At 41.8% G+C, this 72089-nt stretch overlaps 3 protein-coding genes and 2 long non-coding RNA genes across 11 annotated transcripts; 3 read left to right on the forward strand and 2 right to left on the reverse strand.

The window, feature by feature from the left end:
- Positions 1-4068: 4068 nt before the first annotated feature.
- Positions 4069-8959, forward strand: LOC143100103 (uncharacterized). 4 transcript variants are annotated; one of them, XR_012981833.1, is made up of 5 exons: positions 4069-4410; positions 4566-4848; positions 5390-5481; positions 8503-8623; positions 8842-8959. It is a non-coding gene; the product is annotated as an uncharacterized LOC143100103 (long non-coding RNA). The 4 variants fall into 4 exon arrangements; XR_012981835.1 differs by having other exon boundaries at positions 4566-4691; XR_012981832.1 differs by lacking the exon at positions 4069-4410 and having other exon boundaries at positions 4417-4848.
- A 2455-nt stretch (positions 8960-11414) lies between these two features.
- On the reverse strand, positions 11415-17208 carry LOC143100102 (uncharacterized). 4 transcript variants are annotated; one of them, XR_012981829.1, is made up of 4 exons: positions 16866-17208; positions 15783-16716; positions 12986-13053; positions 11415-12300 (listed from the first exon to the last, which is right to left on the reverse strand). It is a non-coding gene; the product is annotated as an uncharacterized LOC143100102 (long non-coding RNA). The 4 variants fall into 4 exon arrangements; XR_012981831.1 differs by having other exon boundaries at positions 15783-15874; positions 16589-17208; XR_012981830.1 differs by having other exon boundaries at positions 15783-15874; positions 16450-17208.
- Positions 17209-17321: 113 nt separating this feature from the next.
- Positions 17322-26162, forward strand: LOC143099513 (up-regulator of cell proliferation-like). Its single transcript, XM_076262474.1, has 5 exons — positions 17322-17340; positions 17432-17524; positions 17837-21353; positions 25301-25470; positions 25993-26162. The coding sequence occupies exons 1-5, from the start codon at positions 17322-17324 to the stop codon at positions 26160-26162; spliced, it is 3969 nt and encodes a 1322-aa protein (XP_076118589.1).
- Positions 26163-29129: 2967 nt separating this feature from the next.
- Positions 29130-35315, reverse strand: LOC143100107 (zinc-binding protein A33-like). The gene is made up of 6 exons (XM_076263046.1): positions 34710-35315; positions 33874-33969; positions 33584-33787; positions 33098-33120; positions 32892-33010; positions 29130-30158 (listed from the first exon to the last, which is right to left on the reverse strand). Exons 1-6 carry the CDS (start codon positions 35112-35114, stop codon positions 29638-29640), a joined length of 1368 nt encoding a protein of 455 aa, XP_076119161.1. The 5' UTR covers positions 35115-35315; the 3' UTR covers positions 29130-29637.
- A 5843-nt stretch (positions 35316-41158) lies between these two features.
- On the forward strand, positions 41159-44046 carry LOC143099514 (toll-like receptor 6). Its single transcript, XM_076262475.1, has one exon. The coding sequence runs from the start codon at positions 41159-41161 to the stop codon at positions 43676-43678; it is 2520 nt and encodes an 839-aa protein (XP_076118590.1). The 3' UTR covers positions 43679-44046.
- Positions 44047-72089: the final 28043 nt, after the last annotated feature.

Raw genomic sequence — 72089 nt, forward strand, 5'->3', positions numbered from 1 at the left:
AAAATGATAAGTATAAGTATAAGTCTATATATTCTTTGATCCCATGAGGGAAATTTGGTCTCTGCATTTGTCCCAATCTGTGAATTAGTGAAACATACTCAGCACACAGTGAATACACAGTGAGGTGAAGCACACACTAATCCCGATGCAGTGAGCTGCCTGCTACAGCGGCGCTCGGGGAGCAGTGAGGGGTTAGGTGCCTTGCTCAAGGGCACTTCAACCGTGGATGTGGGCATGGGAGAGCAGTGCTCACATTTTTCCTACTGGTTGGGGATCGAACAGGTAACCCTTTGGTTACAAGCCCGAAGCCCTAACCAGTAGGCCACGGCTGCCCCCCATGAACTTATGGTAGTGATGACGTGGTTATTTCTTTCAGTCTGTCCAGTAGATATTGTGACGTCTGTTTCAAGACATGTGAAGAAGTGCATCACCTGCAATAACGTCTTCTGTGAGATCTGCGCTATAAAACACTGCAGAGAAATGGATGGACATCAGCTTCAGGACCTGGTATGCTATTTTGTGGTATTGTAATTTAGCGAGATATAATCAGTTCTGTTCCATAGAAATAGATTAAGCATTCCCATTTGATGCACGCCTTTTCAGTGGGGTTTGAGCAGTGCCTAAGAAGTGCATGTCACGCAGGCAGTGTGCACGCTCTAACCTATTAAAGGTGCTCTAAGCGATGCTGCGCCGTTTCTAGGCTAAAACATTTTTGTCACATACTGCAAACAACCCCTCACTGCTCCCCTGTGCCCTGAATACACTGTAAAAATATGCGGTCTCTGTGGACAGCCCAGGCTCCAAAAACGGCAACAAAAACAACTTGGTCCAACCAGTGTGGTAAACTACGAAGCACGTTAGACATATCTAGGCTATCTAGAAATATCGAGGCTACACAAAGCCTTGACTCAGGGGTATAAGTTAAGTGAAACGTGGATAGCACAAGACCGCCTATTTTAAAAAACAATTACTTCCACATTTATGAGCGATAGCGTAATCTACACTCCGGTCATTTTTAGTGTCTAGCAACATCAAATAAATCGATTGTCATAAAATGTTATATGGTATGCACGTCCATAGTGGCATATTTGCACGCACAACACTGTTAAAGTGCATGTGAGATCCAAAATGTTTGTAGAGGCGGAGCTCCACCTGTAAGATATATGATAGAATCCTACATGTGAGATAACTTTGTTTTTCAAGATAATTCATTGGTCAGTGGCCAGTAGTTTTACACAATTTGAGCTATAACCTAGCACATAACCTGCTCCCGACCAGGTTTGGTTGACAGCATAAGACACCATGGTGATACAGCAACGCTAAAACAGATCCACTTTCGTGTCACAGCATACCCTGGCTATGAGCGCAACATACCTCGATAACCCACTAATCGAGCATGTTTAAGAGAGTTTCAATTGCACAGGAGGAGGGGAGGGAGTAGCGAGCTAGCTCTCTGTTTTATTTGAACACCAACAGAAGTGACATTACCCAACATCGCTTAGAGCGAGGTAACGCAACTGACACGCAGTCGCCATGCTGCGGTGTGAGGGTCAAAGCAAAGGGATAAATTGAAATCATCTTCTGATATATGACATTATCCTCACTGCTCAAACGTTCCCTTTGCATTTTTACAACATACATCCCCCCTCTCCAAGTACCTACAGACACACAAAATGGATATTTTGGCAGCTCAGCGTCTGGTTGAGGGGGCAGAGGATAGCCTACAAAAAATATGTCAGGGACTTTGAGAGAGTGAAAAGAGGCGGGTGATAAGTTTGTGAGTTGCACCAATGAATGATTTATTATTTGAATTTCCCCTTGGGGATCAATAAAGTATAAAGTATCTATCTATCTATCTATCTATCTATCTATCTATCTATCTATCTATCTATTTAACTATTATTTAACCTTTACACATTTGTTGAAACATGTTAATAATAAAAACTATGGGGGGGGGGGGGTATTCGTAAAATAAGAGGTGGGCAAACTATGAATTCGGTGATCACGGTAATGTGGACTGTGCCATGCGGTATCGGATTTTTAAAAAAGGCATTCAGAACATGTTTCATGATGGTGGAGGTTATTGTCCAAATGTTTATAACAATACCAGTGGTATTAAATGGTTCTTAGAGTGTTGATGAGTGTGCCTATTGTGAATGTGGACATGTGGAATGTGTAACATTCAAAAATGTGGTGATTTTTGAATGTTTAAAGTTGCAGTTGGTAAATAACCTCTTTTGAGAAGTGTAAAAACTCCAATAAGAGGTGGATAAACTGTGTGTACTTGTGTTTAGCCTTCACTACAGCCCTGGATACAGGATACTAAGGGCTTCAGTAATGCAATTTCCACCACCATGGAAAAAGTGGGCCATTCTTGGGCCTGAAACTGTCTGCTGATTTAGAACACAAAGCTCATGCATGACACAATTCCTCTCCACAATTCCTCTCCTCAATTCCTCAAAAACTATCCCAAACTGATCTACAACTGAACATGGCCAAGTGTCTTGTACCATTCTTCATGAGTCACTCAGGAATTACTCACCTGACACTCATACATTAAGAAGATTCTCTAGGCTTGTGTCATAATTTCCTCCTTCTTGTACAGGCTCAGTCCATTTTATCCATCCAAAAAGGTACCTGCACTTTGTCATGGCTTGATTGTAAATAGATTTACAAACAACATTAAATGAAAACCAACCAACCGGTGACATTAGGCTGAACCATCCCATGTCTTACATATTTTAGATCCACCTGGAAAGATCCAGTTCTCAGTGAGGCCAGACGCAGTGACTTTGAAATGGCCCCCACCAAAGGGCCTTACTGACCACCAAATGTTCAAAGTCACCTGGACTAGTCCAGGCCAAGCACCACGCAGCATACCGGTGCGGCGCTTAGGAGCACAGGTGACCGGGTTGCTTTCAGGACAGAGGTACAACTTTACTGTGGCCACCGTCAGTGAAGATGGATGTGAGAGCTCATATTTGCAAGGACATGTACACACAGGTAATGTATCTGAGGAATATGTTCATATGACCTCTTTGTATGGCTCAAAGTTATTGAAGCTCTGCTACTTTGTGCCTTTGCAAAAATGCTGTCGGTTTTAAGGCCAGAAATGTAAACATTAATCCTAAAGAAGTGGCTTGTCTGAAATATTAACTCTTACACATTGGAGAATTGGTCAGGCAAAGGCTGACTCCTCTTTTTCCCCACAGTTTTATAGAAATAAAAAAGTGATAAATTGCGAACATGCCAGTCAAATTGTTCAGTTAAATAATAAGTATTATTTATACTATTAATTAATACCAATTAATAATAGGAATATATCTTATTGTACATTTAGGGTGGTAGCTTTGGTGGCTAAGGAGCTGGGCTAGCATACAGAAGCCTGAAAAGTTGTGGGTTCAATTCCACCGTTGTGCCCAAAAGCAAGACACTTAAAGCTGCAGTAGGCAAGTCTGACAGATTGAGGGGACTTAGCCAAAATGTTTAATGTTTACAACTCTCATGCCCCTCCCCCACTACCACCGAGCATCCCCTCATCAAGTTTGTGCTCGTCAGTACGCACCGGACTGCACCAGACTGTGATTGACAGTCAGATACACAGCCCTGCTCTGATTGGACCAGAAGCTGTGGAATTTTGCAAAACAAATAACAGGCTCTAGGTGGAGGTAAAAGTGCAGGTTTTTTTCTAAAACCGGCTGATTTATGTTGCTCTGTCTGAGCATAGTGTCGGTTTCAGTGAATATGATCAAAAAAATCTTGCCTACTGCAGCTTTAACCCTGAGTTGCTCTGGAGTCAATGGCCCTTGTGATATAACTGTCATGAGTTGCTTTGGATAAAAGTGTCTGCTAAGTGTATAAATGTAAATGTATATTTCACTGAGTGCTGTGTCACATAATATGGCTAACTGCTGACTACTTACTCTGTGGGGTGTAAGCAGGCTTGACACAATCATGTTTCATTCTATGTGAAGGTTCAAACTCATTCACTGCAGTTTCAGTGGCCATTAATAGGAAATCTATTTTTGATTGTTGGACACAATCATGGTAATCTGCCATCATCAGTATTACCAACACAGTCTCACTCCCTACTCGTCAAAGGTCTGACGCATGGTCAAGGTTCCTTGGCGTCAAATTCCAACGAGAAAGGTGTACCCTTTGCGTCGTTTTTCGACGTGGGGGTCCGTCAGATAGACATTCATGTTAATCCCTCACCGTCAGATATAGACGAAAGGAAATCAAATGTCCATCAAAGGTGATGCCGTCACGCAACCCAGTCTGAAAATCTAACAGGCTTTACAAAATAGCATGGCGAAAAAATGTCTGTTACATTCTTTTGAAGCTGCAGCAACGTGATATCTCGTAGCTCGCTAGACCCTCATTCTGCCTGAGAAGGACCAAACCAGCAAGGTAACTACCATTTTATTCGTTTCTGAGCTAGGGGTAGGCCTACTTCTTTTGTAAACAACTTGTTTTACATATTTATGTTTGTTTATACAGAATGTAATCGATATGTGCTTTCACAACTGATCAACAAATGGACCATTTTCTTGTGTTTGCACTAGCTTCGATACTAGACAGCAGTAGCGAGATATGTAAACATCCGGTAACGGCGAAGCTGGTTACGGTCATGTGACACACGCAACCACAAGAAAGCGGAAACGCGGCATAGAGCGAGCCATGTGGAGAAAGTTAAGCGACGTACATTTTGTAAACAATAATGCTGTTTTTTGTTGTTGTTTTCGAACAAAATATAAGCCTAGTTATCCTGAACAACACTCCTTCATGGTGTACAAAGCCTACAATCGTGCGATTTTAGTGCAATTTTTCAGTGCAGTTCAAAGTCTTGTAAGTGTAAAAGATATGGTCAAATTATAGGCCTACATGAATTAGCTAAATAAATCATTATTCGACACGTTATGCTTAAATTGCCTTGTTTTAAGCAGGTCAATCTCACAATAAGTTATTTATCCTTGGGTCTGGGTAACTCATGGGACAAAACATGTTGTTATTATAGGTTATTACCGTTTTATCCTGAAAAAAAGCCAACATTTCTGTGTCCAAAGTATTGCATTTCTGCAGTGTAGGCTACTATGTAGTGCAGCTTTTAATGTGCTTGTATTTTCCTGCATATGAACTACAAATATTCCTCCAAAACCAGTGTTGACATTTGAAGTAGGCCTATAGGAGTTATTTTTTAGTATTGTAGTATTTGAATATTTACCCACAACAGTTTATGTAGGCCTAATGTATTCTCAAGGCCATTTTTGCATAGGCTCTTCCTTTTTCATGCTAGAGATAATGTAATTATAACCATTGGCCATTTCATGTTTCAAACCTTTGAAATAATTTTACTGATGTTTACTGTTACACCTTAATTGTGCTTCAGCAATGCCAAGACACAATCTGTGAAGCCTGGCCCCGAAGAAGAGGAGGCATGGCCTGTCCCAATGCATGCAGGGCAAAACGAACATACATTTTGTGAGTATTGCTAATATTAAATGACATCCAGGTATACAATACACAACTATGTATAGGCTTGTTGCACGAGTGGCTCTTGGTGGGCTCATTTGTTTCCGATGGAGCCAGGTGTGTTTGAACCTGTCACTATTGTTAATGTAATTAGTGTCTACACCGACTAGGTTGGTTGTGGCACCTAGTGAATCAGCACTTTACAATAAAGAAGGATTTATGCATGTGTTAAATTTGTTATTATTGGCCAAACAAGTAATTCAGTGTCGGAGTGAACATGTAAGAAGCAGAATATAACAGAGGATGTCGTTACAACACAGCTAACATTCCACCGGAGATAGACGAGCCCACCGAGGACCCTTTCGTGCGACTAGTCAATTAGTCTATGTAAATAAAATGATGGGGCAAATAAAGCAGGTAGGTTGGCATTTAAGTATAGTATATAAGTATATATACTCTTTTGATCCCGTGAGGGAAATTTGGTGTCTGCATTTATCCCAATCCGTGAATTAGTGAAACACACTCAGCACACAGTGAACACACAGTGAGGTGAAGCACACACTAATCCCGGCGCAGTGAGCTTGCAACAACAGCGGCGCTCGGGGACAGTGAGGGGTTAGGTGCCTTGCTCAAGGGCACTTCAGCCGTGCCTACTGGTCGGGGTTCGAACCGGCAACCCTCCGGTTACAAGTCTGAAGCGCTAACCAGTAGGCCACGGCTGCCCATAGGTAGTGGTTGCAAGGTTGTTGCTAGGGCAATTGAGATGGTTCCTAGGTTGTTGCTATGGTAGAAATGGTGGTGGCTATGCTAAACCTAGTTGTTGCTATGTTGGTTGCTAGGGTAATCATGTTGGTTGCTGTGGTGGTTGCTAGGTTGACATTATGGTGGTGGTTGTTAGGTCAGTGGTAGGGTAATTGAGATGGTTCCTAGGATGTTGCTATGGTAGATATGTTGGTTGCTATATTAAACAAAGCGGTTGCTATGCTGGTTGCTAGGGTAATCATGTTGGTTGCTATGGTGGTTGCTAGGTTGACATTATAGTGGTGGTTGTTAGGTCAATGGTAGGGTAATTGAGATGGCTAACCATAGCGGTTGCTATGCTAGTTGCTATGGTAATCATGTTGGTTGCTATGCTGGTTGCTAGGGTAATCTTGTTGGTTGCATGAACATTGTAGTGGTGGGTGGTTGCTAGGTTGTTGATTGGGTAATTGAGATGGTTGCTAGGGTGCTGCTAGGGTAGATATGGTGGTTGCAATGTGGTAGGGTAATAGAGAAGGTTCCTAGGTTGTTGCCATGGTAAATATGTTGGTTGCTATATTAAACAAAGTGGTTGCTATGCTAGTTGCTAGGGTAATCATGTTGGTTGCTATGGTGGTTGCTAGGTTGACATTATGGTGGTGGTTGTTAGGTCAATGGTAGGGTAATTGAGATGATTCCTAGGTTGTTGCTATGGTAGATATGTTGGCTGCTATACTAACCATAGCGGTTGCTATGCTGGTTGCTATGGTAATCATGTTGGTTGCTATGCTGGTTTCTTGGGTAATCTTGTTGGTTGCTATGGTGGTTGCTAGGTTGACATTACAGTGGTGGTTGCTAGGTTCTTGATAGGGTAATTGAGATGGTTGCTAGGGTAGATATGGTTGCAATGTGGTAGGGTAATAGAGATGGTTCCTAGGTTGTTGCCATGGTAGATATGCTGGTTGCTTTACTAAACATAACAGTTGCTATGCTGGTTGCTAGGGTAATCATGAAAAGCCCATAGCCTGTAGATGTCAATGAATATGAATGAAGACATGTCCCACCTTCCTATGTACTTTGGTGTATCAAAAGGCGTACATAGGCCCATATTGTAGATTGAGAAACAAATTGCAGTTGATACATTTTGGCCTACACTATTAAGGGACAGCTGAATTGACCACATAAACCATATATTTTCTGAAAGCCCATAGCCTGTAGATGTCAATGAATATGAATTAAGACATGTCCCACCTTCCTACGTACTTTGGTGTATCAAAAGGCGTACATAGGCCCATATTGTAGATTGAGAAACAAATTGTTCAGTTGATACATTTTGGCCTACACTATTAAGGGACAGCTGAATTGACCACATAAACCATATATTTTCTGAAAGCCCATAGCCTGTAGATGTCAATGAATATGAACATTTTGGCCTACACTATTAAGGGACAGCTACGTCTGCTCAGTCAGACTTTGTATGACACAGATGTTATCTCTCATTCTCTGTTTTGTGGTTTAGTGATTTAAGAGTCAGTCTGCAGCTACAGCGGTCTGGGTTCAATATCCAAGTGTGACCATTTGGGTCTACCATAAACAGAAGAGAACAATTGGAAAAACATTTACTTAGTCATTTATATGGTGGTTGCTAGGTTGACATTGTAGTAGTTATCGTAGATATATTGGTTGCTATACTAGGCCCATATTGTAGGAACCAACTGTACAGGTTATATACATTTTGGCCTCCACCAGTAAGAGACAGTTGATTCAACCACCTAATATGAAGATTATGTGAAGAGCCGTATAATACATTTTCTTAAAGCCTATAGCCTGTAGATGTCAATTAATATGAATTAAGACATGTCCAACCTTTTCACTTTGGTGCACCACACATTGTACATAGACCCATATTGATGAACCAACTTATACATTCTGGCCTACACAGCTAATTCAAGCACTTCAACCAAATCATTAACATAAATTAGGAATTGCTCCACCCTTCTCAAATACTTGTGCACTATTTTCAAAACATAGACCTATCTTGTATAGGTGAACTTTAGTCAACTGGGGCGCGTTTCCTAAAACCTTACTTGCTAACTAAGTTAGCACCTTAGTTGCTAATTAAGTTAGCAACTTTGTTGGTTGCAATGCAATTTCCCATTGCCAACCAACAGGTTAGCAACTATGGTTTTGGGAAATGCACCCCAGTATGTTTGAACATGTCAAAAGAAACACTGAGATTGTATTTTCTTTTTTGGTACTCTAAACATTTCAAAAGTTCTTTCTGATTTCCAGGTAATTAACTGTTGATAGGCTCATCCCAAAGCAGAAAGATACTTGACTGCTGAGAGCTGGATTGCTCCTGTGGAAAGAAGCTCCTGGCCTTTTCTCTATTTGGACACAACTGTGGAGGAAGGTGGGACATGTCTCAATTCATGTTAAATAATATCTAAAGAGTAAAGGCTTTTAGAAAATATAAAGTATGCTGTATATTGTTTAAATGTATCAGGCGTACCCTGGATGCACTGATATATGATATAGGGCTATATATGTCTTCATATATATTGCATGTTAGGAGATTGTAGTGTCTCTTGGTATCAATATTTAAATGTTTTATATCTTTCTAATTTCCAGGTTGTCAACTGTTTTCAGGCTCATCACCAAAGCAGAAAGACATAGTGAGACCAGACATGCCAGGAAGGAGCCAAGCACAGCCAAGGGATTTTTCTGCAGCTGTTCCTGCCAGTTATAGATGAACTGTTCCTGAGAATAGATGGGCTTGTCAAGCACATCATTCCGGTGGCGGGACTGTTCCTGTGACCACACGGCTGAACAATGCATCATTCTCATCCATGCCCTCACCCCCCCTCTCCCCCAGACTGGACTACTGCAACCGGTCTTGAAAAGCGCTATGAAAATTAAATGTATTATTATTATTATTATTATTATTTTTGTTATTTGCTCCCTCTGTGTTAGCATATACCTTTGATGTATGTTTTATGTTTATTGGACACTCCCTTGGTTTAAGCAAACACAAACCATTAAAAAATACATATTTGGATATGTGTTGTGCTGAAATAAACCCAGAAACGGGTGTTTAGAGACCATATTTTTCACATACGTTGATAAACAAAAGTTCTTTAATCCTACCCAAACCATTACAACATCCATATTTTGATTGATTATGATACACAGAGGTGTGCTGTACTGAAATAAACCTAATTTCACTGACCTTACATGCTGTGGGAATTTTGATCGATCTTCAAGACATCTTTAGGAACTGACATTTAGAGTGCATGTTTTTCACATATGCTGATAAACAAAAGTTCTTTAATCCTACCCAAACCATTAAAACATCCATATTTTGATTGATTATGATACACAGAGGTGTGCTGTACTGAAATAAACCTAATTTCACTGACCTTACATGCTGTGGGAATTTTGATCTTCAAGACATCTTTAGAAACAGACGTTTAGAGTATATTTTTCACATACTTTGATAAACAAAAGTTCTTAAATCATACCCAAACCATTAAAACATCCATATTTTGATTGATTATGATACACAGAGGTGTGCTGTACTGAAATAAACCTAATTTCACTGACCTTACATGCCTTGGCAAGTTTGATGCACTGGACATACTCAGAAACTACAATTCAGACACCCATATTGGCCAGACAGGCCTAGGTAAGTGTCACACTCATTATTTCATGAAATGTTGGCATGTGGCACATATTTTGATACAGGGTATGATAACAAAGTTGTTTGTCAAATTTGAGACCTCTGACTGCTTGTGTGTTGACAGGAGGCGGAGCCAAAGATTGGAAAATCTAGATTTCTAGGGGGCGCTATAGAGTCTGTGAATATGTGAGGCATGATTTTACTTCTCTCATATATTTTATGTCATATATAGATGTCACATGCCAAATTTAGTCTGTCTATGAGGTATGCAAGTTAGAAATGCTAACCCTAGGTTTAGATGGTCATAATTTGTATAGGTCAGACAGGCCTTGATAGGATTACACCAGTTAATTCAAGATAGTGCCAGCATGTGGCACATATTTTGATACAGGGGATAATAACAAACTAGTTTTTCAAATTTGAGATATCTACTGGCTTCTGTGTTGCCAGGAGGCGGAGCCAAATATAGGAAATATTGGATTTCTAGGGGGCGCTATAGAGTGTGTGAATATGTGATGTGTGATTTTACTACACACTCATATTTTGTGTCATATATGGATGTCACATTCCAGATTTAATCAGTCTAGGGGGTATCTAAGTCACAAATGCTAACCCTAGGATTAGATGTCCATGATTTGCATAGGTTAAAGGAACCATATGTAAGATTATGGCCAAAACTGGTACTGCAATCACTTTCAAATTACTGTAGAGCGGTGTATCCCCTCCCCCCTGACTCGAGGTTGCCAACCCGGATGCCGAAACACTACTTACTTAGTGATTAGTAGATAGGTGGAGGGTAGCGCATCAGGCCAAAACACAACATGACATGACAAAACACAACAACATCAGTTGAGGGCTGCAACTTCACTTTTTAAATGACAATATCCTGGCCAGACTACTGTTGTCAGTGATATATGTATTTGAAATTAACATGATTTCTTAATGTCTAGTGACATATCAGGGCCATTTTATGATTAATTTAAATACATTTCTTACATACGGTTCCTTTAAACAGGCCCTGAAAAGGTTACACCAGTTATTATCAACTAATACCAACATGTGGCACATATATTGATAAGGGGGTAAAAACAAAATAGTTTGTCAAATTTGAGACCTCTAGCTGTTTCTGTGTTGCCAGGAGGCGGAGCCAAAGATTGGCAGAGGTGGCAAGCGCAACTTGAGTGTATTAAATTGACAAACCGTTTGTGTTGCTTAGGAACGAGATAAAACTTATTATGGTCTGAGCATTGCGTTACGTTTGCGCTGGCTGATGTGATCCTTGCCTTATAGTTAGAAATGCCAACCCATTATGTACATGTCCATGAATGGCAAAGGTCAGACAGGTCAGATAAGGTTACACCAGTAATTTTCAACTAATAACAACATGCGGCACAAATTGATTTAGGGGAATAAACTGGTTTGCTGTATTTGAGACCTGATCTGAATCTGATCTGATTGTGTGTTACTGTAGCTTCCAGGGTGTGTGAGGTAATTTCACTCTGATCCCATATTTACAAAGCCTAGATTCAAGTTCAAGTTTGGTTTATTGTCATGTATTTAGTAGGCCTACAATACAATGAAATGCATTTTGCTCCATCACTCACATGCAGTATAACTGGTTAAAATCACTCTAAAATGCAAAACAATGGTAATCAGTTTTTAATGTGATTATGGAAATTTTAATCTAAGTGCAAAAATAGCAGTATTGCTGAAGCCTATAGTAAAATAGCACCAATTACTTGGTGTGGTACTTATATCATGCTAAGAGCAGCAGTTAGTGTGAGACAGTTATCTTTATGTGTGGTGAGTTTATTAGCCTCACTGTTCCTCAGCCAGGTGGTTCTAGTCCTGATACTCCATACAGGGAGGGGGGATTCAGTCCATTAGCAAGTAGGGTGGAATTCTTCATGATGCAAAATACCTGTAGAAAGTCTTATATGTATCTACTGATGTAAAGGTCATTGACAATGGGTAGATTGCTGCCAATACTCTGTACTGTTGTAACCACCTGATGCAGTACACCACAGGAAGTGAGGATGTGCTCCACAACACAGCTGTACATGGAAGCAAGAACTAAGGTGTCAAGGCCAGCATGATTCAGCCTCCTCAGGAAGTAGACAAACAAGGCGGGCCTTGTTTACATGCTGGCTGTCTTGTTGCTTGTGGAAGGACACCACATTATCAGCTCCTTTGATGTAGAGAGAGGGGATCTTGGGGGATTGAAGGATGATTGTGTTAATGGTGCAACTGATGAGCAGTCATTCATTGGAATCCTTGCTCTCCAAACATGCCAGAGTCAGGAGAACCACAGATGAGCAGAAATTAGTACTGGAACACTTATTTCTGTAGGTGTTCTGTTGGAGTCATATAATGTAATGCAACCCAAACATCAGGATATCAGGAGCAAGGATCTGTGAAAACATAAGTAGAGGGGACAAATTTAAAATAAGTCTAGAAAACATTAGGACAAATTTATACATGGTTCTATTTTGTATATTGGCAAACGAAAGGCACATATGATACGTTTTAAGCTCCAACTCAAAGGCAAAGCAATTTCACCTAACCAAACCATATCTTTTCTGAAAGCTTTTCACTAGTAGATGTGAATTAACATACATTAGGACATATCCCACCTTTCTGCAAACTTTGGCGGCCAAAAATCTGTACATGGTTCTATTTTGTATGTATAAATCTAATGTGAAAATATAAGGATAGATCATCTTAAGAACCCTAAATGATATCTTTTTGGAATTATTGTAGTGTGTAAATGTGATTTAAGATATAATAAGTTATATTCCACCCTTCTGTGGTCTTGACAATATCATATGCCAGGATGAGATCACTGTTCTGAGTGACGGATAATTTTGAGCACTGGTAGTTTTTAGGGTGAAATATAAGGATAGATCATCATGTCATCATGTAGTGTATAGATATGATGTAAGCTATAATAATCTGTATTCCACTGTTCCTGCAAACTTTTGTGCACATATACTGGTGAATGAAGGATATATATGACACGTTTCAAGCTACAAAACGAAGGAAAGGCATATTCACCGAACTGTACATTTTCTGAAAGCCTGTCACTAGGTGTCCCACCTTATTGAAGTTCACGGCCATCACAAAGCAGAAGGGCAGCACTGCACACATGGGACCCTCTCGAACTTCTGTAGGATGTAAAGGCAAGACTTTTAGAAAGTATATGCTTTAGGTGGTTGAATTACCTGTCCCTAATAGTGGAGTCCACAATGGCCAGGGTGGTCCATATCACAGCAAGGCCTGAACAACCTGCAAACGTTATTCACCTTATAATACAATTGCACTGACCTCATCTGACATTAGAGTAAAGAAAAAATGCTTCCCAATTATGTCAATGGAAGATTGTCAATTATCATTATTTAAGGTTTTGGAGTTTAATATTCAAAGTAGATGTTATGGCTACAACCCAATAGGTGTCCCTGGCATTGTTCATTGTGTTGTACAATCTAAACTCACTGATTAAAACACCTAATTACCAGTTAAAATCTATTTAGCAGGTTTTAAGTGCATTGTTATGCTAATGGTTCCCATGCAGGATAGTAGGCTATAAATAAATAAACAAATATATAAAACAAATAAATCGCCTATTAAGCAATTGAGAAAAATAACCCATTTTCGTAGGCCATCTGAGAATCAAAATTCTCAAGGTTCATGCTCATCTCATAATAATTAAATCCTTGTATTTGTATAACAACAGTATATCGTGCAGTAGCCTACTAACGTTAGTCCTTATTATAATTATTAGCCTGTGTAGTCGCTAACTTTAGTTGCCAATGTTTTGTTTGGCGATGCCAGCGATAGTGTTGGTGCATACGATTCATAAACGCCTCTTCAGGAGATTCAGTCTCTCATCTTCTGGGGTTTCAGAGTTAAACAAAAGTATTAAATTAATATAAATTGTAGCAAATGCCCGACTGTTACCTGTATTCTCCGCCATCTTTACATACCCTGTGTAAACAAGTGTAAGGGACAGCAATAGTTTCCGGATTGCCAGCCAATGGGAGCAACCAGTGCTAACGACCAATCATATACAGAATGCACACACTTTAAGATTTTAAAGTGATGAAATGAGCTACACTTTCTCTTGCAAATGTAGTTGTAGTCTTATCACTACCAATCAAAAGAGGGGGTTTGTTAATATTCTAATATTCTTTTTCTCTAGAAACCACCATAGCAACCAACAAGATTACCATAGTAACCAGCATAGCAACCAACATGATTACCCTAGCAACCAGCATAGCAACCGCTATGTTTAGTATAGCAGCCAACATATCTACCATAGCAACAACCCAGGAACCATCTCACTTACCCTACCATTGACCTAACAACCACCACCATAATGTCAACCTAGCAACCACCATAGCAACCAACATGATTACCCTAGCAACCAGCATAGCAACCGCTATGTTTAGTATAGCAGCCAACATATCTACCATAGCAACAACCTAGGAACCATCTCAATTACCCTACCATTGACCTAACAACCACCACCATAATGTCAACCTAGCAACCACCATAGCAACTAACATGATTACCCTAGCAACCAGCATAACAACTGCTTTGTTTAATAAAGCAACCACCATTTCTACCATGGCAACAACCTAGGAACAATCTCTATTACCCTACCACATTGCAACCACCATATCTACCCTAGCAGCACCCTAGCAACCATCTCAATTACCCTATGAACCACCATAGCAACAAACAAGATTACCCTAGCAACCAGCATAGCAACCAACAAGATTACCCTAGCAACCAGCATAGCAACCACTTTGTTTAATATAGCAACCACCATTTCTACCATGGCAAAAACCTAGGAACCATCTCTATTACCCTACCACATTGCAACCACCATATCTACCCTAGCAGCACCCTAGCAACCATCTCAATTACCCCATCAATAACCTAGCAACCACCACTACAATTTCAACCTAGCAACCACCATAGCAACCAACAAGATTACCCTAGCAACTAGCATAGCAACCAACAAGATTACCCTAGCAACCAGCATAGCAACCACTTTGTTTATTATAGCAACCAACATATCTACCATAGCAACAACCTAGGAACCATCCCAATTACCCTACCACTGACCTAACAACCACCACCATAATGTCAACCTAGCAACCACCGTAGCCATCAACATGATCACCCTAGCAACCAGCATAGCAACCACTTTATTTAATATAGCAACCAACATATCTACCATAGCAACAACCTAGGAACCATCTCAATTACCCTACCACTGACCTAACAACCACCACCATAATGTCAACCTAGGAACCACCACAGAAACCAACAGGGTAATACCCTAGCAACCAACAAAGCAACCACTATGTTTAGCATAGCAACCACCATTTCTACCATAGCAACAACCTAGGAACCATCTCAATTGCCCTAGCAACAACCTTGCAACCACTACCTAAATGCCAACCTAGCAACCACTATTCTGCTTTATTTGCCCCATCATTTTATTTACATAGACTAATTGACTAGTCGCACAAAAGGCTCCTCGGTGGGCTCGTCTATCTCCGGTGGAGTGTTAGCTGTGTTGTAACGACATCTTCTGTTATATTCTGCTCCTTATATGTTTACTCCGACACTGAATTACTTGTTTGGCCAATAATAACAAATTTAACACATGCATAAATCCTTCTTTATTGTAAAGTGCTGATTCACTATGTGCAACAACCAACCTAGTCCGTGTAGACACTAATTACATTAACAATAGCGACAGGTTCAAACACACCTGGCTCCATCGGAAACAAACGAGCCCACCAAAAACCACTCGTGCAAAAAGCCTATACATAGTTGTGTATTGTATACCTGGATGTCATTTAATATTAGCAATACTCACAAAATGTATGTTTGTTTTGCCCTGCATGCATTGGGACAGGCCATGCCTCCTCTTCTTCGGGGCCAGGCTTCACAGATTGTGTCTTGGCATTGCTGAAGCACAATTAAGGTGTAACAGTAAACATCAGTAAAATTATTTCAAAGGTTTGAAACATGAAATGGCCAATGGTTATAATTACATTATCTCTAGCATGAAAAAGGAAGAGCCTATGCAAAAATGGCCTTGAGAATACATTAGGCCTACATAAAACTGTTGTGGGTAAATATTCAAATACTACAATACCAAAAAAATAACTCCAATAGGCCTACTTCAAATGTCAACACTGGTTTTGGAGGAATATTTGTAGTTCATATGCAGGAAAATACAGTACTTTGTACATTAAAAGCTGCACTACATAGTAGCCTACACTGCAGAAATGCAATACCTGGACACAGAAATGTTGGCTTTTTTTCAGGAAAAAACGGTAATTAGCCTATATTAACAACATGTTTTGTCCCATGAGTTACCCAGACCCAAGGATAAATAGCTTATTGTGAGACTGACCTGCTTAAAACTAGGCAATTTAATGTCAAATTAAATCATTGCACTCATTTCGAAAATTTAAGCATAACGATTTATTTAGCTAATTCATGTAGGCCTATAATTTGACCAAGTCTTTTACACTTACAAGACTTTGAACTGCACTGAAAAATTGCACGATTGTAGTAGGCTTTGTACACCATGAAGGAGTGTTGTTCAGAATAACTAGACCTATATTTTGTTCGAAAACAACAACAAAAAACAGCATTATTGTTTACAAAATTTACGTCGCTTAACTTTCTCCACATGGCTCGCTCTATGCCGCGTTTCCGCTTTCTTGTGGTTGCGTGTGTCACATGACCGTAACCAGCTTCGCCGTTACCGGATGTTTACATATCTCGCTACTGCTGTCAAGCTAGTGCAAACACAAGAAAATGGTCCATTTGTTGATCAGTTGTGAAAGCACATATCGATTACATTCTGTATAAACAAACATAAATATGTAAAACAAGTTGTTTACAAAATAAGTTCCCCTAGCTCAGAAATGAATAAAATGGTAGTTACCTTGCTGGTTTGGTCCTTCTCAGGCAGAATGAGGGTGTAGCGAGCTATGAGATATCACGTTGATGCAGCTTCAAAAGAATGTCACAGCCATTTTTTCGCCATGCTATTTTGTAAGCCTGTTAGATTTTCAGACTGGGTTGCGTGACGGCATCACCTTTGATGGACATTTGATTTCCTTTCGTCTATATCTGACGGTGAGGGATTAACATGAATGTCTATCTGACGGACCCCCACGTCGAAAAACGACGCAAAGGGTACACCTTTCTCGTTGGAATTTGACGCCAAGGAACCTTGACCATGCGTCAGACCTTTGACGAGTAGGGAGTGAGACTGTGTTGGTATTACCAAGAAAGCTACAGAGAAGTGAGACTCTTAACTCTAACTCTTCTACCCTGCAGAGATTCCTCCACCAGAGAATCTCAGTGTGGATCTGGGGGCCTCAAGTATCTCTCTGACATGGAGCAAGCCCGACCGAGTTGACCAGGTGTTTTACCTACTAGAGCTCTTCAAAGAAAAGAAGTGCATTGATACCATTCACAGTGACGCCCCCCATCATACCATCACAGACCTACAACCAGGACAAGATTACACTATCAATGTGTCCACAGTGGTGACCAATGGCAAACCAAGCAAACCGATCTCCAAAACCTTCAGAGTGGGTAAGGAAACAAAGGAAGGAAACATACTGAAACAAAACCAGAAATGAACTATAGGTTATATTGCACATAGGTAGGTGTCTATTGTAAACAGGGATATGCTATACTGCACTTATTTAAGGTGCCTATCGTAAACAGGCATATGCTATATTGCACATAGGTAGGTGCCTATTGTAAACAGGGATATGCTATATTGCACATAGGTAGGTGCCTATTGCAAACAGGGATATGCTATACTGCACTTATTTAGTTGCCTATTGCCTGTCTCTTGGTGGTGTTGACACTAGTCATTGATTTTGCTTTCATCACCCCCAGGTCCTGGTCTTCCTGAGTTTCTGGCTGCTTTGGGTCTGAAGGATCTTCATGGAGGGAAGCTCACACTCAGCTCAGCCCTGGAGATCAACAGTAACACAATTTCTGAAAAACCAGCAGAAAATCTGAAAGAACTACCACATAACTTCTTAAATGGACTGATGTTGGCCAATGTTAATGCTAGAAACATCAGATGTGTACAGGCTCAAAATCATGACTACAGTTTCTCTGATGATAGTAATGAATCTGATACCATAAATCCTCTAGATTTGATCCTTGCTCTTTTCCATTGTGCAGATCCTTTCCTCCAGCAGGAATTGGTCTCTAAAATGTCTATGTGTCAGTTTGCTGTTCCTCTGTTGTTGCCAAACTGTGATACCCAACAAAGCACCCTGATGTTGTGGGCCATGAGAGACCTGGTGAAAAAGTTCAGACCTCAATCTGTAGCTAGTGACAAGGCATTTGTTCAGGGCAGGATTGTGGAAAAAGCCATCCCTATGGTGTCTTTCGTTAGACTAGGAGAGAGCAGTTTAGCCACATCTCAAACTCTGAACAAGCTTCTTAGTAATCCTCATCAGCAAAACTACGCATTTGTTCATCATGACATGGAGTGTGGAGATGTGCCCAGGAGAATCTCAGATGGACTGGTTGAGGTCAGCTGGTACTTCCCCTGTGGGAAAGGAAACACAGACATATTCACCGAGCCTGTAGCTATGGCCAATCTGAGAGGAGACGGTATGCTTTTTAAGACCCAGATATCCTTCCTGTGTCAAACCTCAGCTGCAGTTTTCATATTCAGTGATGACCTACAGGGAGACCTCAGCACTCTGACCAACGACAGGAACAAAGCAAAGCTGTTCCTGGTCTCCAGCTCTCAGAGTGAGAACTTCAGCATGGAGACACTCAAAGAGACATGCAGAAAACTCAACATCAGGGACAAGAATGTGATCGTAAAGAAGAGGCAGAATAATGCAGAGTTTGTGAAGACCCTTCGATCCTGTGTGAGTGGAGTCATTGAAAAGAAACCAGCTGTAATGAAAATGGTGGACATGGCGGAGGTTGCTCGTCAGGCTGGTATTGAAGTAGATGAGGACTGCGGCGAGTGTGTTAAGGGCAGACGTTACGCTGAAGCCATCAGTAACAGTATTGATGATATTGCAAAGTTCAAGGTGCAACAGTTGCCCTTGCATGGAAAAATGTGGAAGGAGATCAGCCAAGCGGAGGAAGAAATGTACAGAATGAAAAAGACAGTCAAAGGGCAAGATGTAAAACAGTGCAGAGCTTTACTCCAGCACAAAGTTAGTGATTTGAGGAAGAAGCAGCACCAGGCAGATATTTCGGAGGCCATGACCAACTTCACAGATGGGATATCCCAGTCAAGAGTAGTTCGCCTCTATTTCCTTAAGTGGTTAAAAATTCAGTTGGACAACCTTTGCCATCAGAATCGTGAACAACAGAAAACACACTCTCACAGAATACCACAGGCCAAGGGAGCATCTGCATCATTAGCTGATCAAATCGCCAACTGCACACTGGGTCTTGAGCACTTCTTACGTGAGCTGGGCCAACTTTATGAGTGCGCTTGCTCCCTTCCAGAAGACAAAAGAGCCAAACAGCAAGTCCAGCACCTGCCTTCTCTGTGTGCTCAGATGCTGCTGGATGGGTTTCCAGTTGAGCTGGTCGATGGAGACGCAGCAAACATCCCAATGAAGTGGATATCAGAAGTCCTGACCCGGCTACATCAGCTGGTGGACTCCAAGAGTAGGATCCTGGTGATGACTGTGCTGGGAGTGCAGAGCACTGGAAAGTCCACCCTCCTCAACACCATGTTTGGAGTGCAGTTTGCAGTTAGCAGTGGAACATCTACCAGAGGAGCCTTCATGCTGCTGATTAGAGTCTCTGAGGAACTCCGATCTGAGCTCAAGTGTGACTTCATCATGATCATCAACACAGAGGGCCTAAAATCACCTGAGTTGGCCGCATTAGACATAAACTACGAACACGACAATGAACTCGCAACGCTGGTCATAGGACTCAGTGACATAACCATCATCAACATTTCCATGGAGAACAACACAGAGATGAAGGACATTCTGCAGATTGTGGTCCATGCATTCTTCAGAATGAAGGAGGTTCCGAAGAAGCCCAGATGTGTGTTTGTGCATCAGAACATGCCAGACATGGCTGCTTACGAGAACAACCAGAGAGAGCGGACGAAGCTGATGGACCAGCTGGATGAGATGACCCGGATAGCAGGTAAAATGGAGAGAAAAGAAGGGAACACAAAGTTCACTGATGTGATGAAACATGATTCTGACAAAGACAACTTCTACATCCCTGCACTTTGGAATGGAAGTCAGCTGATGGCGCCAGTGAATGCTGGCTACAGTGAAGCTGTCTATGGGCTCAAGAAGAGTTTGCTCGACTCCGTACACGTATATGATGACATCGAGATGAATGATGCGACAGAGTTCAACAAGTGGACAAACATCTTGTGGAATGCAGTGAAATCGGAGAAAGACGTCTTCAATTTCAAAAATAGCATGGTGGCTGACGCTTACAACGCACTACGTGCTGAATTTGAAAAATGGGTGTGGTCTTTCCGTTTCTCAATGCGCAACTGGCATTGTGAGAAAGAAAAACTCATTTCTGAAGATGGAGATTTTTCAACATCCAAACTGGCAGAAATATTACATGAGGCTGCAACAACTCTGAATAAAGAAGTGGCAGTGATTGACAAAAACCTTGAAGAATACTTTGCGAAGAATGACAGCCATACTCTGTTGGTACAGGAATACAAAGAAGATTTCAGGAACAGTGTCAGACGCCTGAGAAGAGAGACCGAAATTTCGATAGAAAACTCTTTGAAGAGACCCATTAAGTCGAGAGAGGGAATCGAAATTATGAAGAAAATTGCATCAGACATAATACAGAGAAAGATTCGAGAACTGCAGGGCAAATGTAAGGGGACAAGAACTGTTCTAACTGATAAAGATCTTGAAAGTGAATTTGAGAAGTTATGGAAAGTCATTATATATAACCTGTCAATTAATTTGATACCAGCGCAAGATGTTTGTAAGGGAGTTCAGTCTGTGCTGCTGTCACATTTTAAGACAAACACTGGACATGCCGAACTGATTCTTCAGTCCAATTTGCAGGATTGTGGACTGGAGAAATTCACTGTGATAAAACAGTGGCTTGGAAAAAATCGTAGAAATCAACAGCAGATCCAGGATATCTGTGATGCTGTCAATACAGAATGTGAGAGCTTTGTGTCAGGGAAAGTGCAGAGAAATGCCTGCTACAAAGATGCAGATATTGGAGACCTCCTGCAAATAATTGACAAGAGAATGAAAGACCAGGGACTGGGTGAAGAAGGTGAAATCTATCTGAAATTACACGTCTGTGGTCACGCAGTGAGAGAGTTCCGGAAGATGCACAGCCACATTGGTGATCTGAATGATCATGCAGCATATCTGCAAAGTTTGAAACCTAATCTACAGGCATTATTCAAGAGACAGTACAGGCGTGAGTGCCTTGTTTGAAACCTAATCTACAGGCATTATTCAAGAGACAGTACAGGCGTGAGTGCCTTGTTTGACGCTCAGTACAGTCATTTATTGTGTATTAGTAGCATTGTGTATAAAGGGCAAGACAGTGTTTTATGCGGGGGGAAAAAGACATGTATTAACTGAATCTGTTTATTAACCACAGTGCACAATAGCCCCATGAATCAGAATCAGATTGTGCTTTAATAAAGACGAATGAAGAAAAAAAAGAAATGTATATGCATAGCCCACCCCCATGTATTAACCTCATAGCTTAAGACATTTTGCAAAATCAATGTATAAACCTCAATTAATGGTCAGGAAATTACAGTAATACAAATGTTGGCTATGCAACAGCTGAGAAAATATTTTGAATAGCTATACTGTAGTTTCTAACATATTTACAGGTAACCAGTTTAAAGCATCTCCTTGCCATTAGAAACTACAGGTCTGACAAATTACCATTATCATTGCTTACATTTGACTAATAATCATGGCACATTAAAGTGAGTGATGGGCATGTGAGAAAAAGTCAAACTTTCAAACCCAGTCAGGAGACATTGTTCAGATTGCTATGATCAAAATGACCAAGCATATTCAGTCTTTGAATTTGTATTCTATGAATGATATTAAGTGTATGATTGTCTTATTTGCTGTCATGTGCATGTATACCTGTTGATATATTAATCAGTGTTGATCACCATGGAAACACTAAGGATTATAATAGCAAAACAAAACAGTTGCATTGAAAAAAAGCTAATGTTCCGTTAAAGTTATTGTTTACCTTATGTTCTTTGATTATTCACTTTTCTGACTAATGTTCCGTTCAAGTTATTGTTTACCTTATGTTCTTTGATTATTCACTTTTCTGACTAATGTTCCTATAAAGTTATTGTTTACCTTATGTTCTTTGATTATTCACTTTTCTGACTAATGTTCCGTTCAAGTTATTGTTTACCTTATGTTCTTTGATTATTCACTTTTCTGACTAGTTGTATTTTGTTTGTTGTTTGATCAATGTATGTATGTCATCAATGTCACTGAATTAAATAAAAATAGTTCCAACTGCAAAAAAGGTACAGAGTGTGCAACCATTTTCTTTATGTGTTTAATAAAACTTAATATTTTTTGTTTGTGAGAAAACACGCATCACTTTGACAATGTTTAAAATTGATAAAACACATTGCAACTAGAAATGTAATGCCAGAGGAATTACAATACAATTACAATTATCACTTAATCTTTGAGTTCATACAAACCCTCGTACCAAAAAACCTTGTGTGTCAAGGCGTTCTTGAGATATAACACTCAAGGTGTTTTGACCTTGACATTTGACCTTTGACCTCCAACATCAATTCACTTCATCTTTGAGTCCATACAAACACTCATACCAAATTTCAGGCATGTATGTCAAGGCATTCTTGAGATATCGCTCTCAGAGTATCCATGGACTTGACCTTTGACCTCCAACATCAACTCACTTCATCTTTGAGTCCATACAAACACCAAATTTGAAGCATATGCGTCAAGCCGTTATGGAGATTTATGTGCAAAGCATGAGATATGGCTGTGCCTTTTATTTTGACACACGGGAAACACTTAAACAGAATGTGTAGTTTTAGGGAGCGCCAGATTGTATGGATTAGAAGCGGAGACAGTTGGATTCACAGGTGACACCTGTGCCAGTGTTCTGATTAGCCCGGGAACTACTCTGGGAACTTAATGAGTGCAACTGGCTTTAGGCCATTATGACATCACTAAGTCTATGGGGGAAAATGAGCTTTTTAACGTTTTTTATCCCCTATTTCTCAAAAAGTATAAACTTTAAAAAAAAATCTGAAATAATAACTCTTTTGCCCCACTCCAGACCTTCAGAACGGTTATTTCAACATGTCTGTACGTTAAGTGGTTAGAGTCACATTCATTCTTGAAAAGGTAAAAAGAAAAGGGTATAATAAGAAGAAGCCAGGAGATATATATAAATACATGAACATGCCACAGTCTTCAAGTGAGTGTACACTAACCCTTGCTAGTGTAGCCTATAGGGTATGTTGTATGTGCCAGTAACAGAATGCTGAGTGGGATTTTTTTGTATGAATATTGTACCCCTGATCTATGGTGACATGATTACGATGATGGCATGTGTAACTGTAATGTAACTGTCAGGACAATTCAATTCAATTTGTTGTGCTTATAGAGCGCCACAACATTACACATGTATCATGGCGCTTTACAGAATGTAGGCCATCAGAGAAAGAAGAGAAGAGGAAGAAAAGAAAAGAAAGAAAGAAAGAAGGAAGGCCCATGGGTCAGGCCCTTGTGGATCTGCTCGAGGTTTCTTCCTATATGTATCTCCAATTCTAGGGAGTTTTTCCTCGCCCCGGTTACCCCGGTTACCCCGGTTACCCATGGGCCTTCTTTCTTTTCTTTCTTTTTTCTTTTCTTCCTCTTTCCTTCTTCCTCTGATTGCCTACGTTCTGTAAAGCGCCATGATACATGTGTAATGTTGTGGCGCTCTATAAGCACAATAAATTGAAATTGAAATTACAGGTGTCTTATTCCTCCTGGTGAAAGGAGAGTCCACTGAAGATGCATTTGAGCTTGCTTGACTTCAAAAACAGCGTGACAGACTATCCCACGTGGGTACAGCAAATGGAAAAAAGGCAGACATTCTCAAATGCTAGAGCACCGACATAAACATCTGAGAAACGTGCATGTGGCAAAGAAAGGATGCATTACAGAAATAGGATTTTCTTTCTATAACAAATGTGAGCGGCCACTGGCTTTGTGGCTATGGACATATTTGAGAAATGAGACTTTTGTGTCACATTGTAGTTTTGACATTTCCTGAAAAAGGAAGTGCTTTGTTTTGGGGCTTTGAGAACACTGTGCTCACCTATGCAGATTTCTTTTTACCTATACAATAGGACGACTGGGAAGAAACAACTGCTTTGACATTATGTCAAAAACACCTACAGTCTGTGTGTCTAGACATGCAAGACGCAAAGCAGCTCTCTTGTAATACCACGTTGTTCCAAACGTGGCGCTGTAGTGAATTCAATGCAGGTCAATAGAACAGTGCCATGTGTCTGCTTTCACAACACACATGGAAGTGTAAAGAGGACATCAAACCATATAGTCTCCCAAAACTCTTTTATTATTATTTGAATATTCTTCATTATGTCTATAGTGGCAGGATATCCACTATCTAATAAAATATCTGTGATATTTGCTGCTGTGTTGATAAAAGACTAGAAGAGCCCTCACTCCACTCCAGACCAGTAGTTCCGACAGTATGGAGTACACAGTGCCATCTAATGGCATACCAATGATACTACACTAATGTCTCCCAATTATGGACAAGTTCGCTTTAGCACTTTATTTTTTATTTTCTGTTTTTACATCCACTCATGCAGACTATACAGGAATGAACTAATTTAAAATTATGTTTGTGCTTTTGTGTGTGATTTTAACAGCATGATCTGTTCATATAATCCTCTTCTGCCAAGCTGTGTATCAGACAATACAAAGCTTAGAATTCTGGACTGTGTGAAATGTCAAAATGTTATAGCATAAGTGTTATATAAAAGTGTAATAATAATAATAAAAATAATAATAAATTAGTTTTATATAGCGCCTTTCTAGAAACTCAAGGTCACTTTACAAGAAGGGGTGGTGGTAAGTGTGTGTGCATGATGTGTGTGTGTGTGTGTGTGTGTGTGTGTGTGTGTGTGTGTGCATGATGTGTGTGTGTGTGTGTGTGTGTGTGTGTGAGTGTGTGTGTGTGTGTGTGTGTGTGTGTGTGTGTGTGTGTGTGTGCATGATGTGTGTGTGCGCAGGAGTGCTGGGTGAGATGGTGAGGGAATTAGAAGCCAAAGGCCTCAGTGAAAAGATGTGTTTTGAGGTGTTTTTTGAACAGGCCCACAGAAGAGGCATGGCGGATGTGGAGGGGGAGCTGGTTCCAAAGAGTTGGGGCGGACACACAGAAGGCCCTGGTCCCCAAAGGTCTTAAGTCTGGTGCGGGGTATGGCCAGCAGGTCCTTGTTGGAGGACTGGAGGGACCGCAGAGGGGTGTAGGGGGTCAGAAAGGTATTTAGGGGCCAGAGCATGGAGGGACTTGTACAGGTGAGAAGCAGGATTTTGTCAATGATGCGGATGGAGCTGCATGAGGATGGGGCTTAGTGCCCGTTAAGACCCTGGCAGCTGGGTTCTGAATGTAACCTGCGTTGTGTTGAACCTGCGTGATTCAGCCCTGCACATGCCCGGGCTCGAACCCGCGAACAGCAGCAGCACCTCGGATCGGGAGGCGAGCGCGCTGACAGTTGAGCCAATAGCCCAGGCTACTGGCTCGCATGCCAGCAGCACTCTTGAGGCGTCGGGGAGTGAGGTTTACCAACGTTCCACAAGCACAGCTAAGCTAGCTGGCATCCGTTACATGAACATATTACAGCCTGTCCGGGGCCTTGGAGGGAAGGCCTGTGAGTATGGCATTTGTGACGGCCCAGCTTTGCCGTGCCGTGAGGTGTTACGCCTTTTCCTCCCTTTGCCTTTATGGTGCCTCTGAGCACTAGGCATATTGTTCCTGTTTGTCATGTCTATTTCGACCTGCAGGAGGAGCTGGAGGGTTCCAGTGGGTTGTCGTTAATGAGGGGCGTGGCTCCGTGTCAATGGACTCCTGTGTCCTGTGGCCTCATTCGGTCTCTCTGTCCGGTTCTGGCTTGACGCTGCTGAGAGCTGGCTGCAGCTGTTCAAATGGCCTTTTCTTCATGCACTACACATAGCCTACACCAGGGATGGGCAACTGGCGGCCCGCGGGCCGCATGGGGCCCTCCTCCTCACTCAGTACGGCCCGCAGATCTATTTTGAAATGTCATTAAAATGTTTGTTTCACATGGTTTTTACCACATCTAATCTGAACAGGATCCTTATTGTAATGATACGGTCCACCAATAGGGGCGCTCAGGGGCGCAGCTACCCATTTTTTGAGGGGTAAGCAAGAAATTGGCACCCCCCCCCCCCCCCAAAAAAAAAAACAAAAAACCCACACAAACAACTAAAGTAAAACAAAAGGCCGATAAATTACACATTAGTGTAAATTATTATTTTTTAAGAAATTCTGCCAATTTGAACTTGAAGTATCGTAAGGTGCATTGTCACTTTAAGACAGTCTAAACGGTTATCATAACTTCCTTTTGCCAGCTGTTGCTCACAAAGGATAAGGCTGATCCAACTCTAACCTTTGTTTGCCACATTATCAGCACAATATTAAGCTATTAGGATTGTTAGGAAATGGAAACATGTAATGAGTTGTTGCTAGCGTGACATTTCTGTTTGCAGTTTGCCATTAAAAGTTCAGTATGAGCATGGTAGCCACCTAGCTATCTTAATGGAATAGGTTATGTTTCAATCGGCATATGCTTAGCAAACGCTAGTTAGTCTGTTAACATGAATATTTGCAAGCCTCCAAGCACAGACGTCACACTTTAAATCCTACCTGTTGCTTTTCACCATCCACTTATTTAACTACTGTCGCATCCCTTGACATGCCATCTCATTTTCCCTCTTTCTTTTTCTATTTTTAGCCCCCGACAGCTTTTTTTGCTGTATTCATATTTTTCCATAGACGAAAACTTTCTACTCGTACCTGCTCACTCAGCGCTCACGGCGCCCCGACTCCCTTTTCTATGTCAAAATTCTTTGATGGAATCTTATGAGATAAGGCACCTACTCTAGCCTGTTAGTCCTCTAAAATGTTATTTAACTTTGAGGAAATGCAGAAATGATTCAGAAACGTACAACAGTAGCTACATATAGAATATACAAAATATATTATTATTATTATTATTATTATTATTTACCATCGCTTTGGCGACCCCACGGTGCTGCGCCCCTATGCGCCGCATATAGCGCATACACACTTTTTGCGCCACTGGGGGCGCTTCCTATATAAAACATCCAGTGGAGTCAAGCTTCCTTCACTAGCTAGCGAGGAAGAGACACGGTTTATAAAGAAAACTCATAGACAAGGTGGGAAAGGTTCAGACAAGGTGGGAAACAGCTAATCTTATCACAGAATTCAAAGTCAACTTATGTGTTTAATAGGCTATGTTTAGAAACGAAATCAGCCGTGAACTTAAGTTAGCACTACAACACCATGCACCACAAAGATAACAAAAAGTCGGCTACATCGGAGCTGCTAGAGCCGCTGTCGTCGTCGACCTCAACGTAAAGCAGGGTTCCCATGGGTCATGGAATTTCAAGAATACCATCAGCATTTTAATAAAGTCTATTACATGGAACGTCAGGGAAATATATATTTGGTGGGCAAAGTCATGGAATATCAGGGAATTTGTAGGAGTTTAAAATTGACTTGCCAAAATACATTAGGCCTAATACAATATTTACATGCAGCATAGGTGTTTATTGAGTTATTAGCTTTTTTCCATTACTAGGCCTACTTGCTTAAGTGGTTGTAATTAGCCCTACCTGTTTTTTTAGTTTTTTTCCAATTTCCCGATTGGTCATGGAAATTCAAGATTTTTGTCAGGGAAAAGTCATGGAATTTTACATTTGACTTAGAGTGGGAACCCTGGTAAAGATGCACTAACAACAGAGCCTTTTTACAAGAGTCACTATTACCCATTACAGTGGGAGAGTGGTTTATTGTGAATGTGTAATATTTTTTAGTTTATTTGAAGTTCATTGGTGAATAGAAGCAATATAAAAAAATATTCAATTAATGCATGTTTAATAAACCGTGCAGACATAGGCTAGGCCTACTGTATATTTTTTTAATACTCCTGATTCCTGATGGTGGACGTGCGCGGTCACATCTGGCCCTCTGACAGCGACAAGACAATTTTGTGGCCCTCTCTATCATCAAAGTTGCCCATCCCTGGCCTACACATTGCTGATGCACATGGCACTTTGTATCTTTTGTTGCTCCTCACTTACTGACTTATGTAAATATTTGTAAATAAATGTATGATTATTATTTAAACGTTATCTGATGGTGTCAGTCTCCCTATGTCCATTCCCTTTGAGCCAAGGTGTTTGTGACACATTGCAGTAGTCCAGACGAGATGAAACAGGGGATGAGGGTTGCGGTTACTGAGTCGGATAGTGAGGGTCGAAGTGTTGAGAAGTTTTTCAAGTGATAGAATGCAGATTTTGTGGTGTTTTTAATGTGGGATTGGAATGCAGATGTTATGGTGTTTTTAATGTGGGATTGGAATGCAGATGTTGTGGTGTTTTTAATGTGGGATTGGAATGACAGAGTAGGGACCAGGATGACGCCCAGGTTGCAGACTTCAGGGGATGGAACAGCCATCCACGTCCAGGAGAAGTGTTGGACAACAAACATGAAGAAACATCAGCCATCCACGCCCAGGAGAAGTGTTGGACCACAAACATGAAGAAACATCAGCCATCCACGGCCAGGAGAAGTGTTGGACCACAAACATGAAGAAACATCAGCCATCCACGTCCAGGAGAAGTGTTGGACCACAAACATGAAGAAACATCAGCCATCCACGTCCAGGAGAAGTGTTGGACCACAAATAGGGGTGTAAATCGGAGTCTTCATGACGATTCGATACAATATCGATTTCTTAAGCCAATGATTCGATTATTTTTTCGATACTTCAGAATTCCCCACGATACGATTCGATACGATTCAATACTCAATATTTTTACATGATATCTATGAAGTTTCAAATAAATCAACAAAAGTTCGAAATGTAGGAGCAGGTATCTAAAGCCTTCGTTATACAGCCTCATGTCTTTGCATATAAAAAAAAAACCCACCCGCAGCTTAGGAGTAGGTAGTGTGCTTACATCGGAGCCATAGACAGAAAAAGAAAGGTCGGAGCTGATGCTGAAAATAGATAGGCAAACAAACAGGCAGCAAAATAAACACATTAATCGATACTCTTGCGGACGAATCGATGCATTGAATCGCCGGCTGCATAATCGATGCATCGATACGAATCGATTAATATTTACACCCCTAACCACAAACATGAAGAACATGAAGAAAGCAGTCATGGGTGTAATAATGAGTTCCATACAGTCATTCTGCACATTGTTGTAGATACTCTTCATAACATGGCAGGAAATGACACATGTATGAAATCAAATACATAATGTGTTGGACCACAGACATGAAGAAAACACAAAGCAGTCATGGGTGTAATAAGGACTTCCATACAGTCATTCTGCATTTCCTGCAGCTGTTACCGTGCTGCTCTACTGTCACTAAGCCTTCCCTGGTAGGATCCTCAGAGGAGAGATCTTACAGAGAGTGTCAAAGTATGGAAACACTCTCTCAGTGAAAGTGTGTGTGAAGGTGTGTATGTGTGTGTTATTATCAGGGTCAGAGAATGACAGCTCTCCTCTGTCCCAGTCCAGCTGCACTCTGATCCTCTGGGGTTTCTGCTGCACTGTGAGGAGAGTGTAGTGCTGTGGTGGAGCACGTGCTACATATTGACCTTGATTAAATGGCACACGGCACAGTCCACTCACTGAGATGTAGCTTCCCTTCCTCTGGCCAGACTCTGTCATCACACCCACATCCCACTCTGTGTTCTCTCCAACCTCCACATCCCAGCAGTGAGTCCCTGAGTTAAAGCCCTCAGAGCCCAGGACACTGAAACAATTATCAAATCTCTCTGGGTTATCAGGAAGCTGCTGTCTCTCATCACCACGTCTCACAGTGGTCAGATCCTCAGACAGGATGAGATTGTCATCTGCAGTGTTGGGATCCAGAGTCACAGAAGCTGCAGAGAGCGAGAACACACACATGAGCTGAACACTGAGTGATGTGTGATGAGGATGTGAGTGATGGTCATTATTAATTGGGGTGTGAAGCAGTGAATAACATAATAATAGCCAATAATGTAATAATTTTGACCATTTTTAACATAATAAATTGTCAATAGCGTAATAACATTTCTGAACCATTCCAGACCAACCAGAACTCCTATTTCACCTATCATATCATATATCAAATATATATCATATATTTATTACACTGTTTCTCTATAAAGGCCAATAAAGTAAAATGTCTCGTAACTGACAAGTTTCGGCAACCATGCCTCTGTAGCCTTCATCAGAGGTGTCACGTGATGTTGGTTTGACGTCAGGTGAAATAAATTTTACTTTATTGGCCTTTATAGAGAAACAGTGTAATAGTATATCAGCCTAATGAACCTCTTCAATATATCATATTTGTCGCTTTGGACAAAGGCGTCTGCCAAATCCCATAACCATAACCATATTGCAGCCATTATGCACCAGGGGCCTCATTTATAACAGTGTTGTGTAGAAACCATCCTTCATTTGATCTTAAATAATTTCTGAAATGATCGTAAGTGATTCAGAGAAAACGAACGTACGCACAAAAAAACGTGCGTACGCCACCCTTCCAGATGTGCTCATTATAAATCACAAATGAACATGAACTTGTGCGCAGCCGGATGGTTTTAGGTCTCCGCCTTGTAAACACCCCCTCATCAATATCATTAGCATATGTGAAATCAATGGCCTAAAAGCTGTAGCCTATGTAAAATTATTGAAAACATAGTATAGGCCTAGCCTATGCCATCTGATGTTAACTAGCCTATATGCGTCAGTTCGAATAGCTTAACTAAGCAAAGCTTTCTGGAAAGAGATCGTATGCATCCATGTCCATTGTCCTCTGCTCGCTTTCATTCATTTTGCTTGCAGTAATGTGAATAATCAACATTTAGTATGTTTAGGCCTACTTTGTAGAAAAAAAAATGGGTAGGCCTACCTTATGAAGGAAAGACCTCTAGGCCTACAGCATAATCCTGTACGTTATGGTACAGTAGGCTACTGTACGTTTCCAATATGACCCAGGGTAATATGCTGATTTAGCCTACAAAACAGAGGACTAAATTATAAGCGTGATATGTCATGTAGGCTTAACGTTTCTTTTAGGATAGGCTATGTTTTTGCTGAAAAAGTAGCCTAGTTCGCCGGTCATTATTCATTCATTCTGCATATTTGCGATCGTTTTCTCCAGTGGCTTAAACATTGTCCATTATTGTTTGCTTTAGGCCTACCTTTATTTTTTAACCTACATTATCCAACTTACGTATTGTCATCTGATCTTGGGCACTGCCAGTCAAAAAAAGCAAACAAGTGCGCTGCTTTCAGAGGATAACTTCCGTCCCTTGATTATGTAGGCTATATATGATATAAAATATCTATAGCCTACATTGTATAGCTTACATTTAAATATTACCTTTCTGTTACGGAGCTGGGAATAGGCCTATGAGCGCAAATTAGGATGTAGTGGAGGCTAAACGCGAGTATAAACGCAGTTTATCCACCTCTGAAATTCCAGAAATAGAGTTTACCCACCTCTTAATAGAGTTTATCCACCTCTCAAAAGAGTTTATTCACTTTTAACATTCAACACTGTATTATCCAATACTATCCTATTCCCAATATTGTACAATAACCTCCACCATTATCAAACATGTTCTGAATGCCTTTTTTAAAAATCTGATACCGCATGGCGCAGTCCACCTTACCGTGATCACAGAATTCATAGTTCACCCACCTCTTATTTTACCACTACATCCCTGGCGCAAATGTACTTTTCCTCTCGTAGGGCAATTGGACATTTTATGGTCAATATTACATTAGATTGGTGAGAACACTAAATATACTAGATCACCTGTAAGAATGTTTCAATCATTCTATCGTAGGTCTTGGTGTTTTTTATAGATATTATGAAATAAGTAAGCTATACATTTTTTTAACTTTCTTAAGTGGGTTATAGTTCTCATTAGCAGTTTTATGCCAAACCATGAAACATTAAGCTGCGTCCAAAAACGACTTTAAAAATCTTCTGATATTGATCATGCATATGGCAAAGAAAGACATGAGATCGTTGGTCTTGGAATTTTCAAAATGCATCGCACTTAGACTTCAGATTCCTTGCAGTACCCCGGCATTACCACAAGGAAATGGTCGTACGTCAAGTTTGAACCTGACGTGGAGATAAGCACCTTTCCACGTCAAAGACGTTTTTTATAAATCTGAGCGTTGGCATGGATTTGAGCGTACGCACGGTCTAAGATCAAATCTGTGCGTAAGAACGCTTTATAAATGAGGCCCCAGAACACTTGCCACACACCAGTTTGAGATGGAGAGTGAGGGAATGAATGGGCCAAGTACAGTGGGGATAATTAGGTGACCAGGTTGTGTGCGACAGGTTGGGAATTTAGCCAGGACACCAGGGAACCCCCTACTCTTTGTAAGAAGTGCCATGGTGTCTTTAATAAACACAGTGAGTCAGGACCTTGGTTTAACGTCGCATTCAAAGGACAGTGTCTCCTGCAGTCAGTAAACATTTTTAGTAAGAGTAGCTGTTATGTTTTACAGTGTGTTATTTTGAGATGTGATGTGTGTGTGTGTGTGTGTGTGTGTGTGTGTGTGTGTGTGTGTGTGTGTGTGTGTGTGTGTGTGTGTGTACTCACTGTATTGTATAATCTCCTGCATCTTCTTCCAGACTCTGAACTTCAGGTTGCCCAGGTGCTTTGCCACATTGATCAGAGCTCCTGAAACCCTCTCTGGATCCTGCAGTGTGCACTGGGCTCTGGAATAACATTCAGGAGTCAGTGCTGCTGTGGGTTTGGGTTCAGAACCACAGAGAAGAGAGAGAGACAGGAGGCAGATCACTCACCTTTTCTCTGTGCTCTTGCAGTTCTGTGAAATGACAAAGGACAGCATATATTCAAAACTTGCTCAACGGTTCTATTAAAATTATTGTGATAAATTATTAAATGTTTTGCCCATTTTAAGCAGAAGCAAGTTTATTTTTAATCATGGAAGACAGCTCAATTGATTTCAATACACAACTCAATATAATCCCAAAATATAACCTCAAGAAGTAACCATCTATATAAGACTGATACATAATCCTCAATATAACTTCAATATACACTCAGAAAACACTCCAACCCCATCCCTTCTCTTTTCTGCATTTTCTTATGAACATGATTCCATAATGATAACATAATATGCACTGGTGCTTCTTTATGGCCATCTCTTCCATCAAGCAGTATGTGTGAACATTTAGTATGTAATTATTATAATGCTGTTCTCATTTATGTTTCTTAACAGCCAGAGATTTGATCAGACCTTGAGATGCATGATGGCTGGTTCCTACCTGCAGGAATGTGATGTCATCAGCTCTCAGCTCCTGTTCTAATGCTGCGATTGTGTCTGAAAGAGCTGAGATGTCCACCATCTGACTCTTCTGCTCCACTTCCTCCCTCAGTGCAGCTATCCTGGCTGCCTCTTCATCTCGTAGAAACTGGTGTAGCTTCTCAAACTCCTCTCTGATCAGTCTCTCAGTGTTTAAGGCCTGTGTCTAAAGAAACACATATCATTGCCATGTTAATATGTGAAATAAAGTATGTAATTTAAGTATTTCCTCAATGTGAGTATTATCTTTACCTTAATGTGTTGTGTTGCTTTATCAAATGTTTGTTTATTTTTTTCGTGTGTTTTCATGTTTTCTTTCAGCTTGCCCAGCTGTATCCTAAGTTCCTCCTGAAATATAAGGATTATAATGGTTTACATCCAAACAATACTATTATTATCATGTCTGAAGTACAACATTTTGCATCTTGCTATTTGGAGAGAAATTCAGAAATTCTTATTTTATATTTCAATTGAATTCTGGTTAGGTGCTGCAGTTAGAGTTACCAGTTGAACTATGGCAACTATAGTGTGATGAGGTGTGACATACTGTGCTGTGGGCACAGAAAGAGAACAGCTGGGGCCTTATTTATAAAAACGTTGTGTAAAAACCATCATTCTTTTGATCTTAGATAATTTCTCAAATGACTGACATCTGATTCAGAGAAAACAAACGTATGAGATCATTATTCACAGCTGAAATATGAATTCTTTTTCCATACATCCATATGACGGAAAGTCCTTTGTACAGCGTAATCCTGTACATTATACACATGTTAAGTATTATGAATGGTCTATTTATGGATTTGCTATCTATCTAGATATTCTTTACTTCTCAGCCAGAATGACTGATCACACAGATGCATGATTTGGCACAGGGAGCAATTTGGAGATATTCATCATCATCATCCTCATCATCATCCTTATCACCTTTATTTCCAGTCTCAGGGTCCATTCAGAAGACACATTATCATTGTAAAGGTCTCACGGATTTTGGTAGTCTATAAGCCTTAAGGTTTCATGAATGATATTCAATGTCATGAGGTGAAATAACATAATGAAATAAAAACACAGATATATTTAAATTTTACCTTGAATTGCCTTGATACCTCAACAACAGGTCTGAAGTTGTGATTCAGATGTTCCAATGAGTCTCTACACACCATACACACAGGCTGTTTATCGTCCAGACAGAAGAGCTTGAGTTTCTCACTGTGCAGACTGCAGAGCACCTCAGACCCTGCTGAAGCTCTCTGACTTCCCTCCTGTAAGTAGGTCTCACACAAGTTCTTTAATGCCAAGTTAGGGGGTGGTTGAGTTTGTGTGAATATTTTCCTGCAAATTGGACATTCTCTTGACCCTTTGGCTTCCCAGAACTTCTGCAGACAGACTTTACACACACTGTGACTACAGGTCATCATGACAGGATCCTTGAAGATGTCACAGCACACAGGACAGGAGAAATCCTCCTCAGTGAGGGAACGCTTGGAAGCCATTTTCTTAACTCACAGTAAAGACTAGTAAAATTACAACAAAGAGATGCCACCTAACTATGGCGTTCAGTTTCAGTTCTTCCTTAAGTCTTTCAGATCTTCAGTCTCTTCCGTCAAATACAAGCAATTAAGCCTAAGTGTTCAACCCAAGCTCTAATTCCAGCTTCAGGAAAAGAAGTCAAACTAGAACAGCCTTACTCTCATTTTCAGTGAAACGAGATCAGCTAACTTTCATTTCCTGCTTCAGCAAGAGGCTGGACTACAGACACACAGAAGCCAGAGGGAAGAGCCGTGAAGTGGCATAAAGACTGGGATTGGTTAGTGTAGTCGCACGCATGGGTGTGTAAAGCAAAGTTCACTCTGAGTCGCATGCATGGGTGTGTAAAGCAAAGTTCACTCTGAGAATGATAGACCCAGACCAATGAATTCTGATTATGCTTACATTTAGATAAATGGGCAGTCGTTATATTTGGCCTAGAAGCTTTTCCACCTGAACTATTTGCATTCAGAATAGTACATACTGGTTAGTCTCACACAAGGGTGTATGTTCATTTGACTGAGATCATGCGAGTTGACATGAACCCCCACCCCATACACACACCCCCACACACATACACACCCTCCAGGTATGCAGAGAGGTGAGATATCTCAGGTGAATGTCCCTGTTGTGGGTGTGAACAGCACATGTCAGGACCTGCAATACACACTGACTCTCTCCACACTGTGCTTATTAGTATGAGGATATAGCTTATTAGTATGACGATATTGCAAGTGTGCAATATGATAAAGATCATTGTGAGGTTCTTTTCACACGAAGTAAGATCATTGGGATAAACACATTTCCCCCATTCCCAGCAGGCCTTGTTCCTTTGTAAAAATGGACAATAAATAAAGAAATTGAATAAGTTGCAGGTATTTTTTATTATTTTTCACTCATATTGTAGCCTATGTTGTAACATCTGAACGTAAATACAATGCAAAAAATAAGGTCACCATGACTAATAGTTATAGGGCATCTGAGTGGTATAAAAGCTGTCAATCCCAATCAAAAGAATATACTGTAGTGTGAGAAAAAAAATATTGATGTCCAAGAGTTGCTGATGTAATCGCTGCGTATTTTCAATATTGCACGATGAGCCTGAGTACTGACGGAAGGTGGCCCATATCGGGAGCGTGGAAGTGGGCCCCCCTTCATGCCTGGGCCCTGGTGCACTGCACCGGCTGCAGCATCGGTAGCTACGCCCCTGGTTGACAGCATAAGACACCATGGTGCTGCAGTGATGCTAAAACAGAGTCACTTTCGTGTCACAGCATACCTTGGCTTTGAGCGCAACATACTTCGCTAACCCACTAATCGAGCTTTGTAGTATACCCCACTGGTCTCCTTGTTAGACTATTGGATGTCTGTTGATCTTTGGGTGTTGTAAGACTACTGCACCCAAAGCACCATCACTAATGTGTGACAGGTTCCATCCCCTATTCCTGGTGTATCAGGTGCTGCATCAGGCAGAAGGGCGCTGTCCTTCCAAACCAACCAGCCTCCCAAATCATTCATTCCTACCAGCATTACACTGCTGAGAAAGCTAGGGGAAATAATTTGATCCTTTCTGTGTGATAATACTGCACTTTGGTATAATATTAAAATATCACTGATGATATTGCACTTTACTATACGATAACATAGAGAAACATGGTGTATGTTTGTTGTGTGGGGTTGTTGGAGGGTTAAGTTGTCCTGTTGTTGTCTGTTGCCTGTCTATCTGACGATCTGTGGTGCTATCTATCTATCTTTCTATTAACATTTTATTCTGAGTAATACTGTACTGTATATGTTCCATCTTTCTTTATTTATGTGTGTGTTTACATGTGTTTCATATGTGTTTGCGTGTGTGTGTGTGTGTGTGTGTGTGTGTGTGTGTGTGTGTGTGTATGCTTGTGTGTGTACAGTGCCCTATGGCATTATTGCCAATGTTTGTGGTACTACTGCAGTGCCCGTTCAAACATGACAATAATGTAGACATTACCACCGTGTAGTCAAGCCTTAAGCCATACTCAAGTAGCCTAAATCGAGGTAATGTTTAATTATGCATGATTTATTTTGTTATTGAGTTCGTAGGTTGGGATTACTCTCGGCAACAATTATGTTTTATGGTAGCCTCCTTATTTTTCAGAAGGGGCGGCAGGCAGAGCGACGCACAGTGGCTGAAAGTGGTACTAAAGCTTCACGCAGCTTCACGCCTCGTAATGCGCGACTGAAGTGGTCATTTGAAAGCGATGCCCACTGTATGTGTGTGTGTGTGTGTGTGTGTGTGTGTGTGTGTGTGTGTGTGTATTGTCCAGGTTTTGTATTTGTATGTATTTTTTGACATATTTTGTGACCTGACATAATTGTGCTGTACTGTTACTGAAGTGTGCACTGGTAAGATCCTCAGAGGAGAGAAACCACAGCCAATATTCAAGTATGGGAACACTCTCTCAGTGAAAGTGTGTGTGTGAGTGTGTAGGTGTGTGTTATTATCAGGGTCAGAGAATGACAGCTCTCCTCTGTCCCAGTCCAGCTGCACTCTGATCCTCTGGAGTTTCTGCTGCACTGTGAGACGAGTGGAGGGCTGTGGTGTATTCTTCATCTTCATCATACTCCACAAACCAACTTTCAATCTCAGAGAAATAGTCTCCCTTCCTCTGAAGGGACTCTTCCATTACACCCACATGCCACCATGTCCCCAACCTCCCAGCAGTGAGTGAGTCCCTGAGTTAAAGCCCTCAGAGCCCAGGACATCAGCATACTCATCAAATCTCTCTGGGTTATCAGGAAGCTGCTGCTCCTCATCACTAAGTCTCACACTGACCAGCTCCTCAGACAGGATGAGACAAGAACTTGCAGTGTTGGGATCCAGAACCACAGGAGCTGCAGAGAGAGAAATACACATACATTACAGATACATTACAGACTCTCTCTCTCTCTCTCTCTCTCTCTCTCTCTCTCTGTTTCTCTTTGTGTGTTTTAGTCCTTACTATATTGAACAGTCTCCTGCATCCTCTCCCAGACTCTGAACTTCAGGTTGCCCAGGTGCTTTGCCACATTGATCAGAGCTCCTGAAACCCTCTCTGGATCCTGCAGTGTGCACTGGGTTCTGGAATAACATTCAGGAGTCAGTGCTGCTGTGGGTTTGGGTTCAGAACCACAGAGAAGAGAGAGAGAGACAGGAGGCAGATCACTCACCTTTCCACTGTGCTCTTGTAGCTCTGTCAAGGAAAGATGGTCGAAAGTTATTAAACATTTTCCTGAGGCTTGGTAGTGAGGTTCCTCTACACAACACAACAAAGTTAGTGGGAGGAATCATGTCAACTTTGAAATTATGCTTTGCATTCAGATGTCTTTAAATCAAACCATAAGTAGCATTATTTGTAAATACAAACATGTAATTCAGGATTGACAAATTCAACATCCAATCAGTAGGCTACAGCAAAAGATAATGAATGTATAATATGAATATAGTTGACGTGTTGAAATGAAATGAAATTGAAATATATGTAAGGGACAATGTATAGAACGCCGGTCATTATAGGAAAATCAGTCCCGACAGGGCGAACCGGACCCCGATACTCCAGCGGAGGGGTCTTGGTTCTTCCTGAAGGGACTTATTTTCCCATAATGATTACTGATTATACTCTCCAGCAATACAATATATGTCTATATATTACAGTCTGTATATACAGTCTGTACAGTCAATATATGTCTGTGTCGAAACTGTTCATGTGACATCATCAGCTCCCATCTCATCTTCTATGGCTCTGATTGTGTCTGAAAGAGATGAGATCTCTCTGCTCATCTTCTCAATCTTCTCCTTCATCATCTGACTCTTCTGCTCCTCTTCCTCCCTCAGTGCAGCTATCCTGGCTGCCTCTTCATTTCATAGAAACTGGTGAAGCTTCTCAAACTCCTCCTTGATCTGCTTCTCTGTGTGTTGGGACTGAGTCTGTAAAGCCACATCCCGTAAAGCAGGTTATTGTTAAAGGTTCCAACATTACAGAATCATTCGACATTTTCCATAATCAGACATCTTATTTCATAGGACTCAATTACTAAAGGGCATGCAAATGAAAATCAAAATGTTCAATGCACTACCTTAATATGTTTCACAGTTTCATCACAGGCCAGTTTAGCTTCATTGAAGACCTTCAATTTGTAATGGAAAGGCTACAGTCTGACCTTGAGCTCTTCCTGCAAAGGGTACATTTTAGTTCGCTTGTAAAAAAACACCCTTGTTGAGTTGTTTGTTTAACCAGTAAATATATAATTTAATTATGGAAGGGCATGCAGCTGTGAAAAGAGAAAAAAAGAATATTATGATATTATTATATTATGCACACATTCCTACAGCAGGAGGATTCTCCCCAGGACAATAGGACAAACTATCAAACTAAACTAAACTACTAATCAATGAGTCCCTGTTCATTATGTGGTTTATACTTTAGTGTGGGAAGAAGGTGTGTAGGTGTGAGTCCAGCTGTCATAGTATGACTGTTGGTGTGTGTGTATTGGTGTACAGTATGTGTGTGTGTGTGTGTGTTTTGTACAGATTCACAGGTTGAACATCCAGACATTTTACCCCTGCATGTTTACCCCTTGCATGTTTTTCTTTCTTCATTTAAGAAAATAAATACTTATGTTCTGAGCACAAAACGCTGCCCATATCTGCTTTTCATCCTCATTACAGCTCCTGCAGTTTACTTTCCATGCCCAGTGTCTCTCTGTGGTTTCTTTACAAAGAATACATGCTCATCGAGGAGTTGGGTTGGACTGTTTTTCATTTCAGGATGAGTGAGTCTCTCATGCATACGGTAACAGTTTTAGGTATGTGTAGTCTGTTTGCCAACCAAATGGGAACTGTGAGTAAAACAAGCATTCAACCCTTGGTGTGCCCCACAAGTTCAAGGTGCAGGCTAGCAGGTAACAGTGTATCCAGACATCTATTTACTTAAAAGGGTGAGGTTTGCAACAGAGAAGTGTGGTGACATGCTTGTACTGTAATTCTGATCATGCAAATGCACCAAGAACATTCTGATACAAGGATTAGATTGTTTAGGTTCCGTTAAAGAGGGAACTGTGAGTAAATAGGCCTATTGATATTAATTAAGGAACTAGAAACAGAGTTATACATCAGTATTGCCTTTTTTGTCATTATTTCAGGAACCTCTAACTGACACAATGAATGTAGGCGGACCTTACAAAAAAATATGACCACTAACCTTTGTTGTGTTTGTCCAATGCCCTGTCAGGTGCATATACAAGTAGAGGTGTGTAGCTGATGGTGATGAAATAGCAGTTGTAGAGAAAGATGTTGAAGGTGAGACGTACTTGTTTGTCAGATAAACACTATGTAAAATACAGGTAGGAGAGGTATCAAGAAAGACAGCCTACTTGTATTTTATAACAATCTATCCTTCAGGACGATACATTGAGATTTCCCTGAGGTCTGAAGTCTTCATTTTTGAAACCTTGTGATTGATAAGGTATTGTGAATAATGTGATGTGTTGTGCATTACTAGGACAGTTATGAATGTATCATGACTCATAAAACAACATTTGAAATAGAATTACATTGCTACTTGTATGTTGATTGTTGAAAGTCAGAAATGTTTGCTGCTGCTACTACTACTACTGTCAGAATTACATTGCTACTTGTACTGTTGATTGTTGAAATGTCAGAAATGTCTGCTGCTACTACTACTACTACTACAATGGATATTGAATATTTAAACTGAACATTAGAGGCTGATCATTTGATTTGGTTGATAAATTGCATCCAAGGATTAACAAAGTCAATCTGATATTGAAAATCTAGAATCAATTAACCCCCATATGAAACCTATTTTCATATCTTTTTTGTTTTGTACCATGAGAACCATGGCAGACCTGCCCATCAGTGGAGCAAGGGTGTATTTGACATTATACAACTCTCAACCCAGTAGACCTTTCCTATTTAATGTTGACTTTACATGACTACATTCTTATCCATACACTCTTCACCTTTTGTTCCAGGATGGATGCTTCCCTCCCGTCTTCTCTGCTGTTATCCTTCCTGCTTATTGCGTCTGTGTGGATGAAGGAAGCAGCTGGCACATGCATCATGCCTGATAAAGATCGAATAGATCTCTCCGACCAAAATCTCACCAGCATGCCTTCAAACCTGCCAAGAAACACCCAGGATTTGGATCTCTCCTTCAACACCATCTCCACACTGACGTCAACAGACCTGGCCAGCTTGTCAGCCTTATGCATCTTTAAAATGTTCAATTGTGGCCTGATCTCGATCTCGCCGGCAGCATTCCAAGGAAACCTTCACCTGCAGGAATTGGACCTCTCCTTCAACATGCTCTCCGCGATCCCTGAAATACAAGGACTGCCCAAACTCAGAATTTTAGACCTTTCTGAAAACCTCTATGAATCTTTCGCCTTGGGCCAGTCCTTTCAACATCTACAGAGTCTCTCTTCCCTTTCTCTGGGAGGCCCACAAGTGTCACGGATGGACAAGTTTGACTTGAAACCTCTCACACGTTCCCCACTGCGGGAGCTAGCTCTTCAAGCTGGGAATGACCTTACGCATTTCAACACAGACTTTCTGGGTTATCTTTCAGGGCTAAAATCATTAACACTTCAGATCAATTTCTGCAAAACACCAAAGCTATTTGAAGAGGTTCTCTTAGACCTGCAGACGTCTAGTGTGGATACACTAATAATTGAGAAATTTCTCCCAGAGTTCTGCGATGTCTCAGCTAATCTCACAGATGATCTCAGAAACCTGGGGAAGCTCCGTCACCTTACTCTGAAGGACACCTGGTTAACCAGCTCACTACTCTCACAGGCTCTTGTCAACATCATCCAGTCTCCACTGAAGACTTTATCGTTTCTGAATTGTTCATATAAAGAAGACTCAAAGGGCCTTGAAATCCTCTCTGTCCCTGACCTCAGTAAAATTGGCAATCTGCGAGTTGTGACTCTAAACACTATTCACCACCATCAATACAGTCCGATGCACGCGTATGTGAATCTATCACTATTTCAGGGTTTAGTAAAAGCGGAATTCCTGGAAATTGGACTGAGTGTACCAGGTAATATTTTACGTGGTGTCATAGGTGATTTATCAACCTTACAGACTCTGGATGTCTCAAATAACAACCTGGCCTGCAATCATTTGTTTGTAAAATTAAACAGATTCAATGTCCTCTCGTGTTTGAAAGAGCTTATTGTTAGAAATAACAAGGTACGGAGCCTTAACACAATAATTCACTACATAAATCTCCTCTTCATACATCTAGAGACTTTGGATCTGAGTTTCAACCCCATCAAGCTGCCTGACCATAAAAAGGTGATTTGGCCCTCGCACCTGAAAAACCTCTCATTGAGTGGGAACCTCCTTGGGAATCACCTGTTTGATCATCTCTCTCCACACTTCGTCAGCCTCAATCTGACCCACACGGATATCACAAGTGTGAACACAGATACTCTCCAGCCCATGAAGGACCTTGTGCAGCTCTTTATGGGCTCCAATGCAATTCGCGAACTTCCCCCTGACCTCATGTTACCGGCCCTAGAGGAGCTGCATGTGGACCGCAACAGTATCAGCACATTCAAGATTGAGACTTTCAGAGGATTGCCGAAGCTGGAGAAACTTAATGGTGGAAACAATCCATTTGTTTGTGACTGTAACCTCTACTGGTTTGTGCGTGACTTTAATAAAACATTGCTGGTGGATTGGCCAGCGGCGTATAACTGCTACTCCCCCACCCACCTCAGTGGAACACTGCTCAAGGATTTTCATCCCAGTCAAGTGGCTTGTGACCCACTGAGCATGTTTGCCATTTGTTTTACAGTAGTCTTGTTGGTGTTGATTTCTTGTGGAATTGTGTTTCATTTCATGGATGGAGCCTGGTATGTGAAGATGCTATGGATCTGGCTGAGAGTTAAACAGAGGAGTCGGAATAAAGACAGGCGTCTGGAAAGTTCCACTTTCAATTATCATGCCTTCATATCCTATAGTGTAAAAGATGCACAGTGGGTTCAGTCTGAATTGGCGCCCCATCTGGAGGCTTCAAATTTCCAACTGTGCCTCCACGAGCGAGATTTTGTCCCAGGCGAATGGGTCATTGACAACATCATCAACTGTGTGGAGAGCAGCTACAAGACAGTGTTTGTACTGTCACAGAGCTTCGTCCACAGCGAATGGTGCAACTACGAGCTGTTCTTTGCACAGCACCGGGCCATCAGTGTTCAAAGGGACTCCCTAGTGTTGATTCTGCTGGAGCCCATCCCGCCAGACTCTCTTTCCAGAAAGTTCCTGCGCTTGCGATCCTTGCTCAGGCAACAGACGTACTTGCCGTGGCCCCAAGAGGAGCCTAAACGCCAGCTGTTCTGGGCCAGTTTGACAGCCATGTTGAGGACTGGAGATAAGACTGTGGTTGCAGACAAGAGTGCAGTATTGCAGCAAGTGGCAGGAGACATAGCAGATCTGTGCCATAATGAAACGGAGTATGCAGATCATGATCAGTTATTGAAAGACTGAAATATTAGATATAAATGCATGAATGTGTATAATATTATTTATGTTGTGCCTTGCCAATATGCATAATGTTTGGAAATCCAGTAATAAAGAGGAATTCCGGTGATTTTTCACATAGAAAAGGCAGGCAGCTACAGCAATACAGCTCTGGGGGCATGTTCGTGAGAATCCATTTTCATATCTTTAGAGTTTAGTGCTGTATCTGCCTGGAAATCACTGGAATTCCCCAATAAAGGCCCATTCACACCAAGAACGATAATGATAATGATAACTATAACCATAACGATAAAAGCGTTCACACTGAACAACGATAAACAAAGTCTCTCCTTGTGTTAATGAATGTGATCGTTAATGACTTAATGTGTTGATGAATGTCGTTATCGTTATAGTTTATGTGTGAACGTCGTCATTCATCGAACAATATTTATTTATAGTTATCGTTATCTTTATCGTTCTTGGTGTGAATGGGCCTTAAGACTAAAATGTTCTCAGATGCTTTCTGCTAACTAATCAGATGCACTCTGTCTTTCAATGTCTTTTAATTATTCTACTTTATGTATTTTAATTATTCCATTTTATACAATTCACTTTTTAAACTATGTTTACACATTTATATGATACATTTATTTACTATTATTCTTTGCTTTTTGTTTAGGTAAAGCACATTGAAATACCCCTGTGTATGTATGAAATATGCTACATTCATAAATTTGCCTTGCCTTGCCTTGCCTTACAAAGACTCACAGCATCACAAATCCAGCTCAGGATATATGGTTGCAATGTGGCTACATGCAGCCACTGATGGTGCAGATCTGATGTTATAAGGGAGGCTGTTCCAAAGCTTGAGTGCTCTAACTGCAAATGATTGGTCACCCCTGGTTGACAGTTTACTTTCTGGAACAACTTACAGTCCCAGCTGATGTGTAAATATGGTTATGTACAGTGTAATAATGATTTAATCTTATATGACATTTGTCAATGTTGTAATGCCTTAACACTATAAATATGTCTCTTTTTATGGATAATAAGGTAACAAGGTTGCTCTTGGGTGCTCCTTGTTGGTGCCCCCCCCCCCCCAATCCCAATCCTCCCCCACCTTTCTTATGCAGCCCTTGCCACTTAATCTACTAACCCCCCCCCCCCCCCATAAATGCACAAATAGGCTGACACCAGACATAATTTCACTGCATTTCTTACTTCCAGTAACTATATGCATGTGACAATAAACTTCCTTGTATCCTTGTATCCTTGTAAAGTACAATTTTCCTTTACCCATGATGTGCATGTAATGTATGTGAGTATGCACATGGTGGGTGTGTGTGTGTGTGTGTGTGTGTGTGTGTGTGTGTGTTTGCGTGCTGCAAAGTGTGTCTCTGTGAGTGTATCAGATGTGTTACATTTACACGTTTGTTCTTCCACACTGTCCACATTGAGTTAAAGACATATTGATTACACGTCGTGATTTGGAAACAGATCATGTCACACCCCATGTTATGCACGCACCTGACACTAAAATTACGATACACATTCTTAAATATGCATATGGGTCTCTAAAATCCCCCTTTAGATAATGACATGCAATCAATAGTCACTCTCACCTACACACGGAACAAAGGACTCCCTGCTGTGTGTGAGACTGGTGTTTTGAGGGATAAAACCCTTACATCCCAGGCTGTTTTGAGGGATAAAACTCTTACATCCCAGGGTTTGTTGAGGGATAAAACCCTTACATCCCAGGGTTTGTTTACCTGCAGCATCACTGCAATCACAGCACAGATCCCAGAAGAGGCTTTGTGTTCCATGACAAAGCGGCTTTGGGAGCAATTTCTGAGGAACCCTCAATGCTGGGTGAAGTTTCTTTACCCATACAAGAATCGGTAACACTTTATGGTAAGGGTACATGAATTATCATGAATTCATGCATGAATTAATTAATGATTTATGCATTACTTCATTCCGTTATATCTTATGAATCATCAGGAATTTACATGAGTTCATAGTCTCTCATTAGATACAGGGGCGCAGCTACCCATTTTTGAGGGGTATGCAACAACAATATTGCCCCCCCCCCAAAAAAAAAAAAACACAAACAACTAAAGCAAAACAAAAGGCCAATAATTTACACTATTACTGTGCATTAGTGTCTATTGAATATGTTTTTAAAGAAATGCTGCCAATTTGATGTTTAACTTGATGTTATACTTGATAAGTATTGATAAATGGTGCATTGTCACTTTAAAAGAGTCTAAACGGTTCTCATAATGTCCTTTTGCCAGCTATTGCTCACAATGGATAAGGCTGATAGGCACTCTAGCCTTGTTTGTTTGCACCACATTGACAACACAATATTAAGTTATTACAAGGAGCCTTCATTGTTAGGATATGGAAACATGTAATGAGTTGCTGCTAGCATGACATTTCTGTTTGCAGTTGGCCATTAAAAGTGCAGTATGAGCATGGTATAGCCACCTAGCTATCTGAATGGAATAGGCTATGTTTCAATCGGCATTATACTTAACAAACGCTAGTTAATCTGTTAACATTCATATTTGCAAGCCTCCAAGTACAGACGTCATCACTTTAAATCCTACCTGTTGCCTTTCACCGTCCACTTATTTAACTGCTGTTGCATCCCTTGACATGCCATCTCCTTTCTACTCTTTCCTTTTCTATTTTTAGTTGTCAACAGCTTCTTTTGCTGTATCCATCTTTTTCCATAGACGGCAACTCACTACTCGTAGGCCTATCTGCTCGCCCAGCGCTCACGGCGCCCCCACTCCCTCTTCTATGCCAAAATTCTATGATGGAATTTTATGAGATAGGGCGCCTACTCTAGTTAGTCCTCTAAAATGTTAATGATTTAGAAACGGACAGCAGTAGCTACATATAGAAAATACCAAATATATATTTATTTATTTTTTTACCATCGCTTTGGCGCCCCCATGGAGCTGCGCCCCTATGCGCCGCATATAGCGCATACCCACTTTTTGCGCCACTGATTAGATAGATAGATAGATAGATAGATAGATAGATAGATACTTTATTGATCCCCAAGGGGAAATTCAAGATTAATGATTAATGACCTCATGCATGAACAACACATCAATTAAAGCATTAGGTACAGTTGGGTCAATCATTATGATTTATGATTTCTTATGCATGATCATTATGATTACATGTATGTCCGGTTAATTACTCATGAGTTCATCATGTGTTCGGCCCCTCAACTAAAGTGTGAACAATGGCATGTGTTTAGAGAACTGCACAAGTTGTGTTCAAATCAGAATTTGAGTAGTGATGACTACAAGGATTCTGTCATATATCTTACAGGTGGAGCTCCGCCTCTACTAACATTTTGGATCTCGAATGCGCTTTAATAGTGCTGTGCGTGCAAATATCCCACTATGGACGTGCATACCATACAACAACTGATGACAATTGATTTATTTGATGTTATAGGTTAGACACGAAAAAATACCGCAGTGTAGATTAAGCTATCGCTCATGAATGCGGAAGTAATTGTTTTTAAATAGAGGCGGTCTTGTGCGTCTCCACGTTTCACGATTGGCCAACGTCATCCCAACACCGAGAACGCGCACAGATCTGAGCTGAAAGCCTAGTTTGACAAATATATCACATAACTGCAATCGTAGTATCACTTAACGTATACCCCTGAGTCAAGGCTTTGTCAAGCCTCGATATGTCTACATAGCCTAGATATGTCTAACGTGCTTCGTAGTATACCCCACTGTGGGGTGTACTACGAATCTCGATTAGTGGGTTAGCGGGGTATGTTGCGCTCAAAGCCAGGCTATGCTGTGACACGAAAGTGAATCTGTTTTAGTGTCGCTATATCACCATGGTATCTTATGCTGTCAACCAAACCTGGTCGGGAGGAGGTTTGGTTGACAGCATAAGATACCATGGTGATATAGGCTAATTATCCTAGCTAAACTAGAAGACAGTCTGGAACATTTATGTGAGCTCAAGCTAGTTTAATGATTGAACAGAGTATATTGTAGATATGTCAGCTAGGGATGTGACGCTCGAAGCTGACGTTTCGAAACAGTGTCGAGCTTCCGAAACGCAAGTGTTTCGAACAGTGTTCCGAAGTGTGGTTCAAAACGCCCATGTCACGTGACCATGGCTTCGTGGTGTTTCAATTTGGTTTGGACCTTACCGCGCGAGCCAATTACCCGAGTAAACACCTGTTTGATCTAAATTACAAAGTCCCAGAATGCTTAAAAGTCATTCAAACACATCCTATCTTTGTGGGTTTTTTGTGAGGAGAGAGATTTTGAGAGATATAGCGACATAGAGACATATAGAGATATAGCGATTTATAGTGCATTCTTGTGATTGATAGGTTAGTGATATAGATTAGTTGACAGGCTAGAGACAGACAGTGAGCGATAGTTTAGATAGATATAGTCTAGTGACGTTAATATTTAGATAGTAGCAGAAGTAAAAAAAAATATATGACTGATGCCTTTATTTCAAGAACAGCTGACCCTTTGAAATACTGGCAGGAAAGGAGAGTGGTTTATCCAAACCTAACTGTGATGGCCAAAAAATATTTGTGCATGCCAGCAACAAGTGTGCCTTGTGAAAGAATTTTTTCCAAGGCTGGGGAGGTTTATTCAAAAACAAGAAACAGATTAAATGGCAAGACGGCAGAACAACTGTTATTCCTAAATAAAAATGTATGTTGAACACAAAAAATGTGTTGTTTATTTTTCCCATATTGAACCTGCTTAGTCTAACGCATGTATCCTTTATTTCCCTACAACATGTTCCCAAAAAAAACCCTGGGCCATAAGCATAGCCTACATTTTAAAACCATTGTAGCATTTTCCTCTCCAGCATATTCCAAAGGATAATGTACTATGAAACTGAAATAACAAAACATCTAACTGGCAGATATAAAAATATTCTTGTTATTGAAGGCATATAGTCTGAAATTTCTAAGCACCAGCAGGGAATCGAACACCGGACGCTCCGGCCGAATGCAAGTGTGTTAACCACTCAACCACGTAGCTGTGGACGAAATCGTGCGTTCTATGTTGGCTATTTATATTCTTCGTCTGAAGCAGTTGTGCTTCACGGTCAAAATGTGATGGTGACATCTAGTGGCTAGTTTTGCTAACATGGAGTTACGGGTGTCGGATTGTTTCGAAACCTCGACACATTCCGGCGCAATTGCTTCGAACGTTTCGTTGTTTCACAAAGCCTCGTTCTGCCCATCCCTAATGTCAGCTTGGTAATGTGAAATTTGTTATGGCTGAAATTGTCAGGATTGTGAAGGAGGACCCAAGCGCAAGACTCTTTTCTGACGGAAAACACACTTTATTACAGACTGACTACTTACATACGGGAATTTCACTAGACAAACAGAGAGACGAGCCGACAGGGAACAGAGAAACAGGAGGGTAGAAATACACATACCAATTAACAGAAAGACAGAGGACTGGACGAAACCAAACGAGACACTAACAGGGAACAGGTGAGGAGGCAGAAAAGGAGGGAAAACTAACAAGACAGGAAGCACAGACCAAATAAGGAGATGGGGCGGAGACAAAGACAGGTGACGGGCAGGTAACACAAAGCACATGGGGAACAGGCAAAAACAAACACAGGACAATACACAAAATGGCCACCAGGGTGGCACAAACTTAGTAGTCCGGGCCAGATCCTGACAGTACCCCCCCCTCAACGGACGCCTCCTGGCGTCCCCAGAAAAGTCCAACTAGGGTGGGCGGAGGGGGCCTGGACGGAGGGACTGGTCCGACAGACCGTAAACACGGGGCAGACTCGGAGGGCTTGGGCAGGGAACAAGCAGACGGGACAGACTCAGGCAGGACAGACTCAGACACAGACTCAGGCAGGACAGACACAGACTCAGGCAGGACAGACACAGACTCAGACTCAGGCAGGACAGACACAGACTCAGGCAGGACAGACACAGACTCAGACTCAGGCAGGACAGACACAGACTCGGAGGGCTTGGGCAGGGAACAAGCAGACGGGACAGACTCAGGCAGGACAGACACAGACTCAGACTCAGGCAGGACAGACACAGACTCAGACTCAGGCAGGACAGACACAGACTCAGACTCAGGCAGGACAGACTCAGGCAGGACATACTCAGGCAGGACAGACTCAGGCGCAGGAGAAGGGACAGGAACAAAGACAGTGACAGGAACAGTGACTGGGATGGTGACGGGGACAGTAACAGGGACGGTGACTGGAATGGTGACTAGGATGGTGACCAGGACAGAGACACAGACAGAGACACAGACAGAGACAGAGACGGGCACGGTGACGGGAACAGAGACGGGCACGGTGACTGGAATGGTGACTGGCACGGTGACTGGCACGGGGACGGTGACGGGCACAAAGACAGGCACAGCGATGGGGACAGGGACAGACCACTCAGGAGAGACCGGAACGAGGGGCTCGGGCAGAGGCGGGACCGGCTCAGGCAGAGGCAGGGCCGGAGAGTCAGAAGTAGGCGGAACCGACTCGGGCAGAGGCGGTGCCGGAAAGTCAGAGAGAGGCGGGTCCGGCTCGGGCAGAAGCGGGGCTGGACAGACAGGCAGAGGCTGGGTTGCCGGCATGGCGTCGGGAGACGTGGCTGCAGGCGTGGCGTCGGGCGACTGGGCTGCGGGCACAGGAGCGGGCGTCTCTGGGCTGGGCGCAGGAGCGGGCGCCTCTGGGCTGGGCGCAGGAGCGGGCGTCTCTGGGCTGGGCGCAGGAGGCATGGTGTTGGATGACCGGGTTGGCCAACGCTTAGTACGTCTCCTTCTGGAGGGAGCCTGAGGGACCTGGATGAGTTCTGGGGGGAACTGGAACACATCCTCAGGCTGGGGTTCTGGACCTGAAGTGACCGGCTGCAGGCGCAGCACGCCCACCCTAAGCCCCTGGTAATGAGCTGGAGGGGCAGGGTCAGGCGGGAGACTAGCAGCCTCAAAAACTGGATTGCCGGAGGGAACAAGGAGGGACTGAAGGCTCTTACCCAGACCTGAGAGCTGGTCGGCCAGGGTAGCCATTCCTGGAACCTTCAGTAGCCCAGGCCTTGAGGAAATGGTCCTCTGCATCAAGGTAACGATAGCATGCCGGCGCCCCAAGTCAGTGGACTTCACTAGCTCAGCGTTGAGCCTGCTGAGGGTGTAATCCACCTGACTTAGCTCCTCCATTGGGAAGTCTGCTGGGTCCATACTTGGTCGGCTCGTACTGTCAGGATTGTAGGGATGTGACGCTCGAAGCTAACGTTTCGAAACAGTGTCGAGCTTCCGAAACACAAGTGTTTCGAACAGTGTTTCGAAGTGTGGTTCAAAACGCCCATGTCACGTGACCATGGCTTAGTGAGGCTTCGTGGTGTTTCAATTTGGTTTGGACAGGTGGCACACTTGCCGCGCGAGCCAATTACCCGAGTAAACACCTGTTTGATCTAAATTACAAAGTCCCAGAATGCTTAAAAGTCATTCAAACACATCCTATCTTTGTGGGTTTTTTGTGAGGAGAGAGATTTTGAGAGATATAGCGACATACTGTAGAGATATAGCGATTTATAGTGCATTCTTGTGATTGATAGGTTAGTGATATAGATTAATTGACAGGCTAGAGACAGACAGTGAGCGATAGTTTAGATAGATATAGTCTAGTGACGTTAATATTTAGATAGTAGCAGAAGTAAAAAAATATATGACTGATGCCTTTATTTCAAGAACAGCTGACCTTTTGAAATACTGGTAGGAGAGGAGAGTGGTTTATCCAAACCTAACTGTGATGGCAAAAAAATATTTGTGCATGCCAGCAACAAGTGTGCCTTGTGAAATATTTTTTTCCAAGGCTGGGGAGGTTTATTCAAAAACAAGAAACATATTAAATGCCAAGACGGCAGAACAACTGTTATTCCTAAATAAAAATGTATGTTGACATACAAAAAATGTGTTGTTTATTTTTCCCATGTTGTACCTGATTAGTCTAACCTGCTTCACATGTATCCTTTATTTCCCTACAACATGTTCCCAAAAAAAACCCTGGGCCATAAGCATAGCTTACATTTTAAAACCATTGTAGCATTTTCCTCTCCAGCATATTCCAAAGGATAATGTAGCCTACTATGAAACTGAAATAACAAAACATCTAACTGGCAGATATAAAAATGTTCTTATTATTGAAGGCATATACTAGTCTGAAATTTCTAAGCACCAGCAGGGAGTCGAACACCGGCCGCTCCGGCCGAATGCAAGTGTGATAACCACTGAACCACGTAGCTATGGACGAAATCTTGCGTTCCATGTTGGCTATTTATATTCTTCGTCTGAAGCACTAGATGTCACCATGGAGTTACGCGTGTCGGATTGTTTCGACACCTCGACACATTCCGGCGCAATTGCTTCGAACGTTTCGTTGTTTCACAAAGCCTCGTTCTGCCCATCCCTACAGGATTGTGAAGGAGGACCCAAGCGCAAGACTCTTTTCTGACGGAAAACACACTTTATTACAGACTGACTACTTACATACGGGAATTTGACTAGACAAACAGAGAGACGAGCCGACAGGGAACAGAGAAACAGGAGGGTAGAAATACACATACCAATTAACAGAAAGACAGAGGACTGGACGAGACCAACAAGACAATAACAGGGAACAGGTGAGGAGGCAGAAACGGAGGGAAAACTAACAAGACAGGAAGCACAGACCAAATAAGGAGATGGGGCGGAGACAAAGACAGGTGACGGGCAGGTAACACAAAGCACATGGGGAACAGGCAAAAACAAACATAGGACAATACACAAAATGGCCACCAGGGTGGCACAAACTTAGTAGTCCGGGCCAGATCCTGACAGAAATAGGTAATGTTAACAGTAGCCTGGGTGTTCCCATGCTGCCTTGCGCGCGATATGATTCACGCTGCTAAGGCAGCCTGGAGACCATGGAGCAAATTTTCGCCTGAGATAGGAGACCAATCACAGAACAAGGGGGAAAGCAAGACGATGATGAGCTATGCACAGACGCATTTGATAGACATCCGTCGCACCCAATAAACAGATCTGGGCATTTTTTTCAAATATGAGAAAATTAACGTTTGGTTCCCAGACCACGTCTCATTGAGAAGTGGTGGCGCTAGCCAGGCTATGTTAACAGAGTAACCTAGTTAAAGGGACACCAGGCAACGTTTTCGTGTTAATTACTCATCTTCGTTAGTCGGTATATGGTTAAATTACTCGTTACAGGGCGAGTGAAGACTCTCTCGCCCGCCCCTATTGCCTGTAGGAAGAATATCCCGCTTGCAAGTTCAGTGTATCCTACCCGCCGACCGAAGCAGGCAGGCTAAAGAAACGCTAGAGATTGTTGCAAACGTGTGTATGGCAGAGCCGGCGAAGAAGCAGCGAAAAACCCTTGACAGAAGACACAAAGAAAAGGAAAAGACCTTCAGACCGAGCGAGGGGGAGTTTCGTGGAGAGAAAAAGCAGCAGGCTTGTCTGGTGTCCCTTTAAATAGCCGGTCAACCGGGCTTGAACACATTTGTAGCTAGCATGTTAATATAAGGCTGTGTCTTTAATTACTACTTAATTAATTACTTCTTACTGTTAAGACTATCAATTGGCAGGTTTTGTTGTGGACTGATGCTCAATGTTTGTACCATCAAGTACCATGTTGATGAAGGCCAAAAGAGATGGTGGCACAGCCCTCTGCTGGCAGTTTTCTTTGAATGACCCGTCAAAAGAGAAAGATGAATTAAGGATCTCTTTGCGCACTACTTGTGCTGCTCGCATTAAGTGCATGGCATCACTGTCAGTTTGACAGACTATCATGAGAGCTGGTCCAATGTCTTTCTCAAAACTCAGGAGTGTGTCTCTTCCGCGTGAATGTGCCCTCAGATGTGGAAGCTCAGAAAGCAGTCGTTCTTTCAGTCTGGTGGTGTGAATCCTTTCACCTACAGTAAGACCAAGTTGTTCCAGCCTGGTCTTGTACAACTGAGCGATGTCTGTCAATTTGAAGAAAGGGGCACTGTTCTCATCACTGTTCATGTCTTCCAGATATGCCACTAACTGTTCAAAGGCTATGCCATGTAGACAAGAATCATCTCCATCATTTCATTTGGATGCAGCCTGCCTGGCTCTGTTGTACAATGAAGACAGACAGTGGTGATGGTACTTGGCCTCAATGGAAAGGCACACTTCCTCACTGTCAATGTTGTAGCTTGATGCATTATGGAAACCTGAAGAACCTGCAGCAGGCTCATTGCAAAGGAAGCAAGTAGGTTCTGTGGACGGTGAATGGCTGGGGGCAGATCTTGTGTGTACAGTCGAGGTATTTTGTTGTTGTGCTGTAGATACTTTCCCCCGACTTAGCTCATCAAATGCTTTTTTGTTGAGTTTTAGCCGACATCTCTTGTGCCACTTAGCCTTGTGTCTCTTTGTGTCTATACACACGCGATGCAGCAACAAACAAACTGCAGCAAAGCAACAAACGGCCAGCAGAGGGCTGTGCCACCATCTCTCTTGGCCTTCATCAACATGGTACTTGATGGTACAAACATTGAGCATCAGTCCACCACAAAACCTGCCCTAACAATCTCCCTATTGATAGTCTTAACAGTAAGAAGTAATTAATTAAGTAGTAATTAAAGACACCAGTAATTAAAGCCTTATATTAACATGCTAGCTACAAATGTGTTCAAGCCCGGTTGACCGGCTTTTTAACTAGGCTACTCTGTTAACATTACCTATTTCCAATAGTCTCACTCCCTACTAGTCAAAGGTCTGACGCATGGTCAAGGGTCCTTGTCATCAAATTCCAACGAGAAAGGTGTACCTTCTGCGTTGTTTTCCGACGTGGGGGTCCGTCAGATAGACATTCATATTAATCCCTCATCGTCAAATATAGACGAAAGGAAATAAATGTCCATCAAAGGTGATGCCGTCACGTTAGAATAATGATTTGTTTGAAATGATCTAAAAACAAAAATCGCAGACCATCAGAGCCATAGGCTACCTTAGGTTTTGATCTTGCATAATTTTATTCAGCTTTGGTGTAGGTAACAATTTTGTTCAGTTTGTTCATTTCAAAGTTTGCATGGGGAATCTAATCAAATTTTTTTTTAACAAAAAAACAATATTTTTGTGCAATTAATAATTTGGGTTACAATTTGTACCCAATTTATACCCATTATGAATTCAGGGGTTGTTTAAGTCCTGATTTCAGTGGACAATTCGGTTTTAACATTTCAATAGTAAAATCTCCCATACCACCCCAACATATGAAAACTCCTTTTAAAGTTATTGCACACCTGAAATCTCTCCATGATCTGACAAAAAAGGTCATGCACAGTCCTGCTCAGTCATGCATGCCACAAAATTTTCAGCGCTATTATACGTCAGTAGCCTACGGAGGAGAAAAGGCCTGTGAGCTAAAGCAATTGTTTTTCAGTCCTTGAACAATCATGCAAGAACCGTATTTGACGAACATGGAATGGCCACAGAACTTTTGCAAAGATATGTTTCCATTGGCTACACCAGACGAGCAAATTTTTTCCCCCTTTACTGTCTATGCGTGCGAGCAGTGTGTATGCGCTCCGCTTCTGTTGTTGTTTAAAGATTGAATGGGAAACGGATTTGGAGCCAAAGGCTAAAATGTAACAGCTACAATTTGTAAGGTATCACCAATATCAATTTAATGTTACAGATGTATGGCTACATACATTCTTAAAATGGTTCTGGTCTAGACTTAAATATCTATTGAAAACTTCACAATGGAGCGTGTTTTTAGAGCGTGATCTGCAGGCGACCTGTTGGCTATTTTTAGAAGGTGCGCTGGGGGCGCCTCATAGCCATCCCGCGGGCTACCTGGTGCCCGCGGGCACCGTTTTGGAGACCACTGTGTTAGAATATGTCGATTGAAGTGCTCTATACATTGTGCGTACTGTGGCCTGTAGCAACAACTCTCTAAAGCAGGGTTTTTTTAACCAGCGGTGGTATGGCAGGTCTGTGAAAATGTGGATAATTCTGTGCTGTGAAGAAATGAAATTAGCCACACATCTCATGAAATAACAACTAATAACTGAATAATACAGGGACAACAAAGAAATGAATTGGGGTACATAGGGTACATAAAAAATGAATATTTTGATGTTTTGTTTACCTTGACCTTTACATAAATGCATTTTCTTGAACTCTGGTGGTTTCAAAGTTATCAAATACAGAATGGGCACCCAAACGTTAGTGGGAAATGACACTTTAAGTGTTTTTCTACTGTGTTTGGTTCCAACGTGAGGCACTTTTGAATATTATTGGCGGCTTGGATCTTGGATTTGACCTCTCCCGGGCCTCAGAGGTCAAATTTGACTTCCCTCCAAATCTGAAAATAAACCTTATGGTATAACCTAACTGTGGTAGAAGTTTCATGTTTCTTTCAAAAAGTGCACAATTCCCCTTGATTTGAGGGCTTAACCACTGTACTAATATGACCTCAGAGTTCTGGGAGGGCAGTGCAAGTGTACAAGCTCACTTAGGTATTGGGGAGCTTGTCCATTTAAAGCTTTAAAGACAAAAAGAAGCATTTTATAATCTACTCTAAATTTCACTGGTAGCCATTGCAGAGATTTCAAAACTGGAGAAATATGTTGTCTTTTTAGACTTGGTGAGCAGCCTTGCAGCTGCATTTTGCACCATCGGGATAGAGTGGACTGAGTGACACCAAAATAAAGGGAGTTACAGTAGTCCAGACGGGATGAAATAAAGGCATGAATCAATATCTCAAAGTCTTTGAAAGAAAACAGTTTTTTGGCTTTACTTAAGATTCTAAGGTTGGAAAAAAGATGACTTAACAACAGCATTAATCTGTTTCTCAAATTTAAAATCATGGTCAAGTAGAAAGCCAAGATTTCTTGCATAAGGTTTTACATATCTGGCAAAAGACCCTAGTTCACTAATTGCATTATTTGCAGCTTCATGTGAACCAAAAAATATAATTTCTGTTTTGGTTTCATTCAGTTTTAAAAATTGGTTGACATCCATTGTTTAATCTCTTTTAGGCAATCAAGCAATGGGTTTAGAGCACCAGAGGAACCACATTTAAATAGGAGATACAGTTGTGTATCATCTGCATAGCAATGATAGGATATACCGTGCTTTTTCATAATTTGACTGAGTGGCAACATGTACAGTGAGAATAAAATACAACTAAGCACTGATCCCTGTGGAACACCATAAGATAAGGGGGCAGATGAAGATGAAGTATCATTGAAAGAAACTGAAAAGGTTCTTCACTCTAAGAAGGCAAACCATTTCTATCAGAAAGACTCAGGGAGGTACAATGAAAGTTAACACACGTTTTAATCCATCGAAGGATATACAAAAGGCATAAGCAACAATAAGACAGTCTTTGGCATAGGCCCCGTCCTCGGTCCAGGTCACCGAGTGTGCAGACCCTTGCAGATCCTGCCGGTATGAGACGGCAGGGATGGAGCCTACCCCCTGGACATCTGGACAAGGCCAAACTGGTGGTGGTTAGGGAGGGAGGGTGGGAACATCGAAAATCGGCACCTGAAAGCAACAGGCAGGTGCAAAGTAAAGTGATTATAAAGGCTGATGCAGACTGGTGATTGGTCGGAAGTAATGAATGAATGAGTGACGCATGCATTGAGTTTTCCTGACAGAATTTAACGCTAAAGCTTCCATTTCAGTGCAGTTCCTGAAATTCCAACCCAGTGCTCAAGACTCTCTAAAAGAATGCAGTGATCTACAGTGTCAATGGCGGGAGGCTGGACTGTGAATGGTCAGGAGTTGCTAGAGGGAAGTGACGGAGCAGGAAGGGAACGATGGATGTTGATGATGGCGGGAGTGAGGGAGGGAGTCACAACAAGCGGAAGAAAAAGAGTCAATTGCAAAGTACAAGAGAGTGTCATGATGAATTAAATATCTTGGGAAAATCAGAGGAATTTAAGGTGTTTGTCTCACTGGTGAAAGAGGGAGAACATTTTGATAAGTGGAGTCCAATGCAGCTTTCCAGCGACGTGCACAAGGAAATTGGGCAGGTAAGAAGTGTGAGAAAGTTGAGGAATGGGTCACTGGTGGTGGAATGTAAGGATGAGGAACAGCTAAAGAAAGCAGTCAAGGTAACCGCATTAAATGGCCAGAAAGTAAAATGTGTGAAAATTCAGAAAAGAAGCAGAGGAGTTATTATAGGAATCCCGGTTACAGAGTCCATAGAAGAAGTGGTGGCTAGCATAAAAAATGTAAAGATAAGTGAAGCGAAGAGATTAAAGATGAAAAGAGATGTTTTATGTGAAAGTCTCTCAATTCTGCTTACTTTTGAGCAAGAAAACCTACCAGAGAAAGTGTACATTGGCTACATGAGTTACGATGTGAAGGTATACATACCCCCCCCCTCTAAGGTGTTACAAATGTCAAAGATTCGGGCACATAGCAGCAGTGTGTAAAGGGAAGACAAGATGCAGTAAATGTGGAGGAGAACATAAGTATGGTGAATGCGAGCAAGGGGCAAGTCAAAAGTGTTGTAATTGTGGAGGCGATCATAGTGCCGCATATGGGGGATGTGAGGTATTCAAACGAATGAGAGAAGTTCAAAGGATTAAAGCTGAACAAGGAATGTCCTATGCAGAAGCAGTTAAGCTAATCCCTAAACCAGTCTATGTGGCCAAAGAAGGTACAGTGGGCATCGCTTTCAAATGGCCACTTCAGTCGCGCATTACGAGGCGTGAAGCTGCGTGAAGCTTTAGTACCACTTTCAGCCACTGTGCGTCGCTCTGCCACTGTACATCGCTCTGTCAGTAGCCTGACTGCCGCCCCTTCTGAAAAAGCAGGAGGCTACCAAACATAATTGTTACCGAGAGGAATCCCAGCCTACGAATTCAATAACAAAATAAATCATGCATAATTAAACATTACCTCATTAAGGCTACTTGGGTATGGCTTAAGGCTTGACTACACTGTGGTAGCGAAAATCGAAATCTGCTATGTTATTGTCAGTGTTGGGGGCAATGCAACTACGCAAATCAAAACAGTGTCTTAATTTACCCTACTTCTTGACTGCAATGTAGTCAGTTGACTGCTTGACATGTCATTTTTATTTTTCTGTTTCTGTACAATAAACAAATACATCTGCTTTATGCCGCAGAATTACATTCATATTTGGCTGACTGCAGACGCGCCACTTCCCTTCCCGTTATTCCAAGATTAAGATAGTAGCCTATACAAAAAGCATAGGCTACTATCATAAAAATTCGTTAAAACGAATAGCTATTTGCAATTTGACAAAACACTGGTCCTCATTTTGCGAATGCGAGGACGAAATGAGCCTGTTGCATTAGGTTAGATGTCCGAGTCCGAGTCACGGATGTTTGAAAACCACTGGCTCGTAATCACAATAATTTAACACACGACAGTTGGATAGCCTACTTCATCATGTCCCCATGCCTACATTTTTGTGAGTAGCATAGAGATCGTTAAAAACAATAAAGTAGCCTATGTCTCTCCGTTTGGGACATCGAAAACGTATAGCCTATTTTTAATAGGGTAGACTACTGTCCGAGATGCTGACTGGCAAAGGCCTCGGGATAACACGTTATCTCCACTATCATCAGTAATGCCCCTTGATCAAAGTGGGGAATTAAATAAAAGTTTGAGAACCACTGGGTTAACAAGTTACCTGCAGTCCAGAGCAATATTCTGATGATCGGCGATGATATCGGCAAATGTTTGTTTTCCAAAGTAAGAATTTCACTTGACCATGCACCTTCGACAATGAATAGCTCATTACACTTGTTACTGTTAAACGTAGGCCTAACTGGTATCATTACAAACATTATTCTGTGTCCTAAAACTGGCATATTTTATGGCATTGTGTCATGTAAATTCGTTGCAAAATCTAGAGAAATGTGTGAGGTGGTCTGGTCAGCGGGGGACAATTGAGACACACATTGGATTGTGTTATTACTTGAACATTCCACACATATCCACAGCTGTGGTAGGCCTATCAGGGGCAGGAGGATTACTGTTAGCGCAGGCTTTATATAAAAGTCTTCAACAGAAGGCCTCGAATGCAGGCTTGCCCTGTGGTTTGCGCAGCCTACAGTAAATAACAGACCCGCCACAATGTGCGGTATGATGCTTTTTTACGAGCAAGATGTTTTTGGTGCCCTACGCACACTGCATGTTCTTAAATAACAATGATCATCAGTAATATTCGTAGTAATCAGTCATGGAAGAAAACTCGCACACCATTGTTTGCCGTTGAAAAAATAAATAAAAGAAGTGTTTAATCCATCGACCAATGTGCTACCAAGTGAGGTGACAAACGTTTCGGTCCTCAGACCTTCATCAGTGCAAACCATATACAATGACGTGGCGCCTATTTGTAGTCTGCGTCTACTTGGTTGCAGCTCTGTCAATCAACCTGACCCCTAGCTAGGTAGGTTGAAGTGTAGACTCAGAGAAACATGGGAAAAGAAGGCCCTCAGGCTCTTCGTTACAGTAGACCTAGACATAGAAGGTAGTCAAGCTATTGCAAAAAATAAAATGAAAAGAATTTTACATGCAAAATAGAGAAACAAGAAAAACATAAGGAAACAAGATTAACAATGAGCAAGTGAATATTAAAGAATAGATGGATATACGGATATATAGAAAGCAGATTAAACATTCTCAGATAAACCAGCTCAAAGGAAACAAGACAAATCAAAGTCGTCATTTAACCCATGTGGATGTAGCGTTTTAAGGTAGTAAATCCAGCGTGCTTCACACTGAAGGAGCATCTGTCCAGTACAGCTCCTCCTACGGGTAGAAGAGACTCTATCTATTCCTAAAAATTTAAGATCTGACATGGAGTGGTTGGCTTCTGTGAAATGACGCGCAACTGGCGATTTAGGGTCCTGCCTGTTAATAGCACTGCGGTGTTCATTGAGCCTGACTCTTAGCTGTCTCCTTGTGCAGCCTGTGTATTGCAAACCACAAGGGCAATATAGCAAGTAAATTACATTAGTGGAATTGCATGTAATGAATTTTCTTATGTTGTATTGTTTGCCAGTGGAGTAGCTAGTGAATTGGCTGGTCTTCGTGATTAAAGTACAGGACATGCAATTGCGGCAGGGAAAGAAGCCCGTGAGATCATCTAAGCGTTCGCGGGGACGCATAGAGTGATTGAAGGTGTCCGAGTGGACCAACCTGTCTTTTAGGTTAGCAGATCTGGAGTGAGTAAACAGGGGTGGGTTGGGAAAAAGCTCAGCACATTTGGGATCAGCCTGAAGAACATGCCAGTGCTGTCTAATGACATGTATGATTTGCTGGCTGAGGGGTGTGTAAGTTGTGCAACAAATCAAAGGTGGATCGCTACGCTGGGTGTTCAATATGGAGCGATCACGATGTACATAATTGCGTACTCGTTCAAGGGCACTATCAAGAACCTCAGAGGTATAACCTCGTGCACGGAAATCCATGTAAAGTGCTTTAGACTCAACCTCGAAGTCGTCGTCTCTATGACAAATGCGTCTAATGCGTAAAAACTGACTGTAAGGGAGTCCCTTCTTACTCGGTGCAGGATGGAAACTGGACGCATGTAGATAGCTGTTCATGTCTGTGGGTTTTTTGTATAAAGTAGTGTGTAGATTGCGGGTGTCTCGCACTACCCAGGTGTCCAGAAAATGTATGCGCTTGTGATCAAATTCAAGACTGAATTTAATAGAGTCAATGAGGCCATTAAGATAGTCATGGAACTCATGAAGATCTGCTTCTGTGCCCTTCCAAATAAAAAATAAATCGTCTATATATCGCTTGTAAAGAAGTATGTTGTCGGAAAATGGATTGTCAGCATGGATGTGGAGATGCTCAAGGTAACCCATGAACAGATTAGCATAGTCAGGCGCAAACGTGGCACCCATGGCAGTGCCACGAATCTGTACGAAATAATCATTGTTGAACAAGAAGTAATTTTTAGTCAATACCAATCTGGCCATTTCAGTCAAGAAAGATGTAGGAGGATAGCACTCTGTGCGTGTGTTCAGAAAGAACTCTAGAGCTAGGAGTCCAGAATCATGGGGGATGTTCGTATAAAGGCTAGTGACGTCCATGGTGACCAAAAGGATGTCGACCTCATCCAGACTAACTTTATTAATGGTGTCATCAGTAATATTCGACCATTCATTTGTGTAAATGGGCAAGCGTGACCACCTTGATTGGCTGATGATTGTAACGCGGGCATGATTCCAAACACCTCCCTTACGATAATGAGTGACAGGTGACAGAATGCGTGCGCTACACAAGGACGGAAGATGATGAATAACTGGGGCCGTAGGCTATTCACAAAGGCTTTTATCTTACCCATAGGAGTAGGCTACTCCTAAATCGCACTAAAAGATTTTAGCTTGGAGTTTTCTCTTAAAAGTTATTCACAAAGCCTTTCAGACAACTCCTAAACTAGGAGTGAGTCTTCGTTGCTATAGATGACGTCATTACTCATGCACGAGCTTGACTGAAGTGACCACCTTGATTGGCTGACGATTGTAACGCGGGAATGATTCCAAACACCTCCCTTCCGATGATGAGTGACAGGTGACAGGTCGGAGAATGCGTGCGCTACACAAGTAGTGAGAAGGAAGATGATTAATAACTGAATAAAAAGGCCTAGCCTAAATGAATAATGAGTAAGGCAAAACAAATAGCCTAGTAGCCTAATGAAACATACGGATTGATGTAGTATCTTTGTAACATTATTAAATTATTCTGTTACTATGCCTACGTTTGCAAAAGAGAACATTTTAATTTGATGCACATAATGTTACATTTAATTTACATTTTGACAATGATTAGCCTAGTTTTGGTTGTTGTTGGTGGCGTTATTGCATGTTAGTTATGCCTACAATGCAAAATTGCTTCCTCACTATTGAAAGCTGCATAGGATTTCAAAACACGGCAAAATGCCGCAGGTTTGTGAATAGGTGTGAGTTCTTTTAAGCTGTCAGAAGTGGGAAGGTGTGATTTGTTGGGGGCAGGGCCGAATTAACTGGTCACAAATGTCTGATGGCCCCCCTTCCCCCCCAGCCAACGTGAATCGGGTGGTCAGTTAATAGGCTGAAGATTTTTCCTGCCATCTAAGGCAGCGGTCCCCAAACACCGGGCCGCGGCCGGTACATTCCTAACCGGGCCGTAGCCTACGACATGAGTTTAAAAAAAATGCATGCAAACTAAACTCAATTTAATTCGCAATAATGTCACGTTTTTACATGGCATAGGCCTATATGCAGTTGTTTGATTGCACACATGTTTGCATTTTGCCAGGTCTATTTTCTTACGTCTGTCCCGCCTTCAACACTTTACATATTGCCTTCAGCGCTGCGCAGCCTCAGGTCAGCTCACTTCACTTGATCAGTTCTTGGCGAACGGTAGTGTCACACGAAGTTAGCTAAACTGCTAGAATGAGCATCAAAAAACAAGCATCTTTAGCAGACACTGGCCAGGGTGTTTAAGTTGCGAGAGCCGCTGCAGAGATTTCTTACAGAAAAAAAGTCACCGTTAGCTGCACATTTTAGTGATGAGGACTGGGTGTCAAAACTCGCTTACCTATGTGGCATATTTGGGTTGCTTAATGACCTCAACCTGTCACTCCAGGGGAGAATGACGACTGTCTTTAAACTGGCAGATAAAGTCGCTGCATTTAAAGCCAAGCTTGATTTGTGGGGACGAATGGGGACGGGGTGTATTTGATATGTTCCAAACAGTAGTGGGGGTTTTGGGAGAGACTGAGGCAGGGCCCTTTCTCTTGCAGCTGGTGCGCGATTACCTTGTTGCGCTTTCAAATGGAGTTTGAGCGTTAGGCTACTTCCCATCCTCCAAAGATCCACGGCAAACCAATGAGTGGGTCCGCAACCCATTTGTCAATATCCCGAATAGTCCTAACATGTCAGCGCAGGAGAAAGAGCAGTTGATCGAAATTGCAAATGACGGTGGTCTTAAGAGTGTGTATGAGGAAACCTCTCTGGCGGGTTTTTGGATCAAAACCAAAGCAGAATATCCCGAGATAGCCGTAAAAGCGCTGAAAACGTTGCTACCATTTCCCACCACGTATACGTATCTATGCGAGGCCGGGTTTTCTGCAATGACTGCAATTAAAACCAAATTGCGCAATCGACTGGACATTTCAAACACACTGAGGGTGTCACTGTCTTGTTGCAGGGAACAAGCACAGGGCTCCCACTGATTATATTCATAATGCATGTTTAGTTCCCATGTTTTGTTCCCATATTTTGTTAAGCATGTTCACACTTGATAGATGTAGCTTCAAGTTGTTCAATTTTTATAGTTCATATTGTTACATTTTCACTTCTTCAAGTTCACGTTTTTCACGTTTTTAAGAGTTCGTTACCTTCACTGTTCATACATAACTGGAGCTAGTTCTTTTCAAGTAATGCATGCACAACACATATGGAACATGGAACCCCCGAACCCCCAATATCCCCCCCCCCCCCCCCCCACGGTCCGTGAAAAAAAAAATGGGAATCAAACCGGTCCATGGTAGGCTACGTAAAAGGTTGGGGACCCCTGATCTAAAGCACGAGCGCATCTGTGAGGCCAAGCCTCACCAAGTAGCTCGTTTGTTTACAACTACATTCCATTTTATTAAACTGCTTTATAGGCTATGCCGAAATAGTTGTCAACATTTTGAATATTAGTGTCGGGTGAATTGAAATGTTCTCAAAGTAGCCTTATGGCTGAAAGCTGCTTGGGATCCCCCCGTCAAGCAATATAACCATACAAACGCGCTTCCTGCACTCATTGTTTCAAAAAACTGAACTGAAGAGCTGTGGACGGCACGGCACGGTATGCCCAATGAAAATAAATTAACGCAACGCAATGCAACACAACACACACACCGCTTCTCTCGCGTCAGTCACTGACATGAACAAAACACAGAACCCGCTTCTCTCACGGCAGTCACTGCAGTAGCCTAGAATAAATGCATGGGGAAAAACACTTCCCCATGACAAAGACATCGTAAAACACTGAAAGTTAATATTTTGTCACTAGCAACATATCGGAACTCCCCCTATTACCGTCGGTCCAGTATTTCCACCGTCTTGCGTGTATGTGTCACTTATATCCATTTATATACAAACCAAGACAGCGGACTCCTAAAGAGACGCAACCACCAACACCATAGGTGTATCTAAATTAGCTATGTACCAACAATGACATTTTACCGTGACTCAAAGAGCTGTAAACAGTGTTGTAAGGCTGCGTGTACACAACCGCTTGGAGCTCCAGTGGAATTTTAATTTCACGACAAGAATTCTCGGTCTAACCGTCCATGTGCCGTTAAGAACCAAACCAGATTTTGTTCAAATCTACACACCTATGGCTACTGAAAAATGCAAGGTTAATTTAGCAAATGTTATTTTGAAGTGTTAAAAAACATCGTTGTTTTAGAATTTCTGAACAAAAGTGGTGATAATTGGGGGTGTTACGATACATCTGTCCTTTGTCAATGTGTTATGTTCCAAGTAGTCTATGCGTAATTCTGCTGTCTAAAGTTGTATGTTTATGACATTCAAGCAAGGAAAACGATGATTTGAAGACATCTGTTTCGTTGGAATGGCAAGGGGTAGCAACAGGGCAACACAGAGACAGGCCCGATGGCAGGGTTGTTATGAGAGTATTAAAATCTGGGATAGCCTATTCTACGGCAAGACAGCGGGGGAAAGTTAAAATACGTGATAAACACGGAAAAAGTTGGCATGCATTGTTTCGGTCCCCATGCACAGGGATTATTTGTCATATTATTAATCACATATGATTATTTGTGAAATTGTGCAAACAGGCGCAACACATTTGAAAAGGAAGGACTGGTAGCATGCAAGCTCACGAAAGATTGATTTAAGAACGTTATCACAGTGTGTGGCTGTGGCGCAAAGCAGCGCGGGCGGAAGACGGCAAGGGGAGGGTCATGTCTTTTTTAACAATTCTGTCGGAGGGTCATTGAACAATTTCTAGCAGGCAAGGGAGGGTCATGCAACTTTTGACTGAAGCACTCAAAATTCATCCGGTGGCCCCTTCAATAAATAACGAACAGTCCCTAGATTGCTGCTGGGCTATATGTCTTGGTTCATGTCCGTTCACAACTCATTGCCGTCAAACGCGTAGCCTATCTCGCGGTTGCATCCATTACAAACAAACATGCAATGTGAACGTCTGGGATTGGGAAGAGCACTAAATGCTCTACTGAATAAGCACGAAGTCAAACCTTTAAATGAAAAACACTCTTTAATAATCAAAAAAATAAACCGCTAATGAAGTAAACTTGTGACCTTAAAAAATCGTTTATGCCTGTAACTCCGTGATAACAGGACGTAACAGGAAGGCATTTGGCTGAGCAACGAGGTTAATATGCTCTATATTTTGTCCAAATGATGTCTGTCTATCATCGTTGCACTCGGAGAAAACCAGAATGTTTAATTTGTCCTGCGTTTCTTCTACGGCTGCAAACGGGATTCACTCGCAGTTAACCAAATATTTCTTTATTAGGGCAGGGCAGGCATATTTCTGGCTATTAAATTATTTCTAAACCAGTCTGCTAAAGTCTGTAGTGAAGTCTGTGTAGGGTTTTCCAGGCTCCATTTCTTTTTACGAGACACCCTACTCACTTGAGCCATCTACCGGTTGTTTGGGTTGTTGCAGCGTCTCACTGGGAAAATACAAATTAAAGTCGCGTGATACCGCGTGATCCCACGCGCGGACCGCGAGTGAAGCTGGCCAAGTCGAAGCACTGCCCACTGTAATAGCAAGATGGGGGGAGAATGTACAGCATGTAATAAAATTCAAGAGGACACATTGGTGGTTAAGAAAATGGATTTTGTACTCTTTATGGCAGATGTTATCAATGGAGCTGCTCAAATAAGTAGTAGAACGGATAGAATTAAAATCATAGTTAAGTCGGCCAAAAAGTATTTGAACGCGCAAGGGTTGGAATGGGGTAATGTTGTAGATGCGCTTAATGTATCAGAGGTTAGCAATGTCGAGGAGTCATCCCAATCTCAGTCATGTTCAGGTATATATTAATGGTATTAACTATCCTTCAATGGAATGCAAGGAGTTTGATTGCCAATGGACAAGAATTTAAGAAGTATGTTGAAGATCTTGTAGTGAGGCCAAATGTAATATGTGTTCAAGAATCCTGGCTGATCCCTAGACTAGAATTTGTGATAAAAGGGTATAGTTCAGTTAGAAGGGACAGAGATACTGGTATGGGTGGAGGAGTCATTACCTTCATTCAGAGTGGGCTCCAATTCAGAGAGGTGAGGAAAGGAGATGACTTAGAATTTATTATTATTGAGGTATGGTCAGGGGAAGGTAACGTTTTAATCAGTAATTTTTATAATCCATGTAGGCAGTTAGAAATGAAACAAATGGAAGGAGTGTGGGAGGATCTGTCTGGGAAGATAATCTGGTGTGGGGACTTTAATGTGCATAATTCACTGTGGGGAGATAGGGATGATAGTAATGGGTCTGTTCTAGAAGAGTTCATGGGTGAGGAGGGTTTAGTGTGTCTTAATGATGGTTCTGCTACCAGAATAGATATCTCAAGAGGGACTGAATCAGCAATAGATTTGACCATAGTGTCCAGGAATGTAGCTGATAAATGTGAGTGGGAAGTCCTGGCTGGGAATACAATTGGGAGTGACCATTACCCCATTAGGGTTCAGGTAGGGATAGAAGTGGAAAAAGACTGTGAAATAAGAGGAGGGAGGTGGTTATTAGATAAAGCTGATTGGGATAAGTATACAGAACTCAGTGAAGAGTGGTTGTCCTTTGTTGATGAGAGAATGAGTATTGAAGAGTTATGCAGGGAAATTAGCTCAAGTATAGTGGTGGCAGCAGAGGAGGCAATCCCTAAATCAAAGCCAAGGCTCTTAGGTAGGACAGTGCCATGGTGGTCAAAGGAATGTCAAGATGCAGTCAAAGAGAGGAATAGAGCATTTAGGAAGTTAAAGAAATCTCATAATTTTCAGCAGTTGACTGATTATAAGAGAGCTCAGGCTCTGGTGAGGAGAGCGGTTAGGAGGGCAAAAAAGGAGTACTGGAGAAAGTTTTGTAACTCTGTGGGTTGCACTACTCCTATAGAGAAGATTTGGGAAATGATTAAGAACATGAAAGGAATACGTAGGACATATGGCTATCCTATGCTTTTAGAAGGTGATGATGTGGTAGTTTCTAGTAAAGAAAAAGCTGAAGTTATTGCTAGAACATTAGCAAAGGTACATAGCTCTGATAATTTAAGTCTGGAAGAAAAGAAAGGAAGGGAAGATACTATGTTAAGATATCCTGAGGTAGAGGTGAGAGTGAATGAGGAAGGAGGCAGCTTGGATGCATTGTTCTCTAGAGCAGAACTAAATAGTGTACTGAGGAAGTTAAAAAAGTCTACGCCAGGGAGGGACTCTATATGTTACGCCATGTTAGATAGACTAAGTGATAAGGGAAAAAATGTTTTGTTGACATTATTCAATAAAATATGGATAGAGGGAGTGATTCCCCAGGGATGGAAAGAATCTTTAATTGTGCCAATTAGAAAACCTGGTAAGGACCCCCATAGCCCAGGCAGCTATAGGCCAATAGCATTAACTTCTCAGATGGGCAAGACTATGGAGAAAATTATAAATGACAGGTTGACTTATTGGGTGGAGTCTAAAAAGCTGCTACAGAGCTATCAGAGTGGATTTAGAAGAGGAAGGGGTACTATGGATCCTATAGTGTGTTTGGAAGATGCTGTAAGAAGAGCCCAAGTATTGAAAAAGCATATGACATGCTGTGGTCAAAGGGATTGATGATCAAACTGAATCAGATGGGGGTTGGGGGTAGAATGTTCCAGTGGATTAAAGCATTTTTGTCTGATAGGAGGTTAAGGGTTAAAACTGAGAATGAGGTTAGTACCAGCTATACAGCGGAGAATGGAACCCCTCAGGGAAGCATTGTTAGTCCCTTGTTATTTGATATAATGATAGATCAGGTTTTTAAAAATGTGCAGGGTCATGATGGAGTAGCCTTGTTTGCAGATATGGAAAAAGGGGAGGAATCTGGGGTTTATTGTATCAAAAATGCAGAATGCAGTGAATGAAGTCCAGAAATGGGCAGTACAGTGGGGATGGGAGAGATGCCTTTGCAGTTGAGAAGAGATCAGCTTGCCCTAGTATACTGGGCTAACCTTAAGGGACATAGTGAGGACCATATTGCCCAGCTTAGGAATTGTCAAGAGCGTATGCATGAGGGAGGGAGAAATTTTGGATGGACAATTGACCACAAAGTAGTGAATATGAAGTTAAGTTCTATGAGTATCAGCACCACAGTGGCGCTACCTGCAGTCCCCCCCCTGGACATTTGAAGAACTTAAAGTGGATTTAGGACTACTTGAGGGAAACCAGGAAGAGGAGATAGACAAATGGAGAGTGCACAGTTATATTGCTGAAAAATATAGGGAGAGTAGGATTATATTTACAGAAGCGTCCAAAAGAACTGACAGTAGGGTGGGGGTGGCACATGTGGTACCAGAACTGGGTTTGGCTATAGCTAAAAGGCTAACAGATGGCTTGGCAGTTTATACAGGAGAACTAATAGCTATATTGTTTGCCCTGCAGTGGGCAGAAAGCTGTGGGTGCAACAGACATGCAGTTATAGCATCTGATTCCAGCTCTGCTCTTTTAAGCTTACAGTATGCCTACTCAGCATCAAGGAAAGACGTTTTATTAGAAATATTACAACTGGCTAGTGGAATGCAAAAAGCAGGTTTTAAGTTTTCTTTCTTGTGGGTCCCAGCGCATAAGGGGGTGGAGGGGAATGAGTTGGCTGACAAATATGCTAAGAAAGCAGCAGCTAATGACAGTGTGGAGGTGGAGATCAAGCTCAGCAAGGCAGAGGTTAAAAGCATAGTTAAGGTAAGGTCCTATGAGAGATGGCAGTACACCTGGGAGAATGGAACCGGGAGGCATCTTTATTACCTCCAACCTAACGTGAGGAAAGACATGAGCATAAGTGCTAACAGATCCAGACATGAAGAAGTGGTGCTGACTAGGCTGAGGCTTGGTCACACCAACTTAAATAACACCCTGTTTCTTATGAATAAACATGTAGATGGTATATGTGAGCAGTGCACAAGGCGCGCAGTCTAGAAACAGTGGAACATGTGCTGTTTTAATGTCAGAAGTACCATGTAGAGAGACAAAGATTTAGTGCTCAGGTAGAGGCCAATAAAGTTGTTTTTGAACTGAGAAATATCTTACAGAGAAATACAGGAAATATTTTTCTTTTTTTGTTTTCTTTTTTAAGGGATACAGGACTTTTAAAAAGAGTCTAATTTAAAGGTAATCAGCAACTCCTGTTCCACACTCCAGTCCAGCGGTGGCGGTAATACACCAAGCAGTTGTCAACCGCCAATAAAAACAGAAGAAGAAGAAGTGTCAAAGGCGGCGCTAAGATCTAGCAGCATAAGTAGTGCACAGTTCTTTGCATCCACTGATAGTAACAAGTCGTTAGTGACTTTAATTAAAGCAGATTCCGTACTGTGTTTAGGTCGGAATCCAGACTGGAAGATGTCTAACATTTCATTCTCAGATAATAAGGATTGGAGTTGTTGAAAGACAACCTTTTCTAGGATTTTAGAAAGAAAGGGCAATTTTGAGATGGGTCTATAATTGTTTAAGTCAGTGTCATCAAGCTCTGGCTTTTTAAGCAGGGGCTGCACTATTGCATATTTAAAATGAGTTGGTACTTGGCCAGAGATAAGTGATGAATTACGGTAAGTGAAGCTGACATTAAATAATTTACTACCTGACAATTTACACTGCTGTATCGTAAATTAACACAAATATATTAGCTTTAGACCTACTATGTTTTTGGCGTACTGGTGTAACATACTGAGAACATAGGGCTGTATTTTGCACACCAGTGCATGGCATAAAACTCGTTTTCCACCTGCGCAAAGTTTAATTCGGTATTTTGCACGTTTATTTTTTAAACAATGCGCCCAGGGGTGTGGCAATTAACAACCTAGGGAGGGGCCTGGCGCTTTGTCTAAAAATCGCTATTGTACACCTGGGGCCTGTTGCACAAAAGCAGAATTAAGACATCCGGGATAAGTTACTGAGCTGCGCTCAATGAATCCAACACAAGAGCGTACAGGCTTAATTGGTTGCACAACGAGCAAGCCAGGAGGAGCAGACATGGATTCATCAAGCCAGGTGAAAGCTATCCTGGATAAGTGCGCGCTCATGGCTCCCTCAAATAGACCCCGCCACCGATCACAGATTCATTGATTCACCATGGCAACTAGAGCGGCTTCATTGCTTCTTCTACGGTGTGAAGTAGGTAGATAGCCTTCTCACAACAGCAACAAACAGCAACACCTCTGTTAAGGAGAATATTGCAACTAGTTTCGCGACCACCACCCGTGAAATGGTTGGGCACTCCCGTGACGTCACATTGTCGCATGACAGGTCGGGAATGGCGAGTATGTAAAAGTTAATTAATGATCACAAACGTTTAAATAATGACAGTGGGTCTAGGTATATGTGATAACAATGTGTAGTGGGCCGTATAATAACTATTGGATTTCATTTGTGGTGACTGCTGACTGAGATAAGGGATGAGATTAAATAGATCCTGGAACTTAGCCTGGTATGGAGCAGGCTAGCTCCACAGAATAAATCGCCATGGTGATTTATACCATAACATATCCTGCTGCCCCCTATCCCGCTTTTGTGCAACTGGATCACGGATAAATTGAGCCAGGATAACCAAGATATCCCGGCTTAATCCCTTATCCTAGTTTTGTGCAATAGGCCCCAGTCCTGATACATATCAGTGGTGTTATTAGTGATTCATCATGCAGACCAGTCCTGATACATATCAGTGCTGTTATTAGTGATTCATCATGCAGACCAGTCCTGATACATATCAGTGCTGTTATTAGTGATTCATCATGCAGACCAGTCCTGATACATATCAGTGCTGTTATTAGTGATTCATCACTGACCTCCACTGGTCTCCATCCCTCTCTGTAGGTCAGTCCTGGTCCAGACGGAGGAGCTATCAGCTCTACCTGAGCTGCTCTACTGTGAAACCTTCACTGTTACTGAGACCGCTACAGGTAAGATCCTCAGAAGACATTTACTACTAAAGTATGGAAACACTCTCTCAGTGAAAGTGTATGTAAAGGTGTGTAGGTTTGTGTTACTATCAGGATCAGAGAATGATAGCTTTCCTCTGTCCCAGTCCAGCTGCACTTTGATCCTCTGGAGTTTCTGTTTGATTCGAGTGGAGGGCTGTGATCTTCTATATTTACCATCTTCATACCACACATACTGTACCACAGTCCACTCCTGGAGTTAAAGTCTCCTTTCCTCTGA

The sequence above is a fragment of the Alosa pseudoharengus genome, unplaced genomic scaffold (genome assembly GCF_046254945.1).
Source record: "Alosa pseudoharengus isolate Yale_2024_CS ecotype anadromous, Long Island Sound unplaced genomic scaffold, YU_APseudo_1.1 YU_APseudo_1.1_scf_3, whole genome shotgun sequence".
NCBI lineage: Eukaryota > Metazoa > Chordata > Actinopteri > Clupeiformes > Clupeidae > Alosa > Alosa pseudoharengus.

Bases quoted from the DNA above. Each gene is read 5' to 3' on its own strand.
- LOC143099513 (XM_076262474.1), top strand. The intron at 17,525-17,836 runs GTAAGGAAACAA...CATCACCCCCAG, and splicing joins CTCCAAAACCTTCAGAGTGG to GTCCTGGTCTTCCTGAGTTT. The intron at 25,471-25,992 runs GTATTTAGGGGC...TTCGACCTGCAG, and splicing joins GGGTGTAGGGGGTCAGAAAG to GAGGAGCTGGAGGGTTCCAG.
- LOC143100107 (XM_076263046.1), bottom strand. From the start codon at position 35,114: ATGGCTTCCAAGCGTTCCCTCACTGAGGAGGATTTCTCCTGTCCTGTG. The intron at 33,788-33,873 runs GTAAAGATAATA...GTGTTTCTTTAG, and splicing joins AAGCAACACAACACATTAAG to ACACAGGCCTTAAACACTGA. The intron at 33,121-33,583 runs GTAGGAACCAGC...GTCATTTCACAG, and splicing joins ATGACATCACATTCCTGCAG to AACTGCAAGAGCACAGAGAA.
- LOC143099514 (XM_076262475.1), top strand. From the start codon at position 41,159: ATGGATGCTTCCCTCCCGTCTTCTCTGCTGTTATCCTTCCTGCTTATT.